The 60948-nt window shown below is 39.0% G+C and overlaps 1 protein-coding gene across 2 annotated transcripts; it reads left to right on the forward strand.

Moving 5' to 3' along the window:
• The first annotated feature begins 35866 nt into the window (after positions 1 to 35866).
• Positions 35867 to 59888, forward strand: RAB39A (RAB39A, member RAS oncogene family). Of its 2 annotated transcripts, none has more exons than XM_030836176.2 (2): positions 35867 to 36111; positions 57157 to 59888. In XM_030836176.2, the coding sequence occupies exons 1-2, from the start codon at positions 35885 to 35887 to the stop codon at positions 57581 to 57583; spliced, it is 654 nt and encodes a 217-aa protein (XP_030692036.1). In that variant the 5' UTR covers positions 35867 to 35884; the 3' UTR covers positions 57584 to 59888. The 2 variants fall into 2 exon arrangements, 1 of the variants encoding a protein (XP_030692036.1); XR_009564954.1 differs by lacking the exon at positions 35867 to 36111 and adding an exon at positions 52651 to 54805 and having other exon boundaries at positions 57157 to 57293.
• Positions 59889 to 60948: the final 1060 nt, after the last annotated feature.

Genomic DNA, 60948 nt, shown 5'->3' on the forward strand with positions numbered 1-60948 from the left:
GGCCACAAACTATCAAACTCTTAGAGGAAAACATAGGCAGAACACTCTGTGACATAAATCACAGGAAGATCCTTTCTGATCCACCTCCTAGAGTAATGGAAATAAAAACAAAAATAAACAAATGGGACCTAATGAAACTTCAAAGTTTTTGCACAGCAAAGGAAACCATAAACAAGACCAAAAGACAACCCTCAGAATGGGAGAAAATATTTGCAAAGGAAGCAACTGACAAAGGATTAATCTCCAAAATTTACAAGCAGCTCATGCAGCTCAATAACAGAAAAACAAACAACCCAATCCAAAAATGGGCAGAAGACCTAAACAGACGTTTCTCCAAAGAAGATATACAGACTGCCAACAAACGCATGAAAGAATGCTCAACATCGTTCATCATTAGAGAAATGCAAATCAAAACTGCAATGAGATATCATCTCACACCAGTCAGAATGGCCATCATCAAAAAATCTAGAAACAATGAATGCTGGAGAGGGTATAGAGAAAAGGGAACACTCTTGCACTGCTGGTTGGAATGTGAATTGGTTCAGCCACTATGGAGAACAGTATGGAGGTTCCTTAAAAAACTACAAATAGAACTACCATATGACCCAGCAATCCCACTACTGGGCATATACCCTGAGAAAACCGAAATTCAAAAAGAGTCATGTACCAAAATGTTCATTGCAGCTCTATTTACAATAGCCCGGAGATGGAAACAACCTAAGTGCCCATCATCGGACGAATGGATAAAGAAGATGTGGCACATATATACAATGGAATATTACTCAGCCATAAAAAGAAACGAAATTGAGTTATTTGTAATGAGGTGGATAGACCTAGAGTCTGTCATACAGAGTGAAGTAAGTCAGAAAGAAAAAGACAAATACCGTATGCTAACACATATATATGGAATTTAAGAAAAAAAATGTCTTGAAGAACCTAGGGGTAAAGCAGGAATAAAGACGCAGACCTCCTAGAGAACGGAGTTGAGGTTATGGGGAGGGGGAAGGGTGAGCTGTGACAGAGCGAGAGAGAGTCATGGGCATATACACACTAACAAACGTAGTAAGGTAGGTAGCTAGTGGGAAGCAGCCACATGGCACAGGGATATTGGCTCGGTGCTTTGTGACAGCCTGGAGGGGTGGGATGGGGAGGGTGGGAGGGAGGGAGACACAAGTGGGAAGACATATGGGAACATATGTTTATGTATGACTGATTCACTTTGTTATAAAGCAGAAACTAACACACCATTGTAAAGCAATTATACTCCAATAAAGATGTTTTAAAAATTAAATAAATAAAACAACATCCCCATGACTATACTTGGTAGAGCAAAATACTAGTGAAGCCTTTTCCTCACTTCCACCTTTAAATCATAATAAATGCATCTAATTTGTGGAACTTATATCACAACAATGATCATAAATACAAGAGAGTCCTAAAGTGCAGTTTATAGATTTTCAGACTCAAAGTATAGGAAGAGAAAGTAGAAGGAGTTGGAAATGGATGCTGAATTATTAATTGTTTCCCATAATTCAGCTCTTTGGCTACTTAATATCCATGCACACTTCTACTTCTGCTTAAACTTCTAAACAATATCAAGAGCAAAACCAGCCTGCTCCTGTCTAACATAATGCAATTATCCTTACTAATAAAAAGACATGCAAAATCTCTCACAAGAAAAGTACATCCAAATTCTCAAGAATCACTGCATCCATTCCTGGGTGATGTTCATTCCTCTTCTTGTTTAGTCACAATCCTGCCATCATATACTATAACCAGTGGACTAAATTATGAAGTTAACCACCAACAACACACCCTACAAAGAGAACAGAAGAGGGGAAGATGAAGGAAATTGGTTCAAGTACTTAAATATAATACCCAAGACAAGGACTTGAGTGCCCATATTTATTTGGGAGGTGACCCCACAAAGGAGGAATAAAAGAATGGGGTGATTTAGACAGGAAAGAAAGACAACAAAACCTCTATTACTGAGCCGGCACAGTTATCACTGTAGGCAACTGGAGCTGATCTCACTGGGAATCCTGAGGAAGAGATTGAATGCAATTATGAATTGCTCCTCAAGGATGGAGGTTGGCATTGATCCAACAATATCAATCCCTGATGGTAGAGAATTGCTCCTGGGCAGTAACTCCTCTTCGTTTCTAGGCTGCCCTCTGCCTGGGATGAACAGATCCCCACAACTTCAGAGAAAGCCCTGAGCAGGAAAACAGAGAAACCCTTGAAGTCAGACACAGCATGCAAAGGAATCGTCCACCAGGGGAACTACTCAAAATAACTGCAACTAAAATCAGATTCAGCACCAAAGATGTCTGCTATAATATATAACACAGACAGGAGAAATATCTGAGTTGTTACTGCAGGTCTCATTTCTGCTACTAGTCATAAAACCATATTGATATTTATAATTTCCTTCTTCATTACACATTCTATGTTCCCTTTGCTCTCAGTTAGCACCTTAACTGATTTGGATTTTACCTGATAGGATGATCCGAACTAAGAACTAGTAAAATGCAGTTATTACGAGCATGGCTCTGGAATTATGTTATCTGGGTTTGAAGCCCAGCTCTGCCACTTATTAACTCTGTGAACTTTGGTCAAGTTATTTTAATCTCTCTGTGCCTCAGCACGCTCATCTGTAAAACAGAGATAATGAAAGTGTCCACATCATAGGATTATTGTGAGAATTAGATGAGTTGATATACGTGAAATGTGAAATGCTTAGAACAGTATATGACACATAGTTGATACTATGTAAGCACAAGCTGTTGTTTACTTCCCGAGAAGTCCTGCCTGTACTGGGTAGCTGAGTTTTCCATTAACCTTTGTCACTGGCTTGGCACATAAGAGGCAACCCAGAGGATACCTTAGATTCCAGAAAAACTCTTTTTTTTTTTTTTTTTTTGTCTCCTTGTACAGCAGCAGCGCGATTTCTCCTTGATGATTGAGATCAATCATTCCAGTAATGTAGTGACGTTTTATTTGCCAATAGTGAACAATTGGATACTGGATTGCTGTGAAGATAAACCCAGTCTTCACTGCTCATGCCTAACAGCAGAAGAAACAGACATATGGCCTCTACCTCACCTCTACCTCTCAAATCTTGACCACACACATCTTGCAAGAACCAAGCTGTTTTTGATGTTTTGTTAAATGTACTTATCAGTTAGCAATGACTTCTGAAATGTTTACAGGTACAAATATGTGATATCTTAGTTTTTTTTAAAATTTCAACAACAAAAAAAAGTGGAAGGGAATAGGTGAAACAAGACTGGCAAAATGCTGGTAATTTTTGAAGCTGAATGATGGATAGGTATGCGTGGTTCACTCTACTAGTCTTTCTATTTTTGTAAATGTTTTAAAATGTCCATACAAAAAGTTTTATTTTAAACACATAGCCACAAAAAAAAGCCTGAGAAATCTAATGTTTACCTTTCCAGCCTTTGCAAACCAGGAAGATACACTGGGAGGAAATCAAGTGTTAGGAAGGATGGAGATCAAGTGCTAAGCCATGCATGATGTTACCACATAAGTGAAACAAAAAAGAGTTGATACATAAATTAGAAAGCCCTTGTCCCACAATAGATTCCATCTGTCCAGTAACTGGAGGAATTATATCTGTGAAATAAATACAATGTCTCTCTACCTTGGATAGTGCTTAAGGTTATAACTTTTCCAGCACTAGCACAGTGTTTATTAGTAATAAACACAGGTGACATCCATTGCAGGAGTTAAATTAAGCATTGATTCTTCTTGGTTTTGCTTTCAAAACCAATAAACTTTGGGAATGCCTTACTGTAGCCCTCTTTATATTAACCTCACTCTCATTGAGGAATAATAAGGAGTCTGTATTGAAAATGTCAAAAGGAAAAAATTAAGGGGAAAATTGCATAAGGAAGCTAGGTTTATTACCTACAATTGTTCCATGTAAAATCTACATTGTAGATTATTGCATTATTGTTCAAATACTGAAGTGCTTTTGAAAATTCTCCAAGCAGAAGTAAAAACAGAAGAGGTTGGACATTTAGGATGTAATGGACATCATTTAAAAGTGCTGTTGCTAAAAAGTAAGTAGATAATTTCTTGAGAAATTTGAGCATATAGCATTGAGTGAATATAAAGATGATATTCTAAGCTAAAGAATGAATTAAAAGTCTCACTGAACTGCTGGCAGTTTTGAAAAATATTGAAAAACTGTAGTAGCACAAAGACTTAAAAAGACAATTGATACACTATCATCCTGTATCACACTGCATAAGCACTGTACCCTAATGTTTCTTACAACTATCCTCAGAGGCGCAACCCACTCGTCAGCAAAAATTAAATGGCAGAGTTATGGTGATATTATTACTGCTGCCTAGTTTTACAAAACACTCTTCAAGACATTTACTAATGCACTACCATGTGTTTTTATAAATAATTAAAAATCAAATTCAGAACAGCTAAATAATTTAAACACTTGTCAAAATAAATCAGCTAAGAATATTCTGAGGTTTAATATATTTGATTTTCATACTTTGATTTATTTGTGTTCTCACTACATCAGATAAAATAAAATAAAAAACAGTTAAACTTTCCATTCATATGTGCCAAATAACATTGCCTTTACTGTCCTGCAAAATGTATTTTTTGGAAAACCAATTTAAATGCATCAACAAAAAGGACTTTTAAAATTTGAAATTTGGGTATATTTTCCATAAGTCTTGAGTGCCCCAAATTCAAATAGCAGCCCTATCTCTCCATTAGTACTGTCACATTTTCACAGACCATATGTCCTAATTTTGTCCTTGGAATCAAGATGTTAATATATGTATTAATACATATATGTATCCTTGGCATCAAGAAATTTGCAATTTATTGGAAAAACAAAGCATGCACATTAAAAGTTAAGCTCCAGGCTCAATCAGAAAAGACTTCCTGAAGAAAAAAAAAAACCTCTTTTTCTGAGCTTTAAATTATGGTTAGGACTTTGGATAGGTGATGAGTAAGAGAGCATTTGGAATCAAGGTAAAAACTGGAGTATTATGTATAATCATGGAAGAATAAGCAGAAGGCCTTGCTGAAAGAGGGGATTTCATGATAAGGAACAGGATAAGAAAAGGAAAAAAAGGTAGGTTGGGACCAAACTGTGAAGGGCTTTGAATTTAAGTCAAGTAGTTTCAGTTTCATTCTATAGACAGTTATTAAGAGGCTTTTTGAGCAGTAGGTTACCAAGAAGACTGCTCATGTAAGAATCCATTAGAAAGAAAGAAAGGATTCTGAATGTAGGAGAGCCATTAGAAGGTAATTATTGTAGCACCACATTCAGTAACAAGCTCCACTTGAGTAGTGGTGGAAAGAATACAAAAGAAGGAACCAAAACAAGGCTCATGTCTAAAGAATCTATAGAACTTGGTGATTGCTTAGCAAGGAAGAGGAAGAGATAAAAGATGACCTGAAGGTTCTGAGAATGACTGAGAGAATGATGGTACTATTGACAGAGAAAGAGAAATCTGGACAAGTCAGTTTGTGAAGTAGACAATGAGTTTGATTTTCAAGCATGTTGTACTTCAAGGAACAGCTAAGCTTCCAGGAAATCATATCTAGGCTGTTTAAGATACACAGAAAAGACAATACTAGAGAAATATTCTTATGCCTAGAAGTGGTAGCTGAAACAATTAAGCTAAATGAAATTCCCTGAAGATGACAATGTATATAGAGAAAAACAGAACTAACCTAGCAAATGCCTTCACTTAGGGGATGGAAAGAGGGAGAGAGGTCATGTGTGGAGACCATTTGTGACATTTAATGGATGTCAGTGCGGGAAACCAAAATATGTAACATAAATGAGGATAATGATTAGTATTTTGGAAGTTCATCTCAGTATTATTCAAGCAAATATAAGATATTGAAAATGTACTAAAGAATAATGAAAAGGCAAGAATGACACCAAAGCTCATTTTCATAAACATTGCCAATAGAAATTATATCGAGACAAATATTGCAATGTTTTCAAATTAAATGTATATTGCTTATTTTTTTTTTGATTACTATTTTTTTAAATTTTTATTTTATATTAGAGTACAGTTAATTAACAATGTTGTGTTAGTTTGGTGTACAGCAAAGTGATTCAGTTATACGTACACATGTATCTATTGTTTTTCAAATTCTTTTCCCATTTAGGTTTTTAGGTTATTACAGAATATTGAGCAGAGTTCCCTGTGCTATACAGTAGGTCCTTGTTGGCTATCTATTTTTTTTTTAACATCTTTATTGGGGTATAATTGCTTGACAATGGTGTGTTAGTTTCTGCTTTATAACAAAGTGAATCAGTCATACATAAACATATGTTCCCATATGTCTTCCCTCTTGCGTCCCCCTCCCTCCCACCCTCCCTATCCCACCCCTCCAGGCTGTCACAAAGCACCGAGCCAATATCCCTGTGCCATGCGGCTGCTTCCCACTAGCTATCTACCTTACTATGTTTGTTAGTGTGTATATGTCCATGACTCTCTCTCGCCCTGTCACAGCTCACCTTTCCCCCTCCCCATAACCTCAAGTCCGTTCTCCAGTAGGTCTGTGTCTTTATTCCTGCCTTACCCCTAGGTTCTTCATGACATTTTTTTTTCTTAAATTCCATATATATGTGTTAGCATACAGTATTTGTCTTTTTCTTTCTGACTTACTTCACTCTGTATGACAGACTCTAGGTCTATCCACCTCATTACAAATAGCTCAATTTCGTTTCCTTTTATGGCTGAGTAATATTCCATTGTATATATGTGCCACATCTTCTTTATCCATTCGTCCGATGATGGGCACTTAGGTTGTTTCCATCTCCGGGCTATTGTAAATAGAGCTGCAATGAATATTTTGGTACATGACTCTTTTTGAATTTCGGTTTTCTCAGGGTATATGCCCAGTAGTGGGATTGCTGGGTCATATGGTAGTTCTATTTGTAGTTTTTTAAGGAACCTCCATACTGTTCTCCATAGTGGCTGAACCAATTCACATTCCAACCAGCAGTGCAACAGTGTTCCCTTTTCTCCACACCCTCTCCAGCATTTCTTGTTTCTAGATTTTTTGATGATGGCCATTCTGACTGGTGTGAGATGATATCTCATTGCAGTTTTGATTTGCATTTCTCTAATGATGAATGATGTTGAGCATTCTTTCATGCGTTTGTTGGCAGTCTGTATATCTTCTTTGGAGAAATGTCTGTTTAGGTCTTCTGCCCATTTTTGGATTGGGTTGTTTGTTTTTCTGTTATTGAGCTGCATGAGCTGCTTGTAAATTTTGGAGATTAATCCTTTGTCAGTTGCTTCCTTTGCAAATATTTTCTCCCATTCTGAGGGTTGTCTTTTGGTCTTGTTTATGGTTTCCTTTGCTGTGCAAAAGCTTTGAAGTTTCATTAGGTCCCATTTGTTTATTTTTGTTTTTATTTCCATTACTCTAGGAGGTGGATCAGAAAGGATCTTCCTGTGATTTATGTCACAGAGTGTTCTGCCTATGTTTTCCTCTAAGATTTTGATAGTTTGTGGCCTTATATTTAGGTCTTTAATCCATTTTGAGCTTATTTTTTTTGTATGGTGTTAGGGAGTGATCTAATCTCATACTTTTACATGTACCTGTCCAGTTTTCCCAGCACCACTTATTGAAGAGGCTGTCCTTTCTCCACTGTACATCCCTGCCACCTTTATCAAAGATAAGGTGTCCATATGTGCGTGGGTTTATCTCTGGGCTTTCTATCCTGTTCCGTTGATCTATCTTTCTGTTTTTGTGCCAGTACCATACTGTCTTGATAACTGTAGCTTTGTAGTATAGTCTGAAGTCAGGGAGCCTGATTCCTCCAGTTCCTTTTTTCGTTCTCAAGATTGCTTTGGCTATTCAGGGTCTTTTGTGTTTCCATACAAATTGTGAAATTTTTTGTTCTAGTTCTGTGAAAAATGCCAGTGGTAGTTTGATAGGGATTGCATTGAATCTATAGATTGCTTTGGGTAGTAGAGTCATTTTCACAATGTTGATTCTTCTAATCCAAGAACATGGTATATCTCTCCATCTATTTGTATCATCTTTAATTTCTTTCATCAGTGTCTTATAATTTTCTGCATACAGCTCTTTTGTCTCCTTAGGTAGGTTTATTCCTAGATATTTTATTCTATTTGTTGCAGTGGTAAATGGGAGTGTTTTCTTGATTTCACTTTCAGATTTTTCATCATTAGTATATAGGAATGCCAGAGATTTCTGTGCATTAATTTTGTACCCTGCCACTTTACCAAATTCATTGATTAGCTCTAGTAGTTTTCTGGTAGCATCTTTAGGATTCTCTATGTATAGTATCATGTCATCTGCGAACAGTGACAGCTTTACTTCTTCTTTTCTGATTTGGATTCCTTTTATTTCCTTTTCTTCTCTGATTGCTGTGGCTAAAACTTTCAAAACTATGTTGAATAAGAGTGGTGAGAGTGGGCAACCTTGTCTTGTTCCTGATCTTAGTGGAAATGCTTTCAGTTTTTCACCATTGAGGATGATGTTTGCTGTGGGCTTGTCATATATGGCCTTTATTATGTTGAGGAAAGTTCCCTCTATGCCTACTTTCTGCAGGGTTTTTATCATAAATGGGTGTTGAATTTTGTCAAAAGCTTTCTCTGCCTCTATTGAGATGATCATATGGTTTTTCTCCTTCAATTTGTTACTATGGTTTATCACATTGACAGATTTCCATATATTGAAGAATCCTTGCATTCCTGGAATAAACCCCACTTGATCATGGTGTATGATCCTTTTAATGTGCTGTTGGATTCTGTTTGCTAGTATTTTGTTGAGGATTTTTGCATCTATGTTCATCAGTGATATTGGCCTGTAGTTTTCTTTCTTTGTGACATCCTTGTCTGGTTTTGGTATCAAGGTGATGGTGTCCTCGTAGAAGGAGTTTGGGAGTGTGCCTCTCTCTGCTATATTTTGGAAGAGTTTGAGAAGGATAGGTGTTAGCTCTTCTCTGAATATTTGATAGAATTCGCCTGTGAAGCCATCTGGTCCTGGGCTTTTGTTTTTTGGAAGATTTTTAATCACAGTTTCAATTTCAGTGCTTGTGATTGGTCTGTTCATATTTTCTATTTCTTCCTGATTCAGTCTTGGCAGGTTGTGCATTTCTAAGAATTTGTCCATTTCTTCCAGATTGTCCATTTTATTGGCATAGAGTTGCCTGAGTAATCTCTCATGATCTTTTTTATTTCTGAAGTGTCAGTTGTTACCTCTCCTTTTTCATTTCTAATTCTATTGATTTGAGTCTTCTCCCTTTTTTTCTTGATGAGTCTGGCTAGTGGTTTATCTATTTTGTTTATCTTCTCAAAGAACCAGCTTTTAGTTTTATTGATCTTTGCTATTGTTTCCTTCATTTCTTTTTCATTTATTTCTGATCTGATTTTTATGATTTCTTTCCTTCTGCTAGCTTTGGATTTTTTTTGTTCTTCTTTCTCTAATTGCTTGAGGTGCAAGGTTAGGTTGTTTATTCGAGATGTTTCCTGCTTCTTAAGGTGGGCTTGTATTGCTATAAACTTCCCTCTTAGAACTGCTTTTGCTGCATCCCATAAGTTTTGGGTCATTGTGTCTCCATTGTCATTTGTTTCTAGGTATTTTTTGATTTCCTCTTTGATTTCTTCAGTGATCACTTCATTATTAAGTAGTGTATTGTTTAGCCTCCATGTGTTTGTATTCTTTACAGATCTTTTCCTGTAATTGATATCTAGTCTCATAGCGTTGTGGTCAGAAAAGATACTTGATACAATTTCGATTTTCTTAAATTTACCAAGGCTTGATTTGTGACCCAAGATATGATCTATTCTGGAGAATGTTCCATGAGCACTTGAGAAAAATGTGTATTCTGTTGTTTTTGGATAGAGTGTCCTATAAATATCAATTAAGTCCATCTTGTTTAATGTATCATTTAAAGCTTGTGTTTCCTTATTTATTTTCATTTTGGATGATCTGTCCATGGGTGAAAGTGGGGTGTTTAAGTTCCCTACTATGAATGTGTTACTGTCAATTTCCCCTTTTATGGCTGTTAGTATTTGCCTTATGTATTGATGTGCTCCTATGTTGGGTGCATAAATATTTACAATTGTTATATCTTCTTCTTGGATCGATCCCTTGATCATTATGTAGTGTCCTTCTTTGACTCTTTTAATAGTCCTTATTTTAAAGTCTATTTTGTCTGATATGAGAATTGCTACTCCAGCTTTCTTTTGGTTTCCATTTGCATGGAATATCTTTTTCCATCCCCTTACTTTCAGTCTGTATGTGTCTCTAGGTCTGAAGTGGGTCTCTTGTAGACACCATATATAAGGGTCTTGTTTTTGTATCCATTCAGCTAATCTGTGTCTTTTGGTGGGAGCATTTAGTCCATTTACATTTAAGGTAATTATCGATATGTATGTTCCTATTCCCATTTTCTAAATTGTTTTGGGTTCGTTATTATAGGTCTTTTCCTTCTCTTGTGTTTCTTGCCTAGAGAAGTTCCTTTAGCATTTGTTGTAAAGCTGGTTTGGTGGTGCTGAACTCTCTCAGCTTTTGCTTGTCTCTAAAGGTTTTAATTTCTCCATCAAATCTGAATGAGATCCTTGCTGGGTAGAGTAGTCTTGGCTGCAGGTTTTTCTCCTTCATCACTTTCAGTATGTCCTGCCACTCCCTTCTGGCTTGTAGGGTTTCTGCTGAGAGATCAGCTGTTAACCTTATGGGGATTCCCTTATGTGTTATTTGTTGTTTTTCCCTTGCTGCTTTTAATATGCTTTCTTTGTATTTAATTTTTGACAGTTTGATTAATATGTGTCTTGGTGTATTTCTCCTTGGATTTATCCTGTATGGGACTCTTTGTGCTTCCTGGACTTGAATAACTATTTCCTTTCCCATATTAGGGAAGTTTTCAACTCTAATCTCTTCAAATATTTTCTCAGTCCCTTCTTTTTCTCTTCTTCTTCTGGAACCCCTATAATTCGAATGTTGGTGCGTTTAATGTTGTCCCAGAGGTCTCTGAGACTGTCCTCAGTTCTTTTCATTCTTTTTTCTTTATTCTGCTCTGCTGTAGTTATTTCCACTATTTTATCTTCCAGGTCACTTATCTGTTCTTCTGCCTCAGTTATTCTGTTATTGATCCCATCTAGAGTACTTTTAATTTCATTTATTGTGTTGTTCATCATTGCTTGTTTCATCTTTATTTCTTCTAAGTCCTTGTTGACTGTTTCTTGCATTTTGTCCATTCTGTTTCCAAGATTTTTGATCATCCTTACTATCATTATTCTGAATTCTTTTTCAGGTAGACTGCCTATTTCCTCTTCATTTGTTAGGTCTGGTGCATTTTTATCTTGCTCCTTTATCTGCTGTGTGTTTTTCTGTCTTCTCATTTTGCTTATCTTACTGTGTTTGGGGTCTCCTTTTTGCAGACTGCAGGTTCGTAGTTCCCGCTGTTTTTGATGTCTGTCTCCAGTGGCTAAGGTTGGTTCAGTGGGTTGTGTAGGCTTCCTGGTGGAGAGGACTAGTGCCTGTGTTGTGGTGGATGAGGCTGGATCTTGTCTCTCTAGTGGGCAGGTTCACGTCTGGTGGTGTGTTTTGGGGTGTCTGTGGCCTTATTATGATTTTAGGCAGCCTCTCTGTTAATGGGTGGGGTTGTGTTCCTGTATTGCTAGTTGTTTGGCATAGGTTGTCCAGCACTGTGGCTTGCTGGTTGTTGAGTGAAGCTGGGTGCTGGTGTTAAGATGGAGGTCTCTGGGAGATTTTTGCCGTTTGATATTATGTGGAGCTGGGAGGTCTCTTGTTGACCAGTGTCCTGAAGTTGGCTCTCCTACCTCAGAGGCAGAGCCCTGACTCCTGGCTGGAGCACCAAGAGCCTTTCATCCACACGGCTCAGAATAAAAGGGAGAAAAAGTAGAGGGAATTAGTAGAAGTAAGAGGAAAGAAAGGAGGAAAGGAGGGAAGGAAGGAAGGAAGGAAGGAAGGAAGAAAGAAAGAAGGAAAGAAGGCAAGAAGGCAAGAAAGAAAGAAAGAAAGAAAGAAAGAAAGAAGGAAAGAAAGAAAGAAGGTAAAGTATAATAACGTTATTAAAATTAAAATTGATTATTAAGAAAAAATTTTTTTAAAGAAACCATGGATGGATAGAACCCTAGGACAAATGGTGGAAGCAAGACTATACAGACAAGATCTCACACAGAAGCATACACATACACATTCACAAAAAGAGGAATAGGGAAAAAAATCATAGATCTTGCTCCTAAAGTCCACTTCCTTAATTTGGGATGATTGGTTGTCTATTCAGATATTCCACAGATGCAAGGTATATCAAGTTGATTGTGGACTTTAATCCGCTGCTTCTGAGGCTGCTGGGAGAGATTTCCCTTTCTCTTCTTTGTTCTCACAGCTCACAGGGGCTCAGCTTTGGATTTGGCCCTGCCTCTGCGTGTAGGTCGCTGGAGGGCGTCTGTTTTTTGCTCAGACAGGACGGGGTTAAAGGAGCCGCTGATTCGGGGGCTCTGGCGCACTCAGGCCGGTGGGGAGGGAGGGGCACGGAGTGCGGGGCGGGCCTGCGGCGGCAAAGTCCGCGTAACTTTGCACCAGCCTGAGGCCAGCGGTGCGTTCTCCCGGGGAAGTTGTCCCTGGATCCGGGAACCTGGCAGTGGCGGGCTGCACAGGCTCCGCGGAAGAGGGGTGTGGAGAGTGACCTGTGCTCGCACACAGGCCCCTTGGTGGCGGCAGCAGCAGCCTTAGCGTCTCCCGCCCGTCTCTGGGGTCCGCGCTTTTAGCCGCGACTCGCGCCCGTCTCTGGAGTTCCTTTAAGCAGCGTTCTTAAACCCCTCTCCTCACGCACCAGGAAACAAAGAGGGAAGAAAAAGTCTCTTGCCTCTTCGGCAGGTGCAGACTTTTCCCCGGACTCCCTCCCGGCTAGCCGTGGTGCACTAACCCCTTCAGGCTATGTTCAAGCCGCCAACCCAAGTCCTCTCCCTGCGCTCCTTCCGAAACCGAAACCCGAGCCTCAGAGCCTCAGCTCGCAGCCCCGCCCGCCCCGGCGGGTGAGCAGACAAGCCTCTCGGGCTGGTGAGTGCCGGTCGGCACCGATCCTCTGTGCGGGAATCTCCCCGCTTTGCCCTCCGCACCCGTTGCTGTGCACTCCTCCGCGGCTTCGAAGCTCCCCCCTCCGCCTCCCGCAGTCTCCGCCCGCGAAGGGGCTTCCTAGTGTGTGGAAACTTTTCCTCCTTCACAGCTCCCTCCCACTGGTGCAGGTGCCGTCCCTATTCTTTTGTCTCTGTTTTTTTCTTTTTTTCTTTTCTTTTGCCCTACCCAGGTACGTGGGGAGTTTCTTGCGTTTTGGGAGGTCTGAGGTCTTCTGCCAGCCTTCAGTAGGTGTTCTGTAGGAGTTGTTCCACGTGTAAATGTATTTCTGGTGTATCTGTGGGGAGGAAGGTGATCTCCGCGTCTTACTCTTCCGCCATCTTCAAGGTCCCCCTATATTGCTTATTTAAGTGAGGTGAAGGCTAATAACGTATTTGTATACAAATATTGAATAAATAAAATAATGAATACAAAATTTCTAGAAAGGAAAAGATGAAATTACCCATAGTAATGACATATCGATGTTTAGGAAATAAATCACCTGTACTAGCTACTTGAGTCAATTAACTAATTGGGTTTTTTAAAAAATAAATTGACCAAGTTGATTGAATTCATATATTTGGCTAATTGTTCTAGAATCATGTGGTCTGGAGGTGGAGTCAAGGTGGCGGTGTAGGAAGACATGGATTTAACGTCTCCCCACAACTAGGGCGCCTGCTGGGCACTGGTGGGGGACTTTGATGCCCAAGGGGACGGGAGGAACCCCAAAGTGAACCAGTAGGATGTAGGGGGACTGAGGGGGGCGGAGAAGTGGAAGCCAGACAGGATTGGCGCCCCTGAGGCCAGGGAGATCAGGAGCAACAGGCGGGAGGGACTCTCTGGGAAGAGCAGGAGAGGAGCAGAGGACAATCGCCTGGCCCACTTGGGCTGGGAAGCCTGCTGAACTCCCAAGCCAGTTACTCCCCTCCAAAGCCCCATCCAGGCCACATGGGTCCTGGGGGCATAGGAGGGAGTTTGGAGAGATTGGGAGAGGCAGGCAGGAGGAGCCATGCAGGAGGAGCAGGAGAGGAGAGGAGGGATCCCAGGTGAGGTGCCCTGCCCAATGAGACCAGGGGTAGGGGGCACACCTGGGTTGCTTCTGTTCCTTGAGCCTAAGTCCCACCCCCCACAACCCCCAGGACCCTTTCAAGAACTGTGGGTCCTGAGCATTGGCCCCACCCACCACCCAAACCTCACCCTCGCTTAAGCCCCGTCCTCCACAGCCAAGGCCTCCGCCCCCCTTTTTTTACTATTGCTATACTAATGTACATTCCGGTTGTTGGTTCGTCTATATTTTTATTTTTATATTCTTCCTAACATATCTGTTAGTTTCCTAGTCTAATTTTATTTTTTACTGTGTTATTGTTCTTTTTTTTTCTTTCTTTTTTTGCCACCACAGGCAGTTTGTGGGATCTTGATTCATGAGCCAGGGGTCAGGCAGAAGCTCCTGCAGTGGGAGCTCACAGTCCGAACCACTGGACTAACAGAGAACCTCAGACCCCAGGGAATATTCATCAGAGTAGGATCTCACAGAGTTCCTCATCTCAGCACCAAGACCCAACTCTACCCAGTAGCCTACAAACTCCAGTGTTAGAAGCCTCAGACCAAACAACCAGTAAGACAGAAACACAATCCCACTCATAAAAATAAAAAGAGAAATGGGATACACCATATTAACAAACTGAAGGAGAAAAACCATATGATCATCTCAATAGATGCAGAGAAAGCTTTTGACAAAATTCAATACCCATTTACCATAAAAACCCTGCAGAAAGTAGGCGTAGAGGGAACTTTCCACAACGTAATAAAGACCATATATGACAAACCCACAGCCAACATCGTCCTCAATGGTGAAAAACTGAAAGCATTTCCACTAAGATCAGGAACAAGACAAGGCTGCCCACTGTCACCACTCTTATTCAACATAGTTTTGGAAGTTTTAGCCACAGCAATCAGAGAAGAAAAGGAAATAAAAGGAATCCAAATCAGAAAAGAAGAAGTAAAGCTGTCACTGTTTGCAGATGACAGGATACTATACATAGAGAATCCTAAAGATGCTACCAGAAAACTACTAGAGCTAATCAATGAATTTGGTAAAGTGGCAGGATACAAAATTAATGCACAGAAATCTCTGGCATTCCTATACACTAATGATGAAAAATCTGAAAGTGAAATCAAGAAAACACTCCCATTTACCACTGCAACAAAAAGAATAAAATATCTAGGAATAAACCTACCTAAGGAGACAAAAGAGCTGTATGCAGAAAATTATAAGACACTGATGAAAGAAATTAAAGATGATACAAATAGATGGAGAGATATACCATGTTCTTGGATTGGAAGAATCAACATTGTGAAAATGACTCTACTACCCAAAGCCATCTACAGATTCAATGCAATCCCTATCAAACTACCACTGGCATTTTTCACAGAACTAGAATAAAAAAATTTCACAATTTATATGGAAACACAAAAGACCCTGAATAGCCAAAGCAATCTTGAGAATGAAAAACGGAGCTGGAGGAATCAGGCTCCCTGACTTCAGACTATACTACAAAGCTACAGTAATCAAGACAGTATAGTACTGGCACAATAACAGAAAGATAGATCAATGGAACAGGATAGAAAGCCCAGAGATAAACCCATGCACATATGGCCACCTTATCTTTGATAAAGGAGGCAGGAATGTACAGTGGAGAAAGGACAGCCTCTTCAATAAGTGGTGCTGGGAAAACTGGACAGGTACATGTAAAAGTATGAGATTAGATCACTCCCTAACACCAGACACAAAAATAGGCTCAAAGTGGATTAAAGACCTAAATGTAAGGCCACAAACTATCAAACTCTTAGAGGAAAACATAGGCAGAACACTCTATGACATAAATCACAGCAAGATCCTTTTTGACCCACCTCCTAGAGAAATGAAAACAAAACCAAAAATAAACAAATGGGACCTAATGAAACTTCAAAGCTTTTGCACAGCAAAGGAAACCATAAACAAGACCAAAAGACAACCCTCAGAATGGGAGAAAATATTTGCAAATGAAGCAACTGACAAAGGATTAATCTCCAAAATTTATATGCAGCTCAATACCAAAAAATCAAACAACCCAATCCAAAAATGGGCAGAAGACCTAAATAGACATTTCTCCAAAGAAGATATACAGACTGCCAACAAACACATGAAAAATGCTCAACATCATTAATCATTAGAGAAATGCAAATCTAAACTACAATGAGATATCATCTCACACCAGTCAGAATGGCCATCATCAAAAAATCTAGAAACAATAAATGCTGGAGAGGGTGTGGAGACAACCTTCAGAATGGAACAAAATATTTGCAAATGAAACAACAGACAAAGGATTATACTCCAAAATATACAAACAGCTCATGGAGCTCAATATCAAAAAAACAAGCAATCCAGTTAAAAAATGGGCATAAGGCCTGAATAGACATTTCACCAAGGAAGACATACAGATGGCCAAGAGGCACATGAAAAGATGCTCAATATCACTGATTATTAGAGAAATGCAAATCAAAACTAAAATGAAGTATCACCTCACAGTTGCAGAATGGCCGTTATCAAAAAATCTAGAAACAATAAATGCTGGAAAGGGTGTGGTGAAAAGTGAACCCTCTTGCACTCTTGGTGGGAATATAAATTGTTACAAGCACTATGGAAAACAGTATGGAGGTTCCTTAAAAAACTAAAAATAGAACTAACCATATGACTCAGCAAACCCACTATTGGGCATATACCCTGAGAAAACCATAATTCAAGAAGAGACATGTACTACAGTGTTCATTGCAGCACTATTTAGAATAGCCAGGACATGGAAGCAACCTAAATGTCCATCGACAGATGAATGGATAAAGAAGATGTGGCACATATATACAATGGAATATTACTCAGCCATAAAAAGAAACGAAATTGAGTTATTTGTAGTGAGTTGGATGGACATAGAGTCTGTCATACAGAGTGAAGTAAGTCAGAAAGAGAAAAACAAATACTGTATGCTAATGGATATATATGGAATCTAAAAAACAAAGAAAAAATGGTACTGATGAACCTAGTTGCAGGGCGGGAATAAAGAGGTAAACATAGAAAATGGACTTGAGGACATGGGGTGTGAGGGCAAAGCTAGGGCGAAGTGAGAATAGCATTGACATATATACACTACCAAATGTAAAATAATTGGCTGGTGGGAAGCAGCAGCATAGCACAGGGAGATCAGCTTGGTGCTTTGTGACCACTTAGAGGTGTGGGATAGACAGGATGGAAGGGAGGCTCAAGAAGGAGAGGTTATGGACACATGTGTATGCATATGGCTGATTCACTTTGTTATGCAACAGAAACTAACCCAGTATTGTGAAGAAATTATACTCCAATAAAAATCTATTTAAAAAAAATGAATCGTGAGGTCCTGTGGACAAAGTCAAATATATTCAAATAAATGCTTAAATCCTAATTATTCACTGACACTTTAGAGATAATCCTCAAACCTACTCAGCTGTGGGTCCCTGAATTCCAACTGGCTTGATCTTATTTATACTTTATGTTAAGCAATAAAGTAATGTTAAGAAATAATTACCTTATAAAAGCATAAGACTATTGTTGATAAATTTTTATGGAAGCACCAAATTATTGGAAGAATTTAGAGAGGTTGATATTAAAACCAGGAAGCAGTTTGGCAAAATTGTATGAATTTAGGAGTCAGGCAAACTTAGACCCAGACAGAGTATTTGGAGGATTATGTGAATAGGTATACTTACATTAAAAGTGCTTAGTGTTACTGAACTCAGGTCCAGCTGCTCACCACTCAAAAATCAATACTTGAGAGGCAAGTGTTCGTAGAAACAGAAAACATTGCTTTTAATCAGAGAGCCAACAATCTGGGGAGAAGGTAGACTTGTCCCCGAAACCAACTCCGAAGATTCTGCTCGGCTATGTAAGTTTTTAAAGGGGAAAGAGGAAGTAATCTCAGTTAATCACTGAGATAGTGAATCAGACTGGTCACTATCTCCCACTGTGTGCAGGCTTGCCAACTCTTTGTGATCTTTCTTAGATGCTGTCTTGTTCACACAGTTTGTTCACAAGATTACTGAAGGGGAAGCTGGGGAAGAGATCTATTCAAATGCTAATTACTTATTCTTCATTTCTATTTCTTTGATCTAAGGAAAGAAACAACAGGTTAGGTAAGGTATTATGTGATCAAAAGATTTGAGAGGTATGCTTAGGCCAGAGATGAATAGTGCGTGGCAGTGCCTGATTTAAGGTTACTTACAATACAGCTTTGTTAAAGTGACAAGACAAAAGGGGCATCCTGCAAAGAGCTCTTTCCTACCAAAAGCTGCTTACATTATTGAATGATCAGTTAAGGAAATTCTGACTTCAGATGCTCATAGGCAACAGAAGATACCAGATATATAAATCACCAATTAAAATAAAGTAAAATAAGTGATTACCATGTGTCAGAAACTGAGACCTAGAGAGGTATATAAATTTCCCAGTATCACACAGTTAACAAGTGATACACTCAAACCCAGATTTGCTGACTCCAGAATTTGAGCTCTTAAGGATAGATGTATACAGTCTCAAGATAGACTTGAATGGTGTTATAGAAGTAGAAAGGAAAAGGTTCTCAATGTAGGAAGGCAAGAGACCACACTACGAGGGTGAAAAGGGATTGGGAATGACATTATTACAAAGAAGGTGATATAGGCAGCTTTTTAAAAAGTAAGAGTAGTCAAACAAGGAAATGGGGAGGACATTACAGGCAAAAAAAGAAGACAAACTGTGAACACACAAGGTGTGCCTAGCTCATAGACGGCATGTGGAGACCCCAAGTCAAAAATGTCTAACACCTCTCATGAACCATCAACTTGGAGAAGGGTTTGTCTTCCCTAACTTTTAATTAATTTATTTAATAGTTAAAGACTGAGTGCTTACTCTGTGCCAGGCACTTTCTAGTTATTGCATGTAAACAGCATGGAAGATGGGAGTGGGGAAGTGAATAAATAAATAAATAAATTAGTTAATTAATAATACATAGGAAGAATATCAGACAGTTATAAGTGCAAGAAGTAGGAGAGAAGAAATGGGAAAGCAGGAATTGGTAATAACCTTAAACCTGAAATCAGAACTAAGTGTTAGCTTGGCTTTGCCACAGACTTGTGTTTTGTTCTTGGCTAAGCTACTCTCTCCTCCGGATCTTAGCTCTCATCAAATGAAAGTCATTTTAAAACATAGTGTATTGAACATATATGTTTTTTCTTGTTCTTCTTCAAAACTTCAGTGAGTGATATAGTAAAGAGGTTAACCACAAAAACAATGAAAAAACTTAAACCCACAAAGACAAAGAAAACAGAAGAAAAGACAACAGCAGACAAGGCTGCCAACCAAATATTTCAAGAAAAAAGTATTTCAACAAGTGGTAACTGACTTAACAGAATTCAGGAAGCTGCAAACTCAGTGTGGAAAGTCAGAGACCAAAATAAGTCACCAGGGAAAATAAAATGAAGGCAAAGGAAACAGACTAAGCAGAGACCAAAAGAAAACTTTAAAAATAATAATGTCATCATAAAGATAATGAAATAATACATTCATAAAACAAGAACAGTATGCTGTAAAAAGGAAATAATCAGAAAGCAGCAATAGCAAAAACCTCTTGGAAATTGAAGTATGAAAGCAAAATTTTTTAATTCAATAGAAAGACTGAAATATAAAGTTGAAGAAATCTACAAGATGTAAAACCAAAATACACATCTCTGCAGCTGGCTGCACATTCTCCCTAGGTGCAGTTTCGGGTAATCTTTCCTGGTCATGTTCTCCCTTGTTCTGGGGGCTTCTCCTGAGGGAGATTTCTCTGAGGATTGGCTTGACCAGCACTGGAGTGGGGGTTTGGTTCCTAAGGTGGTAGTCTCGCTGTGGAAGTCTTTGCTGATAGCTGGTCTAGGTACCATCTGATGTGTCTCAAGGGGGCCTGGTGTATTTCACAGGTATAATGCACAGCACTAGCAAGCAGTAGGGTCACCTGGCCTTCCTGTGGTTCGTGGGTTACTTGCCCTTTTGTGACATTTCTCTTCACCCTCACCACTTCCCCCCTAGATAGACAACAAAATACTTTTGCCTGGGTACTTGTAATAGCCTTCTAATAGCTATTCCTATTTCCATTTTGACTCCTGGTTTAGTCTCAACATAGTATGGCTCTAATAGACTTTAGTTTTTAGAGCACTATTAGATTTACAGAAAAATTAAGTCGAGGGAATTCCCAGTGGTTAGGAATCTGTGCTTCCCTTGCAGAGGCACGGGTTTGATCCCAGGTCAGGGAGCTAGGATCCCACAAGGTGCATGGTGTGGCCAAAAAACAAAAAAGCAAATCCACAAAATACAAAGAGATAGAAAATAGGAGATAAAAAATAAGAAATTCAGAAGATATACCCAAAAGATCTTACATCCAACCTATATGCATTTCAGGAAGAGAACAAAGAAATGGAGTAAAGGAAATTCTCAAAGAAAAAACAATTACAAAAAAAATCCTACCATTGAAAAGTGAGTATTCATAATGAAAGAGCCCACAGTGAAAGAAAAAGTCACATCACTGTAAAGTTTTATGAAATCAGACATAAAGAAAGGATCTGAAAACCTTCAGACAGGAAAAAAGCAAGTAGTTTCAAGACAAACAGTTAGGAATGAAAATGGCTTTAGACTTCTCAACTACAACTCTGGAATCTAGGAGACGATGCAAAAGTGTTTTCAAAATTCTGATGGAAAATTATTTCCAGCCATAAAGCACAATATCCAGGCAAACTATTAAGTAAATGTGAGGGTAAAATAAAAGCGTTTTTAGACTTGAAAGTTCTCAAAAATTTTTCTTGCTTTGCATCCTTTTTTGGGAAGCTGTTGGAGATTGTGATCCACCAAATCAAAAAGTTTATCAAGAAAGAAATAGAGGGACTTCCCTGGTGGCCCAGTCGTTAAGACTCTCCACTCCCAATGCAAGCGGCCCGGGTTCAATCCCTGGCCAGGGAAATAAATCCCGCATCCCACAACTAAGAGCCCCCCTGCCGCAGCCAAAAGAGCCCACACGCTGCAATGAAGATCCCGTCTGCCACAACTAAGACCTGGCACAGCCAAATAAATAAATAAATATAAAACAAACAAATAAGTAAACAATAGCATCACAACCAATAAGAATTTAGAGAAAAATAGCAGCTCTCAGTTGCCTTAAAAAGAAAAAACAAAAGAGAAAGAAAGAGAGATATGGTATGGCTGACACAGTCGATTGGCTCACTAAATAACTTTTATAACCTCTTCCTAGTGTGCCTCTCTGGTTATATAGAAGTTGGAAAGCTAAAAATTACATTTACCCAATTCTCTTATAGCTAAGACTTCGGTTTTGTTCATCAGATGTATGCACAAAAGACTTGAATTTAGATCTGAGGGGAGAATAAGTATATAATATGTATGGCATCTGTTTTCGCTCGTGTGGATGTAGCAAGAGAGACAAGACTCTGAAGCCAACAGTTGTGGTGGCAGCAGCATCCTGATTCCTGGGTCGAAGCTAAGAATGTATGTTCCTGGGGACAACAGTTGTAGCGTGGCTTTCTGATTCCCCAGCATCTTGATTAGGACAGAATTGGCAGCACTCCAGTAGCCATCTTGTTCTGTGAGACATCCCTTGGAAGCCCCACCTAGAGCTTGCTCCTCTAGCCCTCCGGGCAATTATTTTCACCACTGAATTCCTGCATTAAATCATTTTCTGCTTAAAATAGCTGAGTGATTTCCATTACCTACCTGTACCCAAAAATACTGTAGGCCATAGACATTCAAGGATAGGAATCTGGGATCATATGACCTGAATTTATTTGAAAGGAGTTGGGGATGTGTTACAATTTGAAGATAGGATACTGAAAATCCAATCAGTGGCATGTTACTTAAATGATCACCTGTTGAACTGAAAGGAAGTATTTTTTGTAAGCACAGGAATGAGTCGCAAAAGCTATAACACAGTGTGATGTACATAATGAATACAAGAACTGAGAGGTTCAGGTTATTTTTGCTTCCCTGGGTCCCTTTAAATCCACTCTGTGGCACTAATTTTCACCCCCGCAACTCTAGGTAAAACTCAGGCCAGTGCTTGGACTTTTCAGGCCATTCTTAGGTAATAAGAAGTCATTTTAGTCCCTTCAAGTCATACAACACTCAATTCAATAATAAAAATCTCCTGTCCCATGATTCAAAATTGTGACTTCTCCCCTACCCCCACCTCTGGCCTGTTGCCATGAGAAGCCTGCAACTAGGGAAGAGAGAAAGGTAGTTTCTTCTCTCTACCTTACCTAATGTTTCTCCTCTTCTCTCATCTTGCCAAGCCTGGTTTTGGGTCACTCTAGGGTGTGAGGAAGAGGAATGGGAAACAGAAAAATTCATACCATTCTGTCATGGTGATGTGGTGTCACACTCCTTGGTCTCAGAGAAGGTCTTAAACCAACTCTTTTCTTCCTGGCACTTTGGTAGATTTTGGGGGTTCTTCATAAATCCCATATCACTAGAAAACTCACTTACAAGCCTTGTCATGGCTGCATGCACCTGTATTCTGACTGGTTGTTTGCTATTCCTTCTGTAGTCCACAGGCATCCAGTGGTACACATCCAAGGAGTCCTCTTGGATGGAATCTAAGACACTTCCATGCTGACCCTCGCATATGCATGATTTCCTTCTTCTGGTCCATAGATAATTCATCCTTTTCCCCAGTGAAGTAGAGAAATGCAGGTTAGTCCCAACATATGAGCAACCTCTCCTTCACTCCTTCATTGGAACAGATAGCCAGCAAGGCTTTCACTCTTTAGATTTCTCATGTGGAGTTAAACATCTCTCTAAATTGTTAGGGGCACATACTGAACTCTATGAGTGGTCCTGCTCAGGCTCTTTCACTTGAGATGAGAGGCAGGCCTCCTTGGGGAGGGAAGAAGGAACTCACAGAATACTACCAGCTGTCCCCAAAATTCTGCTCTCAACTCCAGCAACCTATGACTTTTTGTGTTCTCTCTATAAGCAGAGGTTTATGAGTTGAACAACCAGTTTTGGGGGGTCTCTCAATTGAAATTTTTGTATTTTGGTCTGATGACTTACTTTGGAATATGTTCTCTGTTATACAGGGAACTCATTTGAAACTTCCATCGTATCTTGTTATACTTTGGCAAAAATAAAAATTTAAATGATGGGCTTTCACTAGACTAGATAATTCTTAAGGTCTCTTTTGGCTCTAAAAACTGTATTTGTGTGGGTGGTGGGAGGAATATTTGAAGAGAAGAAGGAAATGCTAATGGGGATGGCACTGAGAAGAGGGGGAAAGGTGTGGTGCGATGTGGTCAGAGATGGGTGTAGCAACAGTATTTCCTGTTGACTCTCTCTGGAAGCCTTGGAGGACGAGGCTGAAAGGATGACCACATAAGAACAGTAGTTCAAAGAACTACTGGCCAGACACCATCAACTGAAGGGACCTGAAGAAGATGGTTTAGAAAGAGAAAAACCTTTCTTCTCCATTTTGAGATCCGTACAATGTTACGGTAATACCGTTCAATATATTTTACTCTAGAGAGGATTATAATAGTGACTTTTTAATAATATAACAGATTTCTCTATCTTTAATAAAACTAAATGAGCACTCTTTTGCAGTAATTCCATGAGTGTATTATTGAAGAATGCAGGCTACATTCAGGTTGCATATTCCTAATGAAATGTTGCTTGATAGAAAATGTAGTAAAAGCTATATAATGTCTTAAGGAATAATCAAAGCCCAAGCATTTAGCTCTGATGAGGTGAATAGATCCTGAACACTCTTTGGTAGACTTCCAATCAGAAATAACTGACATCTGAAAAGGCTTAGACTTGGAAGAGAGCCAATTATTTCTCCTTCTTCTCCCTCAATAATATTGAGTTCTGAGCATCGTAAAGCAAAATTTTCTAAATGCTTTAGGCTTGGGATTAGAGGAAAACATACTTCTATTTCCACAGTTCAGAAATTCCAATCAAATTGCTTTCTTTAATGATCTTGAAATTCTTTGTGATGATTTATGCCCTGATATTTGGGTCATTTAATTTCCAGTGATGGGAAAAGTGAGGTAAGGAAAAACTAGACTGATCGATCATCAAGTTAGTCACTCTCAGCAAAATTGTCAATTTGAAGTTAAAATTGCATATCATTAATTTATTTTTTTAAATTTTTTATTTATTTATTTTTGGCTGCTTTGGGTCTCTGTTGCTGTGTGCGGGCCGTCTCTAGTTGCTGAGAGCGGGGGGCTAGTCTTTGTTGCAGTGCACGGGCTTCTCATTGCAGCAGCTTCTTTTGACGTGGAGCACGGGCTCTAGGTGCATGGGCTTCAGTAGTTGTGGAACATGGGCTCAGTAGTTGTGGCACACAGGCTTAGTTGTTCTGCAGCGTGTGGGATCTTCCCAGACGAGGGCGTGAACCCGTGTCCCCTGCATTGGCAGGCGAATTCTTAACCACTGCACCACCAGGGAAGTCCGCATATCACTGATTTAATTTGCAACTCTTTGACTGCGAGTGAGGTTGGGTATTTTTTCAGTGCTTAACAACCATTTATATCTCTTCATTTTTGAATTACCCATTCATTGGTAGAACTGGTCTTTTGATAAATCAGATAACAATTTCCAGTAGACAGCTATGTTCCTGTCCCTCTCTTTTTTTAATTTGTACTTTAATGATATACTGCTCTTGGATGAATAGATTATAGGCCCCTAGCCATAAAACAAAACAAAACAAAAAGCTAACCTTCATCTTAAATGTGAATCACTTTTAACTGTTTCTGATGTAACTGTTCTCTCTATTTTCAGACAAGAAATTCTTCTAAAAAGTCAACTGTTGTAAAAATATATTCTTACCTTTAAAAGACAGATGTCAGTGTTTTACTTGCTTATCAATTGTAAACTTATACAAGTTAACTCATTGGATTGCCTCCATGTATATTCACTTTGAAAGGCTGAGAGAGGCGTTTAGTTTCATTTGATTTAAAATTTTTTTCAGGTTAAGTTCCTAAAGTCATGCTCCATTATACTGAACTTTTGGGCCTTGAAGACCCTGTCATCTATGTGCTAGAGTGAATTCCAAACTACTTCCTGAGGAGAATCTAGGCTCTATCCAAGAGTATTCCCCTGGTTTACCTCCATGCCTTCTAAGACTTTTCTGCCTTCAAAAGAGGTTGTCAATCCTATTTCCAGCCCAGTTGACTGTTAATATTTATGGCTCTAACTTTAACTACATCTTAGGTACCTGGTATTGAGAATAACACTGAATTCACAATACTTTTCCAAAGTGAGAACAAATAATATTTATGGAAGATTGACTGAATTGTCTATTCCTCTAGTTTATGCTAAGATCTACCCCTAGGAAAGACCAAACTAGAAGAGAGCTGGATCTCAGCCTCTCATCATCTGTTCTTGCTGAATTAAGCTCAGACATGATGTCATTGGCCTACACCGAGAGTATTTATGTAAAATAATCAAACTCACTGGCCTCTCAGTTCCTTGACCTCCTCATCTCCATTGACATTTTTCATCCACACCATCACCTGAGGTACCACTTTCCAAAGTCACACCCCCGGATGTCATCACAAGAAACTGTACCACTTCCAAATTCACAAATTGAACATCTCAACCTCTTTGCTGTCCACCTAGCTCCTTTACTCAAGTAGCACACCACCACACTTTTCATCTCCTTAAGAGCAGTTATACGTTGACACCACCACCACCACCACCATTTTCAATCTATCAAGGTTTTCTTGTCTTCACTTTCTTCCTTATGCACCTTAGGTACCATGGCCTAGGTTTATAATCACTCGTGTAATTTAAAAACACAAGGGTACATCTTTCTTTAGCTATAGCTTGATGCTGGAGATCAAACAATGACAAAAGAACTGTGTCCTTTCTGGGTTTAAGAGTCTCTGCTTCCTCCAGGTTTGTTCTACTCTCAGGCAGACTCTCTACTCATTATGGCAAGGAGGCTGTACTCATTAGCTTCAAAACTCCAAATCTAACTGAAAAAGAGATTCTCTTTATTAATAGCTTTCACTAAAGTCCTGGGATTCACTAAGATTCAGTCAGAGGATGCACATTTCACCCCTCCCTCTTCTGGCTTGCTACAATTTGGATATGATGGCTGGTGCTTAAGCCATTTTGGAGGTTAAAGCCAAATGTAGAGCATGGCAGTATAGCAATATAGACAGAATCTGGGTCCTTACTTTTGTAAAGCTGCTCTAATAGTCCTGGGCAGCCCAACTATATACTTCTTTTACACAAAAGAGAAATAAATTTCCACCATATTTAAGTCATTGTTATTTTGTTATTTTTCTTTCTTATGTCACTCACAGACTAATCTAATCCTCATCCATGCAAAGTGTATGGTGTTGAAATAGACCATGGCATTTTAGGAGCCACATATAGTATAATAATGTAAGAGCAAATACAAAGAAGTAGGAAGTGAAGGACAATCCAATGGTGATCAAAGTATGTATTTTATATCATCCAAATAAATTTTAAATTTATTCTTTAAACAGTGTGTGTGTGTGTGTGTGTGTGTGTGTGTGTACATACAGAGGGGATATGAAATAGTTTGAGCTAGGCATAATATGATTAGATTATTGTATATGTTAGAAAGATTCTTTAAGTGATATGATGGACATTTTGGACATGGGCAAGATCAGAGGAATAGAACTTGTAGCAACTCTAGTGAGAGATAAGGATCAAACTCGGGGTAACAACATTGAGGATGGCAAAGAGGAGACAGATTTGAAAAATATATACAAGGCAGAATTGACCAAATTTGGTCAACTTGAATGACTTCTGAAGCATTAAAGGCAAATAAGCACTATTATAAGACTACAACCAGCTGATATAAGAGGTTCAAAATGAGCATTCCAGAGACATGGCATGAAAAAAAGCAGCTCTTCATGTAGATTTTTCATTCGCCTCTCATGTATTTACTACTCACAAAAGTCCTGAGATTCACATGCATGTTGTGTCTGAATGAATGTGCCTAGTTTATTGAAGTGCACACATATTTAAATCACTATTACATGTCAGTTATTATTTGGATCAGTTCTTCCTCTTTTAGCAGAAAAGATGCCTTCAGTCTACTGCCTCAGGCATGCAAATGAACGATAACTTTGTCTTTCTACAACTCAACTTAGTCTTTATCTTGAGCTCCCATTCCACCTAATAGCCTAATGTAGTTATTTAGGATTTTTTTCCCCAGCCATTACAGATTTAAACTCTTGTCAATTCAGGATTTTTTTCTCCCTCCCCATTTTAGTTGAGGTCATTTAAACTCCTGGAGGTTTATATGAGCTCTTTGTATTGTAGGTGGGGATTGGAATTGGTCATTGGTCTAACTGAGAGACAACAAAGGTCTTCACTAATGCAATGACTGTAGTCTGATCTTTTAAGTATAAAGTAGTACATAGAGGAAATTCTACCACTCGGATGCCCTTCACTGCAAATATAACAAAATTAAAATAATGCCAAAAGCTAGAAAATTATTATTTTCTAAAAGTTAGAAAATTATGATTACATTTTAAAAGTGTAAATTGACTTCTGATTCACTTTATTTATTATTTATTTATTTATTTATTTTTGGCTGCGTTGAGTCTTCGTTGCTGCGCGGTGGGTTTCTCTAGCTGCGGCCAGCGGAGGCTACTCTTCATTGCGGTGCCTGGGCTTCTCATTGCGGTGGCTTCTCTTGTTGCAGAGCACGGGTTCTAGGCATGAGGGCTTCGGTGGTTGTGGCTTGCGGGCTCTAGGGCGCGGGCTCAGTAGTTGTGGTGCACGGGCTTAGTTATTCGGCAGCACGTGGGATCTTCCCAGCCCAGGGCTCGAACCCGTGTCACCTGCATTGGCAGGCGGATTCTTAACCACTGCGCCACCAGGGAAGCCCCCTAATTCACTTTAGATGGACTGTCTTATTCAGAAAATAATTGTAAAGACAAAATAATTTTTTTAAAGTGTTGAGAATGGCAGGAACATACTTTCCAAGGTGACTTCTAATTTTATGCAATTATTCCTATCCACTCTATTCATATTCTGGAAAAGCTCTATTTGACTCAAGCAGTCTCTTTAGATAGTTAAAGGAGAGTTAAATGAGACTAGTTAACCAGTTCAAATCAGAACTTTAGTTCCAGTTTAATCAGTCCCTGATTGTGAGGATCAGGATATTGAGGATACTGAAGATCTTAATCACTTCATATGTACTCCTCAGTAGTCTATCTCATGACTTCCTAGTGGAACCACTAGGAAAATATCAAGTTTTGACATCAAATTTAATCATTTATCAAATTAATCCTTGGTAGGAAAAGATTATGAAACATTCAATTCATAAATACAAAATGGTAACTGGTAACACTCTGTCTCTACTCTCCATATCTAGAACTTTTTTCTTTAATTCCCATCCAAAGCCTTCTATCTTCATGTCTGAAATCAAATATCATTATCTATTTAAAGGTCCTTTTCAGTTATCCTGATTTTTTCATTTTGAAACCTTAAATTTATTAACAGGTATTTATCAACTCTCTACTATATTCATGGTACTGTGCCAGGCACTGGGATACTGCTGTGAATAAAACAATCCCCACCCCCAAAATCCCCATACTCATGGAGCTTGCATTCTTTTGTGAGACACAGACAAGATAAATAATTCCATATTATGTTACAAGGTGATAAGTACTATGGAGAAAAATAAAGCAGACAGGTAGTTTTACGTATTGGAGGGAAGGAAAGCTTCATGGAAATATTTTAGTGAAAATTGAATGAAGTAAAGGAGCAAGCCATTCAAGGCAAAGGCGAAGAGCTGTTCCAGAGGGAATAGCAAGTGCAAACACTCTGAGGTGGCAGCCTGCCTTGCGTGTTTGAGAAATACCAAGGAAGCCAGTATGTTTGTTGTGGAGGTATTAAAAGGATGGTAGAAGATAAGGGCTAAGAGGTAAGGAAAGACCAAGGACTTCGACTTTTGCTGTGAGTTAAGAAGCCATAAGCCATTTAGAGGTTCTTGAGCAAAGAAGTTACATGATCTGACTTAAATTTTTACAAGATCATTCTAGCTGCTAGGTTGAAAATAGGCATGGCAAGGCCTAGTTAGACACTATTATAATAATCCAGACAAGTTATAATGGTAGTTTGGATCATGGTGGCAGAAGTGGAGGTGGTGAGAGATGGTTAGAATCTGAATATATTTTGAATATACAGCCTATCGAATTTGCTAGTGGAATACCTATGGGGGAAATAAGAAAGAGTGGAATCAGACTGAGATTTTTGAACTGAGCAACTAAAAGAATGATGCTTCCATTTACTTAGGTGGTGAAGACTGAGGGAGGAACAAAATTTTTGTTGTTGTTTTCTCACTTGTAAATCATAGCACCCATATATAGGTTTAATGTAGCAAACACAAAGACTGCATGGAGAATTTCTGAGCATTTTAAGAGAATCTTGAAGCCAGAAGATGATTAAAGATCACCTAGCTTTTGAAATTTTTTACTTTGATCCAAAAGAAATAAATTTTACATCTTGACCCAGCGCACACAAGTATGAACACACACACACACACACACACACACACATCACTGAAAGTAAATTTCATGAAACAAACATCCTTAATATGTTTGATGTACTCTGGTGTTTTGTTTTGTTTTAAATTCTGGTAGTTTCCCACCAAATTGATTTTACAACCCCTAGTTTGAAAAACACTGATGCAGCTCAACCCTTCTAGTGTCCAGATGAGGAAAGAGAGACCCAGAGAGACGAAGTGATTTATAAAAAGTCCCCCAAAATTAGTGGCAACACTGGGACCAGAACACAGGTCCCTTGACTCCTGGTTAATAAGCAACAGAGTGCCTCCTTTCCAGCACTTCCCACATTCTCTCTTTAAAAAAAAAATATATATATATAAGCAGAATGTCCTGAGTAGCAACTTAAGTAGCTTTCTTAAACTAAATGTGCCCTACCTACCTGCCTTATTTTCTAAGCTTAAACTTCTACAAATATAAACATAACAAAGTATTTTTATTAAAGTATTAAATTATTTGTATTCAGCTTACATAATTCAAATATGCTTGAAATTAAAGTTATTCAGGGATTATTCAAAGGCAAATTTTAGTAATGATAAAATTAATCAATTCTAGTTCATCATGAAGCTCATCAGATTGTGTGCACACTACATATGTATAGAAGTTCAAGTTCATGAGAATTATGGTTAACAATTAATTTTCACTCAATGAGCATTTATAGAGTACTACTATGTGCTAGTTGTGTGGGTGCTGGGGAAATAACAATGAATTAATAAGTCCCTCTGGTCTTAAGGAACTTACAATCTAGCAAGAAATAGTCAAACCAATAGCCATAATTCAATGAGATATTTTATAGAAGATATGAGATATCATACAAGTACAGAGTATGCTTTGTGTACCTGCTTTAGGAACACAGATGAGAAAGAAACTGATTCTCTTGAAGGCATAAAAGGTTTAGAAAGACTACAAAGGTGCCTTGCTCTGGGCCTTGGAAGATAAATAGAAATTTGCTGAACATATTTTCATGTAGTGAAAAAAGATATAAGGAGAGGAGACAATAGCATGAAAAAAAACCAACTAGTATAACATGAATAGCATGTCATGTAGAGATTATGATTGTTCATACATGACATGATTAGGTATTTAGACTTTATCCTAGGATGAATGAGTCATCGAAGGTGTTTAATACAGTAATTTTGGAAGCAATGTAGACACAAAATAGGAGACTGCTGTGGGTTGAATTGTATCCGCCCCCCCAAAAGATAAGTTGTGAAGTCCTAACTTCCAGTACTTTAGAAGTGCCTTATTTGAAAGCAGTCTTTGCAGATGATCAAATTAAGATGAGGCCATTCAGGTGGGCTCTAATTCAATATGACTAGTGTCCTCATAAAAAAGGAGAAATTTGGACACAGGCACAGACATGTACAGAGGGAAGACTATGTGAAGAGACACAGGAAAAATGCCATGTGAAGGTGGAGAACTGGAGTGATACATCTATAGTCCAAGTAACTCCAAGGATTGCCAGTAAACCACCAGAAGCTAAGAAAGAAGCATGGAACACAGTCTTGCTCACAGACCTCAGAAGGAACCAACCCTACTGATACCTTGATTTTGGACTTCTAGCCTCCAGAACTATAAGCCAATAAATTTCTGTTATTTTAGGCCACTCCTTTTGTGGTACATTTTTACAGCAGGCCTAGGAAACTAATACAGAGGCTATTGAGTAGTATAGTCTAAAGTGATAAGAGAATGAATGAAGACAGTGATAGTGGGAAGTTCAGAAATGTCATAAATCTACAAGATATTGTTGAAGTAAAAGCCACAAGATTTAATGATTGGCAGAATACGCCAAAGGGGAAGGAAGAGTCCAAGCTGGATGAAGCTTTTATTGGGTCTTTTTTTTTTAATTTATTTATTTAATTTATTTATTTTTGGTTGCGTTGGGTCTTCGTTGCTGCGCACGGGCTTTCTCTAGTTGCGGCGAGCGGGGGCTACTGTTTGTTGTGGTGCGCAGGCTTCTCATTGCGGTGGCTTCTCTTGTTGCAGCGCATGGGCTCTAGGTGCACAGGCTTCAGTAGTTGCGGCTCACAGGCTCTAGAGCCCAGGCTCAGTAGTTGTGGCACACGGGCTTAGTTGCTCCGCGGCATGTGGGATCTCCCCGGACCAGGGTTCGAACCCATGTCCCCTGCATTGGCAGACAGATTCTCAACCACTGCGCCACCAGGGAAGCCCTTTTACTGGGTCTTAATCAACTGAATGTAGTGTCTAAACTTCCTTAGTGTCCTCATTAGATCTCTCCTGAGGTCAGGGACCTTATAAAAAGTCCCATGCCTTTTCCCTTGGCTAATGATATCTAACCAAGCCTTACTTCTGACCTCTCATTCACATCTTTCTTTGGGATGGATTCCCCAGTTTTCATTCTCTTACCTTATAGCTATATCTGCTCCTCTACTCATTTCTTTTAAGAGGCTTCAGTTGACCTTCCTAAGTTCTTTTCCATTTTAGTTTTGCTCTGGATACTATCTCTTAGATTATCATTAGTTCTCTATTCTGCCACCTTTAGACCAATTCCACCTCTCCCCTTTATACAACACAACCCCCAGCCTCCAGATTCAGCACCACAAGCTTTCACATGTCTAAGGAACTGTGATAGATACTAATGCCATTAACCAAACTATAAAACACAGGGAAAGAAAATGGCAAGAAAGCCACTGAGTTCACCTCTACTCAGTACTCTATAATGCCCTATAAGGGAAAAGAATCCAAAAAAGAGTGGATATGTGTATATGTATAACTGACTCACTTTGCTATACACCTGAAACTAACAGCATTGTAAATCAACTATACTCCAATAAAAAAAAAATTTTTAATTAAAAAAAAAAAGCCACTGAGGGACTTCCCTGGCAGTCCAGCGGTTAAGACTTGACTTTCCAGTGCAGGGGTTGCAGGTTCAATCCCTGGCCAGGGAGCTAAGATCCCACATGCCTCACCGCCAAAAAACCAAAACATAAAACAGAAGCAATATTGTAACAAATTCAATAAAGACTTTAAAAATGGTCCACATCAAAAAAAAAAAGCCACTGAGTTCATTATTGGACATTATAAAGAATATATTTTTGACACAAAGGGAAGCCATTGACCCATCTTTTCTCCAGGACTGCTAATATCCCACATGCCCCATCCAAAACGATTGACCTGCTGCATGTTCCTGTTCCCCTGGCCGTATGTCTTTGGTATGAACACCTTTTCTGAACTGGATCAAATAAATTGTTGTCTACAGAAAAATGGAAATTGGTTTCCATATGTGTCTAGATATCTAACTTGGAAACTGAAGCAACTATAGTCTTCCATATGGACTAAGCAGCAGGGAAAGCTGGTTTGCAGAGAGAAAATGACTAAGCAGATGTCAGAAAGAAAGAAATATGAGAGAGACAGAGACACATGCTGCCTGGGTTCCTTAGAGCTTTCCCTTTCCCAGTTCCAGCTGATAACAGCTGCATTCCAGCCTGTGGATTCTGTGAAAATACCTCTGTATCCTTATGATAAGTGCACTCATCTTTTACATCACCCTAACTAAAGCTTTTTTCAAAGAATCCTAACCAACACAGTTGTGTCGAGTCTGAAATGTGTATCTAACACCTAAGAGGAGAGGTAGTTGGAAATATGAGTTTGAATACAGAGCAAACTCAAATTTACCCAAATTTACCCAAATCATATGGATGGAGGACATATGATTTGGGTAAGGGAGTAACTGGAGTAGACAAGGTCATGAGAAACAGCTCACAGTGAAGGAAAAGAAGGGGAGAGTTACGGATCTCTTAAGAACTTTAATATATAAGATATGGATCACAGGAAGAGAAGTCAGTGAAGAAAGTTAAAAAGAACAGGAAAATAGGAGAGAATGATTTTGTAGAAACTAAGAAATAAAAGTATTTAGGTTATACTTATAGAAAATTCCATCACCAGTGACTTAAGCAGGTACTGATTTACTTGCCTCAAACAACAATATGTCCAGAGCTGGTACCACAGATCAAGTCCATCAGGGACTCGGGTTGTTCCTCTCTCTCCTATCACCATCTTTAGCATCTAGTCTTCACCTCTATGGTCACAAGATGGTTGTTACACCATCCAGGTAGGAAGGAAAAAGAAAGGAGACAAGGTGATGGGCAATAAGAGAGCCGGTCACTTATCAGAAAAACAGAAGCTTCATTAGAAGCACTACTTCTAGTAATGCTTCTGACCAACTCTAGTAGAGTTGGTGAGAAGTCTGTCATTTGGCCGTTCCTAACTGGAGGAGGACTGGAAGAAAGAGGACTGTGGTTTTAAGAGTTGGGTCAGCTAATCAGCTTTCATCCAAAGAGTTTAATCAACAAAAGCTACTGAGAGGTCAAGAAGAATAACTAAAGATAGATGATGGGGTAGGGAAGGAGCAGATTTGGTAGTTAGAAAGTCCCTGGCAACATTATCAAAAGCAATGTCAGGGGTGTATTAGGCATGGAGAGGGCTGAAGACTAACTGGTGGGTTAGAAATGAGAATAGAGGGTTCTTTTTTAATGTTTGAAAAGGAAAATAATGGAAAAAGCAAAAATCTAAAGGAGAGGCATAATGGAGAGATGTTTTGCTTAGTTTCAGGATTGTGGATACTCGAGTATGTCCACTGGCTGAGCAGTACAAACTATTAGCAAGGAGGAGATTTGAGGTATGAATGTTATGAAATAAAGATCACTGTTAGAAAAAAGTTTTAAAAAGATGGGTGTCAAGGGATTAAACACATCCTTCAAAACAATACCTCTTCCCCCAAAACAAGAAAGGAAGTAAGGATGAGTAACAAAAGTGTAAGTTTGCATGTGGGCATGAAAAAAAGTGGAATTGTTAAAATTCTACTTTGGCAAAAACACACTTTAAAACTGTTTAACTTTTTTTTTTTTTTTCTTTTTTTTTGCGGTGCGCGAGCCTCTCACTGTTGTGGCCTTTCCGGTTGCAGAGCACAGGCTCCGAACGCGCAAGCTCAGCGGCCATGGCTCACGGGCCCAGCCGCTCCGCGGCATGTAGTATCTTCCCGGACCGGGGCACGAACCCATGTCCCCTGCATCGGCAGGCGGAACTCTCAACCACTGCGCCACCAGAGAAGCCCAAAACTGTTTAACTTTTAAAAGACAAATCTTGAACTCACTATTAACCAGTCAGAAGAGAGGCATGAGAAAGGAGTCGATCTCGCCAAAATTCAACTGTGCTTTATTCAGATCCCTGACCAGGCATAAGCTAAGGAGAGACCGCTTCAGGATTTTTCCGGCATGTATAACGGAGACGGAAGCTCCCATTCTTCCGAGAAGAAAGGGAGGTTTTATGAACATCTCAACATTTCATTTCCTTTCCTCTCCTTCCCCTCGCTGAAGGGCCCTAGAGACAATGGCGGCGATTGGCATTTTTCTCACTCTTCCGTAGTACTGAAAGCTGTGAGGAAGAAATGGTGGTGGCAGGAGCAATGGCCAAAGCCCTTGCTAGAAGCATCCAGAACTTTCTCTGCAAATTTATTTCTATTCTGCTCTCAACTCCTTCACATTAGAACGCCTTGGAGGTGGCAATCAACAAGGCTAGAGAGCAGAAAGCCGCCAACAGAAATCTGGTTAAAGAACGGTGGTCACAGAACTGGTCAAAGAGGAAACCACACAGTGACCCAGGTTACGGCCCCCGCGTTTTCCAAAATTAGAGCCGGAATCGGACAAGCCCGCCCTGACGCCCGTAAGAAAATGATTCTCACTTTTCATTGGCTGACCCTCCAAGAGTTGAGACCTTGCTTCACTTTCATTGGTTGCTGCTGCTGTCACGTCCTTTCACCACACCCACTTTCCCGTCGGCGCCCAGTGAGCTTTGGGAGAAAGTGATTTACAGAGGTCGGGGGCGGGAGTCCGCAAGCAACTAGACTATTTCCCCCCACCCCTCACCACGGCCCCTGCTCCGCCCACTGGCCCGAGGGCCCGCCCCTGGCCCTGCCGGGCCCCGCCTCTCCCTCCAGAGAGGGCGGGGTCCAGGCGGCGGCCGAAGCCGCAGGAATATGCTGGAAGCCGGCAGGCGAGCGCCCGGGAGGTGCTGAAGGGACAGTTCCCGCCGCCTTACTTGCCCCGCAGCGGGTGGGTGGGTGGGGCAGCCCTAGAGCCAGCTGGGCACGTGAGCGATGGAGACCATCTGGATCTACCAGTTCCGCCTCATCGTGATCGGGGACTCCACAGTGGGCAAGTCGTGCCTCCTGCACCGCTTCACTCAGGGCCGCTTTCCCGGGCTGCGCTCCCCAGCCTGCGACCCCACTGTCGGCGTGGACTTCTTCTCCCGCCTGCTGGAGATCGAGCCGGGCAAGAGGATCAAGCTGCAGCTCTGGGACACGGCGGGACAGGAGCGGTTCAGGTAGGGCCGCCGGCGCCGGGACCCCAGGGACCGCGCCGCCCCCTCCATCCGCCTGGGGCACCTTCCCCAAGCGTCGGCCGCACAGGCCAGTGTCGGGAGAAGCTCTGGCCCTTCCCTCTCGAAAGTGCAAACACTCCATCTCACTTCCCCTTTGCCCCTCCTCTTCCAGGGACGACTTCCTCCTCCGCAGTTTCTCACTTCTTTCTTTGGCTCCCATTTCCTGCGTCCCCTTTCTGTCTTTCCTTTTCCCGCCTGAGCCCAGGTCACCCTCACCAGCCCCCTCTTCCGCAGCCCTCTACCCCTGCTAGTATTTTTATCCCCAACTCTTCGGCTCCCCTGCTGCCTTCTCCCCAAACTCAGTGTCCCTCGCTGTACACACCCTGACCTGACCACCCTCCTCCAAGCTCCCGTTTTCCTCCCCTGACGGAGCAGCTTCCCATCTACGCGGCCCAGGAGAACTGCATAGAAGCGTTCCCAGATTCGTGATTGATCCATTTAGCTTCACAGCAAGCAGTGCTCCAACCCAGATTACTGCATGAGCTCATTGGGCATCGTTCAGAGGGAGATGATGAATGCGGTAATGGTCTGAACACCTCACAGCACCGAATGTGGTCATCAGAAATACTGGGCCAGGACCCGTGGGAATGTGTCATGTACAGCAACTAGATGTAACATCAGGGACACAGGCACAGCAGAGGAGTTTTTTGTTGTTTTTAAGGGTTGAGTTGTCTTTAGAAGTTTGTCATCATTGGTGCTTTGGTGAAGAAAAGAGAGATGTACATACTGAGATTTGTTAGGAACTTTTCCTTTATTTTATTTATAATAGGTACTTAATGTTCCAGAGTGATAATAGATCAGAAAATACTTTTCTGCATAGAGAAGGAGGGATCCAAAACTAAACGTAACTTGTACGCATTTCCTAGATATTTAAGATTTAACCAGATATGAAGCACATTTTAAATTTCTAGGATTCAAGGAATTTAGAGGAAAGTAGGGACCTGATATATTGTAGTGTTTGGGGCTTTTTTAAGGTTGCATTATCAACTGGAACTCATTAAAGCAAGCATTTTGTAGTCTTCAGCAAGTAGTCTGTTTGTGAAATAGAGTACTTACTGACCGGATTTCCCAAACATGGCTTCCCCTCACCCCAGCCAGCATCCATTCTGAATGAGATGAGTCTACTTCTGTGAGAATGTTCCAACACTTTCAAGTTTTGGCTTCCATTCCCAGCTATGACACTGATTCATAGAGATAAGTGAACTGCTTAGCTTGCTTATACCATAGTTTTACAATGTGTAAAGTGGAAAGATAGTAAGGCCAGCCCTTTAGAGAAGTGTTAAAGGTTATTGATTTGAATTGTACAATACCTAGAATTCCATGAAGAAGATTTTTTTTCAAGAAGCCTCCTTTAAAATAATTTTTCAGGGCTTCCCTGGTGGCGCAGTGGTTGAGAGTCCGCCTGCCGATGCAGGGGACACGGGTTCGTGCCCCGGTCCGGGAGGATCCCACATGCCGCGGAGCGGCTAGGCCCATGAGCCATGGCCGCTGAGCCTGCACGTCAGGAGCCTGTGCTCCGCAACGGGAGAGGCCACAACAGTGAGAGGCCCACGTACCAAAAAAAAAAAAAAAAAATTTTTTTCAAACTCTGATTCCTCATCTGTAAAACGGAGTCATTATGATCTCTAAGATTCATTGCAGTTTTACCATTATAAGGTAGACTGCAAATTCATTCACTTGTGATCTCAATCAGAGATGAACTTTAAGATATTTCATGGTCAGAAAAAAACATTTACTAATAGCTCTTGCTATACCCTCTAAAGTGAAAATAATAAAAACGTGTTCTTTATACCTTAAACTTCTAGCAACTACTGATAATTGCAGCTACAAGAAACATAGGTAGTAAAATCTTCTTGTGTCTAAAATTCTTTCCTTAAAAACTTATTGACAAGAAAGTAAGGATGATTAATTTGTTAGATTTTAATGACCTTTTCTGTTAAATACATCATTTTTTATTGCCTTTAAGAAGAATGTAAATTGATTTTATATACACTATTAAAACCAGACAGTAACTCTCTCATAATAATGCAAGGACATTTAGGGAATGTTTACTGACAATGAGTCATACTTTATTTTGCTTGGCTCTTTACCAAAGATGTATTCCTAAATACATACATATTTCAGTAGCTGCCTCCAAATACTTGCTTTTTCTCTCATTTAGCAGAATGTTTCTCCATAAAATTGCATTTAAAACAATTAATGTTAAATCATTCTGTACCTTCCTCTAAAAAAATACAGATACTTATTTTGAGTAAGCACGTTTGTTTCATAGAAAGGTACTATATAGTTCATGAATATATAGTTCTGTCATTAGTTATAATTATACCATTAGGAATTTGAGGAAAACATTCCATTTGGAGGTTTATTGGTGATTAGATATAAACTAACAAAAAGAAACCTACTTTAGACAGTTCAGGATATAGCTTAAAAGCATAAACAAATATGTTACAGAACAACAAAATAGTGAGCTGATGATTATGACCATAAGTAGCCTTAGTTATCTTTTTTTTACCCAGCTTTATTGAGGTATAATTGACAAATAAAGCCTTAGCTTTCGAAGTTCAGATAATACATGCTAGTAGTCAATAACTACTTACAAAAAATAAAAAGGAACAAAATCAAAGTGAAAAAGGTTTAGAAAAATGATGAATATGTGAGCATCTGTAAATTGTAACTTAACACTCAATTGTTAGGTTTTTATTATTAACACTATGTTTTAGTCAGGATAAATGTTAAATTGCTGTATTAAGGATACTTAAAATTACAGTGCCTTCATTAACAATAGTTTATTTCTCTCTTGTGTAACAGTCTCAAGGTAAGTAGTACAAGTTGTTGGAGTGGCCTGCTCCAGGCCATCATTCAAGTACCTTCTCTCTTAGTTTTCTGCCATCCCTAGGACATTATCTTCTTCTGTGTGAACAAAGCTGGGTTGCAGGCACACTGTGTGCCACTTCCAGGGGAGGGGAAAGTAAAGATCTAAATCAAGTAATGTTTCTTCTAAGCAAATGAGGCCAATGTGGTGCAGATCACTTCAGCTCTCAATTCAGTGAAGAGAAATTAGTTACAAGGCCACACTTACACGGGGCTACCATGTGCCTAGGAAAAAGGGAAGATGGATTTGGCACTGGGGGGAAACTAGCTGTCACCACTTTTATTTTTTAATCATCATAGTGGAAGAAGTTTAGCAGGAAAGGAAACAAGAATATTGCTTAACAGCATTAATAAGATAAATAAGTGCAAATAAGGCTAGAAGTATAGAGAGCAAATGTAAGAATGTAAGAATATAAAATTTGAATTTTTCCCATGAAAAGCACTTAAAGCAATATGAAGATAAAATGAGATAAAGAAAAAGCAACATTAGCTATAGGGATAGAAAACCTGAAGCTTCAAGCCAGATTGGGCCTTTTATTTCGTGTTGTCTGGCCTTGGGGGTATTACAGTTACAGCCACTGGTTGTAAAGTTCAGAGAATAATGTCCTCCTAGTGTAGTTCTTCTCAAAGCGTGTTCTGCAGAGCACTCATACCTTCTGATTCTTTTTAAAGGATGGGTTCTGTAATCAAATAAGCTTGGAAATCCCTATATTCCATTTCTCTCTTAGAAATTCATATCAAAGACTCCAAGAAGTATTGAGCAAAGAAACCTGTTTAACTTTGATTAAACTAGCATTTCCACCATTTATTTGAGGGGCTATTCTTAAAACATGAAAATCTATGATAACTAGTGTTCTTAGTAGTATAATTTGGGGAAAGCTCCCTTGATGAGTTGCTTTAGTCACATTCTTTGAGCAGAACCAACTAAACTTTTGAAGTTTGGAGCAATGGAAAACGTGCAGACATTAGTTAACCAGCTAATGGGCTGGTTACAGCTAAAGGGCTGTAAGCAGTAATTGCTATAAAAGGGACAGCCTCCCCTGCCCCCCTAAAAATCTGAAGGTGACCTGTAACTAATACCACTTAACATCCTGGGCCTCTCCCTAACTCTCTGCCTGCCTCTTCATCTCTTTTCCTCTAGCTCCTCTCCTTCTGTGTATCTTTCTCTTCCTTATGTGTCTTACCCTTCCTTAAACTTCTTTATATTTTTCCTTTATCCCTTTCATCTATCAGTCCCTACTCATAGTTTCCTCCCACCTTCTGTCTTTTCCTCTACTTCCTTTTTTTTTTTGCGGTACATGGGCCTCTCACTGTTGTGGCCTCTCTCGTTGCGGAGCACAGGCTCCGGACTCGCACACTCAGCGGCCATGGCTCACGGGCCCAGCCGCTCCGCGGCATGTGGGATCCTCCCGGACCAGGGCACGAACCCGTGTCCCCTAACATTGGCAGGCGGACTCTCAACGACTGCGCCACCAGAGAAGCCCCTCTCCTTCCTTTTTATTTTAATGTGTCTTGTATGCTCTCATTTCTTTTTAACTTATTCTCCTTATTTACCCTCTGCCTCCCTTTTGTCTCTGTTTTCTTCTCTTCCCCTTCAAAACATTCATATGAAGTAAATGTTTAAAACTGGTTTAATTTATGTTCTCCGTTCATAATTTTAGAAGTAAGCAACATGAACATTTTATATTTCTCCTTAAGGTATCTTTTAAGATTCCTAAACTAAATAGGTTTTGTTTTTTGTTTTTTTTAAAAGGACCCTTACTTGATCCCCACTCTCCTTACTGTGGTTCATGATCTTCAATAGAAAAAGATTTTCTGATAGTGGATTGGTGGGTTCATATTGCATAGGTAACAGAGCAGAGATTGTCCACAACTAAGTCCCATAATCATTGCAGTCTACTGTAGTTCCAAGTTATTAGAAACAATAGAAAGCTAGACTATATTTTTATTGAGTAATCTGATAATATACTGTCTTGGTTAAAATTATTTGTGTTTTAAGTAACAGAAATATAACCAAATTAGTTTGGATATAAGGCATAAATTATAAATGATACAGGTCTCATGAGAGACAAAAATCTCACTGAACATACAAGTGTCTGAAAATATGGAAGCTCTAATAACAAGAGTTTGTGGATTTTCTCTCTAGTCTATTTCCATTATCCAATGCTGTCAGCTCCCAACTGTCTCAGTCTCTGAGCCTCTTATTCAAATTCTTGAAAGAAAAATTCTCATTGGCTATTTGATTGGCCAGTGAATCAGCTCCCCCAGGGTCCAGTTATTAAGATAATGTATACATAAAACACAAAGGGATTATAATACAAATATCCCAGGTATGCATTATGGGTCATCCAATGCAAATGAATCTGTAAGGGTCTACTTTTTGGGAAAGAGAAATTCACAGAAGAAGGAAGTGAGCAGTCACCCCAAAAAGTGTCTACTTTATGGAGTTTCAGAGTAAAACTGTATGTAAGAAGGAGCCAGCATCATTTCTAACAAGTGTAGCAGAATGTGGAAAAATGACCTGTGTAGCCAAATGTATTTTTATATGATAAAAGTTATTTTCACTGTCCACTCAGAGCATTCAGACCATTTTGAGTGATTGTATAGTCAGTACAGTTAAGAAGCTAGCCAGTAATTTCAAAAACCTGTGACTATTTTTCTTAATTTCTTTTTTCTTCAATGAATCAATTGATTTCGCATGTATAGCCACAGCCTCAATGACATATTGCTATATGAAGGTGATTATACATTCTGACAATTTAGTAACTAAATATTGTAAATATAGTAGACTAAATATTGTACTCCAATGTTTGAAGGCCCTAGGCCAGCAGCAGGCAAAATTGTAAAGTAGGTAAAACTCATTCTTGGGGACTTTGGGGCTTTCCTACTTTTCTTTCCTTCTGTTTTTGGATAGTAGGACCTTGACCTATCCTTCACTTCTATTTTCCCTCACATCTCAGTCGAAAAGCCATCCCTTACTACTCCATCTTAGCTTCAGAGAGAGAAGTAGCTAGATGACCAAGAGACACAAAATTATTAAAACTTAATAAGGGTTCTGACAGGAGTATTTCTATTCTAAAAGAGGATGACCACCTAGGAGGTAACACCTCATCTTGAAGTAACATTTCCCTGTTGGCAGAGTTATGGATCTATGGCTGATGGGTGTCGGAGTTTCCTCTCATCATGCTGCATTGATGACCACCTATTCTGACACATTGGCTCCACATTTAGCTTTCAAAGAAAGGGCTAGAAAAAAAAATTAGAGATAATGTTGCTAGTACATGAATCACTCAGTAAAGTTTTCACATGAAGAAAAGTGCTTCGCTCAGTCTGAGAGAAAGAGAGAGAGAAGAAATTTCTAGCCATTGTCAGTCAGTTTGGTTAGCATACAAAGATTTCTTAACAACTTAGCCTCCATAGCCATGTTAAAGTTTAAAGAGCAACTTCTTGGAATGATCTGAGAATGTTTATCTTGGTGTTTTAAGAGCCAGTTATTCTTATCCTAGCTGAGTTAGAAGGGAATCTGCATTCTATCAGTCTGCTCTGTCAAGCAGTGAAAAAGAAAGGTGGGGCTTCCCTGGTGGCGCAGTGGTTGAGGGTCCGCCTGCCGATGCAGAACCCCAGTCCGGGAAGATCCCACATGCCGCGGAGCGGCTAGGCCCGTGAGCCATGGCCGCTGAGCCTGCGCGTCCGGAGCCTGTGCTCCGCAATGGGAGAGGCCACAACGGTGAGAGGCCCGCGTACCGAAAAAAAAAAAAAAAAAAAAGAAAGGTGAACCACTCAACTAATACTGAGGTATACACACACACACACACCAGAGAACATCAGATTTTACTTTTTAAGATATTTTCATTCTTTCTAAAGTGAAATACCTACAAAGCCTGTACTTTATGATACTAATATATCTGCCTCCAAATGTCAGTAACTTTTAATCAATTCTGACAATATATAATTCAGGGAAGTTCATTTAAAAATTATTACCCCACACAATCTACCTAGCTTATCAAGAAACAAATATTATTAAAACCCATTGTTTTCTGGAAAGAATCACTTTGTGTAATGAAGTACTGTTCTGACCTGTAGGAGTTCCAGAACAGAGGTCCAATATGTTTTAAATTTAAAAGTATATGTTTAGTTTAAGCTGTGAAAGAGTTTCAAAATACAGATAGTAGTTCTGTGTACAAGCATGACTGAGTAAATGTCGATGGCTAGCTGGCATATTATTTTATTTTGGTTTAGAATCTTAGTGTTCTTTTAAACATTCTTAAAACGTACTGAAGTTTTTTTCTATTTCCTTCCTATGGTGATAATTCATTTTTCATTTAGGAACAATATGCTAAATAAAATTATTTTATTACTGGCAGTAAGTCCTTAAGACCATCCACTGATATCAATAGCTAGGATATAAAGAAACCATCAAAAATATCTCAGTGCCAAAAAAATGTTGAGGTAAGGGAACAGAGACTTCTCTCGTAGGTTTATTTCTACTTCACTGGTATAGTGAGTGCATCAGAGTCACCTGAGAAAGGTCTTTATCAAGCCATGCCCCAAAATTCATCAGTGACTTTTCTTGGCAAAATGTTATCCTTCTCTATGCCTATTCTTTCCTCTGCTTTTTGTATAATTGGTCAAAATCTCTGCTTAAATTATCTTCCTGTACTAGGAATGTTAAAAGTGGTTTTTCTTCTGATTCTTTAGGCTTTCCAAATGTATTTCCATCTCGTAGGACTTAGTGGGATATGGCTTCAAATGGATAAGGCTGAAGAACAGCCTTAATCACAGACTCCTGCCTCAGAAATACAAAAGAATAGTGTGTGGCCCAAACTGAACCCTCTTCTCTAAGAAGAGATCAAGAGAGAATACTGCAAATGGGAGTTAGATACTAAGAACTTCCTGGCTATAACAGAAGTCATTATAAAGAAAGATTATAGATTCTCAAATTCTAGGCATTGCCCATCATTTTTCTTCAAAGTAGCATTTTTCAAAGTAATAGGTGTAATTTGAGTAAAAGTTTCCTTGATCAAATAGTTTTGGAAGTGCTGGGTTGTCGCCAGATTTCTCAGAGCTTTTAATATACTAATATCCTAATATACTTTGTAAACACCCAAGACAGATATGGTATTTCCCAACCCAGAGTCCTTTAACATAGAGTGTTTTAGGAACCAACAGATGGAAAGATTAGAGCACTTTAGGAGCCAATACTTCAAAGAAAAATTGTAGGCAATTCCTTAAATTTTAGGAGTATATTTGAGAACCTCTCATGGTTTCTTCTCTCATATGATTCTCTGTCTCTTTTGCTGGTGCTTCTGAATGACTCCGTCAGGTCTCCCTTTTAAAACACTTGGTTACTATATTTTAGAGCAAGATCTAATCAGATCAATAGACTCTAGAGAATCCCTTGGTTTTTGTCCCCTCATTCAAAATTAAAAGGTTTCTCCTCTTGCCTAACTTCTAGGCACTTGTCACAGTTTTACACAGATCATGCAATATCATTAGTACTTGTTTTAAGGGCTACAGAAAGGCTATGGGATTAGGAAATCAAAAGTTAATGAAGCAAATATGAGGTGAAGTTTAAGACATATATGATAGGACAGATGGACAGACTCTAAAAAGAGAATTAAAAGTGGAAGAGAAGGTATAACTAATTGTATAGGAGAGGACTATTGGAGGCGAGGAAAATTAGTGAGAGATGAATTGAAAACAGAATCCAAGAAAGCGAGGGGGGAGAAGACACATGAAAGAAGCTACAGAGATCAACATTCTGGCCATTTTGGTACAACCATAGGACTGGGAAGAAACAGATGGATGGATCTGGTACAACAGTCCCCCTTTTTTTACTCTTTTTTTTTTTTTTCGCGGTACGCAGGCCTCTCACTGCTGTGGCCTCTCCCGTTGTGAAGCACAGGCTCTGGATGCGCAGGCTCAGCGGCCATGGCTCACGGGCCTAGCCGCTCCGCGGCATGTGGGATCTTCCCGGACCGGGGCACGAACCCGTGTCCCCTGCATCGGCAGGCGGACCCTCAACCACTGTGCCACCAGGGAAGCCCCCCCTTTTTTAAAAAAAAAAAAATGTATTTATTTATTTATTTACTTTGGCTGCACTGGGTCTTAGTTGCGGCACACAGGATCTTCGTTGGGGCATGTGGGCTTCTTAGTTTCGGCATGCGGACTCCTATTTGCAGGATGCGGACTTCTTAGTTGTAGTGTGCGGGCTTCATAGTTGTGGCATGTGGACTTCTTAGTTGCAGCATGTGGACTTCTTAGTTGCAGCATGCGGACTTCTTGCAGCATGTGGACTTCTTAGTTGTAGCATGCGGACTTCTTAGTTGCAGCATGTGGATCTTAGTTGTCGCATGCAGACTTCTTAGTTGCAGCATGCAAACTCTTAGTTGCAGCATGCGAATTCTTAGTTGCGGCATGCATGCAGGATCTAGTTCCCTGACCAGAGATTGAACCCCAGCCCCCTGCATTGGGAGCATGGAGTCTTTTTTTTTTAATAAATTTATTTATTTGTTTTATACTTGGCTGTGCTGGGTCTTCATTGCTGCATGTGGGCGTTCTCTAGTTGCGGTGATGGGGGCTATTCTTTGTTGTGGTGTGCGGGCTTCTTATTGCAGTGGCTTCTCTTGTTGCAGAGCACAGGCTCTAGGCACGAGGGCTTCAGTAGTTGTGGCACGCAGGCTCAGTAGTTGCGGCTCACGCGCTCTAGAGTGCAGGCTCTATAGTTGTGGCGCACAGGCTTAGTTACTCGGCAGCATGTGGGATCTTCCCGGACCAGGGCTTGAACTTGTATCCCCTACACTGGCAGGCAGATTCTTAACCACTGTGCCTCCAGGGAAGTCCGGGAGCTTGCAGTCTTACCCACTGGACCACCAGGGAAGTCCCAACAGTCTCATTTGTAAAATGATAGAATTAATGTCCAGAGAGTCTTTGACTTGCCCCAGGCCTTATCATTTGTTAGTGGTTTGCATAAGAGCCTAATTCTCTTAACTCCTCTGTTCAGTGCTCTTTCTGCTGCATCAGGCCTCCTGGCATGGTTGAAAAGAGTTTTACTGGCACATTGTGTAGTTTCTATCCTGAAAAATATTCTGTTTGCATACAACCCCACCCCCACTCCCATCTCTGTAGATCCAAATTAATTACTGTGTCTGCTCAAACCATTATTTTTCGGCTATATTCAGAAACAAAAGGAGAAATAGCTTTACACAATAGAAGCGGTACTGATAACTGACAGCAAACACTTGTGGCTGCAATGACAATCAATTCTCCCCTCCATGCAGTACTCAGTGACTACACTGCTACACTTAGTAACAGGAATGAACCCAGCCCGCTGCAGTGGAGAAATTTATATGAAGTCTTTTGCCTTGTTAGACAAGGAGAGATGTTGGGTATTAGGCAAAGCTACAAGCAAATACTGCCTATGGTGTCGTAAAGTTACAAAAGAACTGTGAAGTAGTTTTCCTTTTTTTTCTAGAGAAACTGAAATCAATCAGGATTATGATTTATGTGTGGAAATCTATGCATTTGTTTAGATTAACTGTATACCAGGCACTAGATGCAAAAATAGATATAAAAATAAATATGATATAGTCTCACATTCAAGGTCCATGCTGTCTCTATACTGGGTAGAGTACAGACTATATTGCTATAACAGAGACTGACCAAATATATTACCTTAAATAATACAGAACTTTGTTTCTCTCTCCCCATGTTAATAGTCCAGAGTGAGCAGTTCTGGACTATCCAGGTGGCTGTGCCTCAACATCAGTTTCCAGGGTTTTCTAGTCATTGCCATTTCCTAACAAGCAAGAAGGAGAAAGAGGAAGCCTAGGGCAAATGGCGTCTTCAAGCAGATGAACGTCAGACTGCACACATAACTTATCATGTCCCATCGATCCAAACTTAGTGATATGCCAAAACTAACTGTAAGAAAGCTGGGGAATATAGTTTCTATATGAGTTGCTATGTACAAGCTAAAACTCATGGAGTTCTATTACTAAAGGAAGACAGGGAGAATAGACACTGGGGGACAATTAGAGATCTTTCTCACAGACTCACAGCAAAGAAAGATAAATAATTGGAATAAAGGCTAGTAAGTACTAAAATAAGTTCTGGTGGCAGAACAAAGGGAGGAATTGTCATCTGTGTGTAGGGTTAGGGCTAGTTTCAGAGGATGTATCAGAAAGAACGTGGTCCTTGATGCTGGGACATGAAGGATATGTCAGTAGTAAGAGAAATAACAATAGGAAATAATAACAATTAAAAAAGAAGTAACTTCCAGTAATGATAGCAGATTGAACACCTTTGCCTATTTTAGCTTTTTTTCCTGAAACCTCACTAAAGTGACAATAGTTTTGTTTTTTAACCATAAATCCTAGCAAGGAGAATAGGTAAGGAGACAATAGCAAAAAAATTTTGGAAGTAAGAAAGCAGATGGAGGAATGGTAAATGAATTAGCAGATTAAAGAAAATGGGCTTCTAAGCTAGGGGTGGAAAAAGCTAAAGACCAAACCAGTATATATCATTGAATCCCCTAAAGATTCAGGAAATGGTGACACCAGATACTTCTGAAGTGGGAATGCTAAAATAAGGATCATTGATTGTCAGTCTGTTTAAGAAAGACTGGATCCTCACATCCCCTCCACCATTCCACACACCAGGTGACTTCCTCTCCCCCCACATTAGCAAAAAACTAGAAATTTATTCTTTGAAAAGAGTTAAACATAGAGTCTCTTACTGGAAGCATCAGGCATAATTGAGGTTGGGGTCCCTTATTAAAAGTAAGGGCTTTAAGTGAATGTATGCATGTTGTATGCTAAGACTGTCTAGCCCTCTTCCCCATCTTAGCTCCCAGAATGCTAGTAATCAGACCTTCACCCTTCAAACAGGACATTGGTGAAATCATTTCTGACAAATCTGACCAGGCCAGGAAGAAAGACTTAAGAGGCCAACATTAGAGTTTCCTCAACTAAATGATCCAGCCTGATCATCTTATGAGTGAGGCTTTTAGTCTCAATGAAAGATTACAAGAAATACTAGGAAATCTGTAACATGAAACCTAGAGACCAAAATAAACAGAAACCAAAAGCAACCAGAAAAACAAAGTTAATAAGGGAGAAGGGAATGTTTAAAAAAACAACCCCCCCCAAAAAACCCTGTCCTTAATCTTCTCAGAGGGATAGTGGGCAAGTATTTAAATCATAAAAGAAGAACAAGATACTATTTTTTCAAAAGAATATTCTGAGAACAAAAGAGCTTTTGGAAACACAATAGAAAAAAATAAAACAATATAAAGTTGGGGAAATCTCTCAAAAAGTAGGACAAAAAGACAAAGACTTAGAAAATAGGAAATATATATATATTTTTTAAATTAGAGGACTAGTCCAAAAGGTTCAATAAAAAAGTAACAGGCATTCTAGAAAAATGGAGCAGAAAAAACAGAGGGGAGAAATCATCAGTGAAGCAATTCAAAAAAATTTCCTAGATGTAGGGAGGGACCTGAGTTTTCAGATTGGAAGGGTCCAGCACAATAGATGAAAGTAGACACATTCTAAGGGACATCATCGTGGAATTCTAAACACTGGGGCCACAGAGAAGTTCCTACAAACTTCTGGGATGGGGTGGGGGAGGGACATGTATAAAAGGTCACATAAAAAAGATCTGGAATCAGATTGACTTCAGCCTTCCCGAAAACAACAGTTGAAGCTAGAAGGCAATGGAGAGACTTCAAAATTCTGAAAGGATTTTATATCTGACCAAACTGTCATTCAACTGTGAAAGCAGAATAAAAACATGCAAGACTTCAAAATATTACCTCATGCATCTTTTGTTTTCCCTCATGAATCTTTTTTAGGAAGCTACTTGAGGATGTGCTCTATATACACACACACAGACACAGACAAACACATAATGTGCATAAAAGAATAAACCAAGAATGAAGACATGGGCTCTGAGGAACAGGAGATTTACCCCTGAAGAAAAGCAAAGGAAATGCCCAAGAAAATGGTGAAGGGAGATCATAGGATGCTTTCTCTGCCACAGATACCAAGGACAACCAGGCCCGATTGGAGCAGGGCAGAAGATTGTAAGAGAGACCTCCTCAGGAAGATGAAATTGACAGAAAAGCTAACAGGAATGAACTTTTTAAAAAATGGCAACTGGCAGAGTTTGGGGTTAGGTTATTAAGGACTACTTGGAAAATTCAGCAAAAAGAAAAAGAAAGGAATAAAAAGATGTGGTAGAGAGTGCTAACTCATATCTGATGCTTCTTTTCTTCTGGACACACGGGAGGAATATATTTCCCTTCCCTCTTGACTAAGAATCATTTGACTAATTCTAACTAGTGAATTTGAGCAGAACTCACATGTGGTAGTTTTAAAATACAGCCCAGGTTTTTTAACGTTCTTCCTATCAAGAGGTGGGTTGTTTCTTACTATAGCATGGCCTGGCCTATCTTGATTAATATGCAAGATAATTATTAACTCTAAGGAAAAGAAATCAGTTTATTCCAGGGCTCAGCATTGAAAAGTATACATGGTCAGAATAACACAAATGCCAAGAAATGATCTTCCTAAAATTATGATATAACAGTACAGTTTTGGCAAGTTTGGGGAATAGGAAAAATAAGAATGTGTGGTAAGTGCACAGGTAACTTTGATGAAAACACAAACTTAGAAAAAGAATGAAAAAGAAGGACAGTCTATTCAAATGACTTGAAAATAAAAGCTGCATAATTTCAGACATAGAATGAAATGAGAAAAGGATAAACACCAATATAAATTATAAATGTGGAGAGATATACAAATCACATGAAATGAAGCAATATTGAGAAAGTTGTATGGAAACATAAGTCACAAAAATGGTAGGAGGATTATAACCCAAGAAAAAATGTTCTTTAATTATGTTAAATCACATAATATGTTGTATGGAAAATAAAATAATCATGAGAAGCTGGTCATCATCTCATTTTTGTTCTGCAAAAGGATGCCAGAAAGTGTCAGAATAAGTGCTAAAATCTTTTATACATTTTCTGTTACCATACCAAATAGCAAATAAGCATCCTTCATTATCATCTTACAGACAAATAGTGAAGCTAGAAACATTTCTCATTAATTTCTAAATTATTTGGATTTTCACATTAACTTGTTCTGCCTTCCAGAATCCACTACAAAATACAATTTGAATTACTACCAATTTAAATACAGTAGTTCTTTAGAAAAAGTGGATGGTTTCACCTTTATATTTACAGTGTGCACTGTTATTCAGCCCACTTCTCTTTTTGTTATTTAGCCCATTTCATGAATCCCTACTATAAATATCCAAAGGAGATAAGCTTTTTTGTATTTCCCTCTGTTATTCTCCCATTTGCTTAGCATTTGCATTCTGCCTGGGTACAGTCTTACAGAGTCTGAACTTATTAATTCAGTTGTTTATTTATTTACAACTCTCAGTAGGCCTCATGCATGCCCAATTCTGTTTTAGACACTAGGGATACAGCGTTCCGAAAAACGTGACAAAAATTCTTGCTCTCATGGAGCTTATCTTCTAATGGGGGGAGATGGGCTATAACCAAATAAGTTGGAAAAATTATATAGGACGTTAGAATGTGTTAACTGTAGAGGAAAATAGAAGATAAAAGGTGAATAGAGCATGCTGGGGGTGATAACAAGGCCTCACTATCATATAATGATGACCTGTGGTAAAAGAAAAATAAAAGATGGTCACAGGGGAATTGATTCACGTATTCAAAGACAGAATACGGCCATTAGGTCCTGTCAGTATTACATATAGCCTCCACAACCACAGACTTGATTTTTGATGGAAAGACCCTGGAATTACACATAGAGAATTTTAATGTTTGTATGTATGAAAAAAGATATTCTAAGTTATAAGCCCCAAGTTTTAGAAGGCAAAGGCAGGGACTGTTAGAGTCAGTAATAATACAAGGAGCGGGGAGACTTGTGTTTTAGTTTCTCGAAAGCAGTTCTAAGGGCCCAGATTACAAGGCAAGTGAAGCAGGTAAATAAAGCATCAACACAGTGACTATTCCCAGAAGGGCAGTAGGAATGTAATGTCATGGTGAAAAAAGGCACTCATAAGGCTAATGCATTCATAGGCTGCTTGCTGCCAGCAGCCTTTGTCATCAAAGTACTTCCATCTTCTAAATACCTATTTGGCAATTGGCAAAGCCACAAGAAGGGCATTTCCAGTGGACCATCTGGCTCATTTTACCCAGGTAAGTCAGCAAGTTCTCTATGTTTTGTTGCTTTTTTAAGAGAGCAGTGCACATCCTATAAAGTTCATAATAATAACATCTAAGATCTCATTCACATTTTTTGGTTGCATTGCCCATATATTAAGTAATTCTTTATAAAATGTAAGCCAATTCAGTGCTCTCAATTTCACTTGTCTATATATTATTTCAGGAAAAAAAATTAGAAAAATTAAACAGTTTAAAATGTTTACATAAACAAGGCAACCATTTTTCTTTTCTATTCTAAAGCGAATATACATGTAAGAATAAACTTTGAGATGAATGGATAAAGAAAATGTGTTATATACATACAGTTGAAAATTATTCAGCCATAAAAAAAGAAGGAAATCCTGTCATATGCTACAACATGGATGAATCTTGGGGATGTTATGCTAAGTGAAATTGAGACAGGAGGGAAGTGGGCACACACTTTAAAGATCACAACCTTTAAAAGAATGACATTGACTATACAACATAAACTGGCTAGATCCAACCTAGGCCCAAGATGGCAGAAGATTTGACTTCCAGTAGACCTTGAGCCTCATTATATGCTCATTGTAATGCCTTAGCATGCTAAACAACACACCCACAGGTGCCATGACAGTTCCGAGGCTGACCATAAAAGGCCAAAGAGTGGGCAGTGGTCCAATTCTTGGAAATCCCTGCCGCTTCCCCAAAAGAGTTGGAATAATCCTACCACTCGTTAGGCTATGCAATTACCCAACCCATAAAAACTAACCACTCCATATTTCAGGGCCTTGTGCCTTTTGAGATGGCCCACACTCTGCCTATATAGTGTGTATCTCCCAGAATAAACTTGCTTTCACTTTACTATGGCTCGCTCTTGAATTCTTTCCTGCACAAAGCCAAGGACCCTTACGTGGTGGCCTGTCCCAGGGACTCACCTGAGACCTGGGACAGGACTGTCCTCTCGCTCCCCATTTTCCTGCAACAAAATAAGCCGATCACAGAGGGGCAAATACTGCATGATTTCACTTATATGAGGTAACTACAGTAGTCAGACTCAGAAGCAGAAAGTAGAATGGTGGCTGCTTGGGGCTGGGGGGAGGGTAGGAAATGAGTTGCTGATCAATGGGAATGGGAGTATCAGTCATGCAGAATGAAAAAGTTCTAGAGATCTGTGGTACAACATTGTGCTTATAGTTAATAATACTGTATACTTAAAAATTGTTCAGAGGGTAAATCTCATCTGTTTTTTACCACAATTTTTTTAAATGAAGGAATTTTGGCTTCATAAAGCTATGTTGAAATTTATAAAATGTTTGCGACTTTGTTTTGTATCATTCTTTTCCTACAAAATATCTGTAGCCTCTATCAATCAGGTCTTTGGTTGCCAGCAACAAAACCAACTTGAGGACATTAATCAAAAACGAAAGTTACTGGAAGCATGTCTGCGTGCCAGAGACTTGACAGGATAGCTGGAGGGACCAGGCATGAAATGAACCAAAAGATCCCAGAAGTTCTGGGCAGCAAGGACTGCAGGAGGCCAGTGTGGTCCCCATTGATACTGTTGCCCCTTTTTTGCCTGTTCACCCACTGCCATAAGAAGCCCCAAATGGACAATTGGCAGTCTCAGCTACTAATTCAATAGAAGCATCACGAGGTTCTCTAGTGAAAGCATTTCTCCCTTGGATACTAAAACCTTTATATCAGCAGAGTCACAGGAATTAGAAGCAACAAAAAATTTTAGTGACTCATTAAGTGTAATTGCAAGAGGTACCATCACCCCACTTTTACCCTTTGTTTCCCATACCAGAGCATCTATTCATGGGGAAAAAAACACCACCTACTGTATTACTCACTAGCTTAGAACGTATACATCCTGAAGAATCATGCTAAAATCTTACAGGGTGTCAACTCCTGGACATGAGCATAACTAAATCTTTTTTTTTTTAATTGAAGTATAGTTGATTTACAATGTTGTGTTAGTTTCAGGAGTACAGCAAGGTGATTCAGTTTTATATATATGTATATATTCTTTTTCAGATTCTTTTCCATTAGAGGTTATTGTAATACATATTGAATATAGTTCCCTGTGCTATACAGTAGGTCCTTGTTGTTTATATATTATATATATGTGTGTGTGTGTGTATCTGTTAACATAACTGAATCTTAATAACCCTTTCCACAGTTTTATAGGTATATGCCTCTAGGTGATAGTGACATAAGATCAACAAATCCTATGGCATCAGCCCATTTCTTCCTCTGTTAACTGAAACCTTTGGTCTATAGCAAAGTGTGGGATACCATGACTTTGTATAAGGTATTCCATAAGTTCATGGATGGTGGTGCTAGCATGGCTTGAGTCCACGTTAAATGTCTATTACAGTGAGGACATATCAGTGTCTCCTCTGTGATGGTTTTCCCAGAGTAAGGTACCATATCCAAGGTGTCAGTAACTGCTGGAAAATTGGGTATTAAGCAGTGACGGTTGAGGCAAGAGAAAGTCTCTGCTCAGCCCAGTCCCAGCCTCCTACCATGATTACTGTGAGTCCAAACTGGGATAAAAATACTGACTGATGACTATAGAACAGAACATTTTGTTTCACCAATTATTAGGAACTCTTTCAAACAGGGGGCTTTTGGTGAGTATTCACATAGGATACAGTATTTGCATACTCAAGACCCACCTACACATGCCAAACCTCCTTAGTATCAGTCTTCTGATTTTGTTTTTTCCAACATTCCAAACCCTTAGCCTCTGCTCGTGTATTGGTGTAGATCCTTACTTAACCTTCATCTCGCCATCTCTTCCTCTGGAAAAAGTACCACTAAAAGTTCCACAAATGGAAGGATTTCTCTTTTCCACTATTGAGTGGAGTAGACTGATGCCAGCATATTATTTAGAGCCATCTGTAAGGCAGACTTGAATTTTTTTTCCCCTTTAACTATAGGGAAATTCACATAAGGCCATAGGTTGTGAGGGTGCTGCAGAAGTAGATATGCTGGGTGTGTGAGCCTTGTTACTCTGGGTCCCCTCAGGTCCCACCCCTATTCCTGCCTATATATATGACTTCTGCTTGATGACAAAGTTCCCGCCTGGTGAATCAGAGAACATATTTCTTGATGAGCACTCAGATGATGTTCAGGTGTCTAGTCTCAAAGCCAGGTTTTAAGCCAAGAACCATTTCTCAACAGTGTAATAGCTCATGACAAAGAGGACATGTCTGTATTCTAAAATGTCACACCTGTAATTGTCCAGTGGAACTTTTCCCAGGCTTTCTTTAAATCATTTATTCATTCAGTGAGACTTTCAAAGCCCAGAAGGAAATAGATATAAAATAACATGCAAAAGATGTTGTTGCTTATAAAGAATTGTTACTCATCATTCTTTGCAACTCTTGGATTCTTTACAGGGAGGCCTATCTACCTTGTTCTTTTAGGGTCTGTTCCCTGCCTCCTTAAAGTACCTTCAAGACCTTCTGAAGACCTAAGTGTCTCGACCCAAGAGAGGAAGTTCCAGAGAAAGATAGATGTTCCCTCATCATCTCTGTAAGACCTGCCTTTCAAGTTCCATTTTTCAGTCTTGAAGGCCTGTCTCTTCCCCTAAATAACTGACAGCAGGGATGCCCAGTTGTTTTAGGGGAAACCCTGCCTTTTAGGACAACTAATTATGAATCTGAAGGCTAACCATTATCAGAATTCTAAATCTAATATCCAGACACAAACTGGAGATCAAATTATTATATAGAAAAAGGCAGATGTCCTATTAAGACCTTTTATTCCGATTAATTATTAATAAGGGCTGTTTTATAGAATCTGTTACATATACTTTGCTATAATTTTATTCTATAGAATGATTTGGCAACTGTGTTCCAAATATGTTTTCAAAATTAAATACAAAGTGCTAGAAAATATGGTATTTCCTACATGCCTCTGCCTAATAGACAAACATTTCAATGTTGAATTTTTAAACACAAAAGCATGTTGTTTTAAATTATACTAATGGTAAATTAATTGCAGGGGGTGGGTGGTAATGCAGACTTGGTGCTGAGTAAATGAAAGCTTTCAGTCTAATAACAGCCTTAATTAGGTTTCTCTTAAGACACTGCACATCTGTCTAAATTCACACATATATAGATGAGTAGCAAAACAATAACAAATCAATTATCCCTCAAAATTAAAAAAACAGCAACAACTTAAATGAACTGCATTATTTGTAGCCTGCCAGTGATAGTGGGAGATTTTTTCTTACTGTCAACAACTGTACGGTACAGTAGTCCTTGAGAGAGGTTGTTTTTTTAAGTAGTCGCTTGAGAACCTCTCTACCATGAATTCTGAGAAGGGGAAGCAGGAGATATGGAAACTTTCTTCAACAAGTAGTACTTGTGGTATCAGGTCACTAAACTGGGCTGTGATTTCAGCAATAAGGATAAAGAAGGTATGTAAAAGTTGGAGAGTACCAAATAACACACTGGCCCTACACAAAGATCTTTGGTGCCTCAGGCAAGTAACAGATGAACTTGCTTAAGGATGATCTCAATGCTTAAGATCACTGACAACTTGGGATAATTCCCTGGCGGTCCACTGGTTAGGACTCTGCAATTCCACTGCAGGGGGCCCCGGGTTTGATCCCTGGTCAGGAAACTAAGACCCCGCAAGCCACGCGGCGTGACCAAAAAAAACAAGATCACTGACAACTTGGAAGCTGAGACACATATGTGATTTCTGGCTAATACAACATTTAACACTTTCCCTTTCTGATAAGATTAATTAATCCAATATAGCAAATATTAAATTACATCCATCATTTGCCAGGAAGTTCTTAGATACATAGAATATGTTTAACCCTAAAGGAGCTTTGAATTGAGTAGGAGACATACCAACAAACCCAATCAGCACATTATGAAAATTGATATAATGGCGGTATGCCAAAGGTTCAATGGAATTATAAGAGAGAGAAGTGCCTAAGAGAGGTAGAGGGGGAGAAGACAGTGACAGGGAAGGCTTCTTATATGACAGGATTTTTGAACTGACTCAAAGAAGAAATAGGAGTTTGCTGGCAAAAAAAAAGGGTAGAAGACATTCTAGGTAGAGAAGACAACATATGTAAAGGCAAAAATATAAAACAGTATAGCCTTGGCCCCTTGCCTCATGATTCAGTCAGGAAACAAATGGCACACTTGAAAGGTTAACTGAAAAAAGTTTAATGTAGTGACTTTCCAGAAATGCGGGCAAGGTCAAGGGCACCAATAAAGGATGGTGATGCATTCAGTAATAGCAACAGTGGGAAGCCATTAACGACCTGGCCAGATGGGGCAAGGAAAGGAAATGAGATTGCCAGAACCTGGTGAAAGCCATAGCCATGGGAGAGGGGCTACCCAACAGGAACCTTGATCAGAAGAGCCTAGATCGGTAGAGGCAAACAATCATAAGTACGCACATCTCAGATTCATATCCCACGTCTGAACAATTTCCTGTTTCTTGAATAGGTATAGCCCAGGACGAAACCTGTAACTGATATAACAAGTTTGCCCTTGTTTCTTCTTCCTTAACTGACATAAAGAGGAGCCTGTTGATTTAAATGATAGGGAGAGATTCTTAAGATCTGGTCTGCTGTGTAACCTCTGCCCCACACCAAATCTTTTTGTGTGCCTACTTTTAACCACAGTAATGTAATAATTATTCTATCAGATATTTTAAAATAAAAACAAGTAATTCTGAGTGTGAGATGACATGTAAGTGCTTATTTGTCTATTTTTAAATATCTAATGTCAGTGGATGAAACTGGCTTGCATATTAGTTTCATAGAATTTTTTTGTTCACTTTGACACTTCATATTTGACTTATAAACTCTAGTTAAATCACATTAATTACAACCTTTTTTTCTATTTATTTTTCAGATCAATAACTCGATCTTATTACCGCAACTCGGTTGGTGGATTTTTAGTATTTGACATTACTAACCGACGATCTTTTGAACATGTGAAAGATTGGCTAGAAGAAGCAAAAATGCATGTACAGCCATTTCAGATTGTATTTCTGCTAGTGGGACATAAATGTGATTTAGCTTCACAACGTCAAGTTACAAGGGAAGAAGCTGAAAGACTGTCAGCAGACTGTGGTATGAAGTATATAGAAACCTCAGCAAAAGATGCTACAAATGTTGAGGAATCCTTCACTATCTTGACAAGAGACATATATGAACTTATTAAAAGGGGAGAAATTTGTATTCAGGATGGCTGGGAAGGGGTTAGAAGTGGTTTCGTTCCAAATACTGTGCATTCTTCTGAGGAAGCAGTAAAACCCAGGAAAGAGTGCTTCTGCTGACTTCATACGTGCCAAAGAACTAAGAACAGATTGGGTGTCATTTCAGGATAAATACCGACATTAACAACAGAATGATGTGATGAAAGCATTTTAAAAAGTTATAAACCCATGCTAACACTATTTTGTAAGGTATTTGATTCAGAGCAATATGGTTACTTGTTAAACTACCAGATTGGTATTTTGCTAAATTATCAAGCAAAGCAGACGACTTTTTCTGGAAACTGGAGTATCTACATAATTGCCTCCATTCTCACTTTGTTAGCATATAACTGACCATAATATCCAAATATGTCAATATTACTCATTTTTCTTGACAGTTTGAAATGGATGTTTTGTGCATATATAATCTGATTGAAAAGATTTTACCAGGAATTACATTCTCTAGTGTTAATTAATTAATATTAAATAGTAAAGTGGATTTAAAAGTGTACTGTTTACTTACAAAGTAAACAATTACAGAGTTATTAACTAGGCCTAAAATAACAATTCCTTGTTTAAGGTACCAGGTTTTTAACCATTCTCTGAAATATTTATTCTCCCTTAATTTTGCCTGAACATGAGAAGATAAGTTTTATATTAATTTTTGTTCTCTGATTTATTGCTCCTGAAAATTTTATGTTTTATAATGATATCTAAGGATCCAAGCAAAAGGTTTTATTGCAAATATTTGTGAAAATAAAAACGAAGGATCACTATCAGCAAATGTTTTGTTGTTATAGTATACTGTCCTTATTTAGACAAGAAAAACTTAGCCATTTTGTCCAGATTTTCAAATGTGTTGGTATAAAGCTAGCATAGTATTCTTTTGTAATTAAAAAAAAATTCTCTCTGTTTTATAGCTAGTCCCATCTCTATCATATTTGCCAAATATTGCTTATTTTACTGGTCTTTCTAAAAGAACGTTTTGGTTTTATTTGTCAAGTTTACTGCTTTTCTCCTCTATTTTTGACTTTTCTCTTGATTAATTTTGTCCTTCCACTCTTTTGGATTTACCTTGTTCTTTTTCTATGTCTACTGTCCATTTCCTGTAGCTTCAAGAGCCATTTTCAACAATTCAACGAGCTCTGCTAGTTGTGTCATGGTCACTTCATCATATGCCGTTAAAACTTAATCTCATACACTGGGTGAAGACTCAGCAGTCTTATTTTGCTTTCAAAATTGTTCTATGGCCTTAGATCCTTCTTCTTCTCTAAATTACCACTATCATCAGGGAAAATTCTACTGGGCCTCATGCTGCTTATAAGGCTTGCCTTTCCTGCAGTTTCATAATAAAAGAAAAAACATTTCCACCGTTTTTTTTGATGTTGATCGAAAATTTAGCAACACTTCTTTGCACTGTATTCAAATCCCGAAATATAAGCAAGCCTTCATGCATACGGGCCCACTGAAATGTCATAATTTTAAACTATGTATGACCTTGAACAATGTCCTTTCCAAATACTCTATGCTCCCCCTTTCTTCCTAGGTGTTCAGACTTTTTCATTCCTACAACATCTTTTACACATGGTCAATTTGTGTCATAAGCTCTTCCTCCCTTCCACTTCTGAGTATATATCCAAAGGAAACATCATCATTATTTGAAGAGATATCTGTACTCCCATGTTCATTGTAGCATTATTCACAAGAGCCAAGGTATGGAAACAATCTAAGTGTCCATAGTAGATTATTGGATAAGGAAAATATGGTATATATATGCAATGGAATATTCTTCAACCTTAAAAAAGAAGAAAATCCTATCATTTAAGACAACATGGATAAAACTGGAGGACAGTATGCTAAGTGAAATAAGACAAATAGTGCATGATGTCACTTATATGTGGACTCTAAAAAAATAACTAAATAAATCAACTCTTCTTCCCTGGACATTTTCCTCAGCAGAATCTAGCAGCCTCTACTATGAGTCTCATCTTTTTTTTATTGTTTGTACAAGATCACAACCCCAGGGAACCTATGTATTTACGGATGTATATCTAGATTATAGTGTACTGTTGTTCGTTTTCTTTGCAATTCATTCCTTCCACTTCTGGCATCAGAACCTCATTTTTCCTTTGGAGAAGTCCTTGTGATTCAGGTAGGCGGTGTGTCTCCTCCCAAGGCTGTGTGACTTGGGCCTGGCTAGACACAGTGTTTTACATATACTCCATATGTCTTATGTACTTATTTCTCTATTTTCCATGCTTTTCCCTCAAAATTTTAGTGTATTTTTTAATTGACATTTGTAATACTTTCTTTTGTTTGACTAAGGTACTGTTAAACTGATCTTCTGAGTGCTTAATTTCAGCTTTTTTAATTCTAGAATTTTCCTTTGGTTGCATTTCACAGATAATTTTTGCTTAAATTGCATATGTTGTCCTTTTTGAATACATTAATCATAATTTTAAATAATAGTTTCATTGAGATATAATTTACTTTCCATATTATTTAAAGTGTACAATTTAATGTGTTATGCATCTACCACCACAATCAATTGTAAAACTTTCATCCACCCCCCCAAAGAAAAAGAATCTATTATAAGTCACTCACTCCCCCACTTCTCCAAACCCTAGGCAGCCACTAATATACTTTGTCTCTACAGATTTGCCTAATCTGGACATTGCATACAAATGGAATCATACAATTACTTAGCATGTTTTCAAGGTTCATCCATGTTGTAGCATGTATCAGTACTTGATTTCTTTTTATGGCTGAATAATATTCCATGGTGTGGATATTACTGTGTTTCATTTATCCATTCACAGTAAATGGCCATTTGGGTTAGTTCCACTTTGGGGCTCTTAAGAATAATGCTGCTGTGGTTGGATTTACGTGCAAGTTTTGTATGCAGGTCTAGATTTGTTTTTTAAATTTACAGACTATTTTGGAGCAGTTTCTGGTTTACAGAAAAATTAAGAAGAAAGGAGAGAGTTCTCATACCTCCTTACCTCTCTACCCAGTTTCCCCTATTACTAACATCTTAAATTAGCTTAATATATTTGTTATAGTTAATGAACCAATATTGATACATTATTACTAACTAATGTCCATGCTAACTAATGTACATTATATGATTTTTGACAAATGTTCAATAACCTGTATCTACCATTACAGAACCACACACAGGAATTTCTCTGCCATTAAAATTCTGGGCTTCACCCATCCTTTTCTCCCTCCCCACAACCTCTGGCAACCACTGATCTTTTGATTGTCTCCACACTTTGCCTTTTCCTAAATTTCAAATAGCTGCAGTCATATAATATGCACGTAGCCTTTGCAGATTGCCTTTTTTTCACTTAGCAATATGCATTTAAGCTTCTTCCATGTCTTTTCATGGCTTCATAGCCTTTTCTTTTTATTGCTGAATGCTCTTCCTTTGTACGGATATACCA

This window comes from Globicephala melas, chromosome 8, assembly GCF_963455315.2.
Source record: "Globicephala melas chromosome 8, mGloMel1.2, whole genome shotgun sequence".
In the NCBI taxonomy this organism is placed as follows: domain Eukaryota; kingdom Metazoa; phylum Chordata; class Mammalia; order Artiodactyla; family Delphinidae; genus Globicephala; species Globicephala melas.

Bases quoted from the DNA above. Each gene is read 5' to 3' on its own strand.
- RAB39A (XM_030836176.2), top strand. From the start codon at position 35,885: ATGGAGACCATCTGGATCTACCAGTTCCGCCTCATCGTGATCGGGGAC. The intron at 36,112-57,156 runs GTAGGGCCGCCG...TTTATTTTTCAG, and splicing joins GCGGGACAGGAGCGGTTCAG to ATCAATAACTCGATCTTATT.